The sequence below is a fragment of the Sprattus sprattus genome (genome assembly GCF_963457725.1).
Source record: "Sprattus sprattus genome assembly, chromosome: 11".
In the NCBI taxonomy this organism is placed as follows: Eukaryota; Metazoa; Chordata; class Actinopteri; order Clupeiformes; family Clupeidae; genus Sprattus; species Sprattus sprattus.
Window position 1 is genome coordinate 7,677,397 of NC_137909.1, and position 53,169 is coordinate 7,730,565.

At 41.0% G+C, this 53,169-nt stretch overlaps 4 protein-coding genes across 4 annotated transcripts; all 4 read right to left on the reverse strand.

Moving 5' to 3' along the window:
- Nucleotides 1-9,220: 9,220 nt before the first annotated feature.
- klhl8 (kelch-like family member 8) lies at nt 9,221-21,497 on the reverse strand. The gene is made up of 10 exons (XM_080847131.1): nt 21,403-21,497; nt 18,858-19,074; nt 16,504-17,052; nt 16,060-16,246; nt 14,738-14,881; nt 12,764-12,875; nt 12,450-12,618; nt 11,414-11,573; nt 9,541-9,742; nt 9,221-9,373 (listed from the first exon to the last, which is right to left on the reverse strand). Exons 2-10 carry the CDS (start codon nt 19,050-19,052, stop codon nt 9,250-9,252), a joined length of 1,842 nt encoding a protein of 613 aa, XP_080703257.1. The 5' UTR covers nt 19,053-19,074; nt 21,403-21,497; the 3' UTR covers nt 9,221-9,249.
- A 229-nt stretch (nt 21,498-21,726) lies between these two features.
- Nucleotides 21,727-26,345, reverse strand: LOC308372015 (transmembrane protein 144-like; the record flags this gene model as incomplete). The annotated part of the gene is made up of 12 exons (XM_080847103.1): nt 21,727-21,813; nt 21,989-22,042; nt 22,559-22,656; nt 22,839-22,958; nt 23,185-23,303; nt 23,467-23,555; nt 23,806-23,914; nt 24,283-24,363; nt 24,569-24,668; nt 25,014-25,136; nt 25,366-25,548; nt 26,252-26,345. 12 exons carry the CDS (start codon nt 26,343-26,345, stop codon nt 21,727-21,729), a joined length of 1,257 nt encoding a protein of 418 aa, XP_080703229.1.
- An 803-nt stretch (nt 26,346-27,148) lies between these two features.
- LOC308372251 (sodium-dependent organic anion transporter-like) lies at nt 27,149-31,688 on the reverse strand (the record flags this gene model as incomplete). Its single annotated transcript, XM_080847393.1, has 6 exons — nt 27,149-27,309; nt 27,576-27,733; nt 28,276-28,451; nt 29,455-29,543; nt 29,825-29,943; nt 31,330-31,688. The coding sequence occupies 6 exons, from the start codon at nt 31,686-31,688 to the stop codon at nt 27,149-27,151; spliced, it is 1,062 nt and encodes a 353-aa protein (XP_080703519.1).
- Nucleotides 31,689-41,762: 10,074 nt separating this feature from the next.
- On the reverse strand, nt 41,763-49,068 carry sdad1 (SDA1 domain containing 1). The gene is made up of 22 exons (XM_080847098.1): nt 48,896-49,068; nt 48,595-48,699; nt 48,392-48,490; nt 48,116-48,226; nt 47,769-47,840; nt 47,575-47,675; nt 47,399-47,456; nt 47,208-47,282; nt 47,027-47,128; nt 46,763-46,832; nt 46,567-46,670; nt 45,704-45,761; nt 45,464-45,522; nt 44,743-44,819; nt 44,352-44,449; nt 43,769-43,845; nt 43,331-43,454; nt 43,136-43,224; nt 42,847-43,037; nt 42,549-42,633; nt 42,240-42,401; nt 41,763-41,965 (listed from the first exon to the last, which is right to left on the reverse strand). The coding sequence occupies exons 1-22, from the start codon at nt 48,983-48,985 to the stop codon at nt 41,921-41,923; spliced, it is 2,052 nt and encodes a 683-aa protein (XP_080703224.1). The 5' UTR covers nt 48,986-49,068; the 3' UTR covers nt 41,763-41,920.
- Between the last annotated feature and the right edge of the window lie 4,101 nt (nt 49,069-53,169).

Below are 53,169 nucleotides of genomic sequence, written 5' to 3' on the forward strand. Positions count from 1 at the left end.
ACTTTTCAACACATTTGAGTGGAAGGCTTCATGAAGCACCATCGCTAGTTCTGGGCACATGCTATTGTTTTGGTGACGAAGAGGAGGAGGTATTTTTTATGTTTATAACTTTTTCTGTATGTTTTCTGGTGTGTCCTTGCTACAAAGGTGATCGTTACAATATCTTGTTATTATTTTTTCATGTTTCCATTAAGTAAGTGTGCACAGTAGCTACTGTAAAAGAGTCGCAGTGAAAGTAAACTTACCCGAGAGGCCAATCCAGATATCAGGCACTCCCACTTGGTGAAAATCAATGAGCTGGGCATTAATGAAGAACTGCTCCCCCTCACTGAAAACAGAAGAAATATTTTGACCAGAATGTCTTACACCCAGACCCACATAAACCTTCACTTACTAGAAGGTCAGTACTGAACCCATCTTCGGCCGTCAAGCATTATAATGATCTATCAATATCAAAATCTTTTTTACCAAGCATTACTGGAATGATTATATCACAAAGCCTAAATGTGAACCTTGTATTCACATGTCAAAATAATGTGTGCAATGAAGGTTTGCTGCCTGTTTGGTGCCTGCTTTCTCCCATCCACCTACATAGTTTTTCCTGTTCCCTATTGCCATTTTGATGTTACATTAAAAACAATACTGAGCTTTAATTTCATTAAGGGCAACTGGCAACAAGCAACAAGCAAAATCTACTGTGCATGATCTAAGCTAATTTAATGATTTTGCTTGTTGCTTTGCTCATTGCCTGTCAATGGAATAAAGGCCCTCTGTAAGCAGTCTCAGAATAGAGAAGTAAAACATGAGCAGAGGCCTGGCAGGGAGCCCATTAGCTGTGCCCTCTGGGTGTGCTCACCTCTTAATGGTGACCAGGTTGGCCCCCATATCCGAGCACATGGAGAGGGACTCGTGCCAGCTGGTCAGCAGGTTGGTGTTGCTGACAATCCAGTAGCAGTTCCCGCTGAAGCTGATCCAGCCGGGAGGGCAAATAGCTGCGGCAGGATAAACACGTTAAACTATTAAAGTGGCCATGTTAGGTTAAAAGCTTTCGGTAAGGCAAGACAGCTCTTGCCAGGCTAGGTTACAAGAGATCAAGTTCAGTGATAAAGTCAAGAGGACCGCTTTCAGATGTGGGGCTTACTGTTCAATCCACGCTTGCACATGTAGGGCCGCTCGTAACGGCACACGTGGGTCTTCCATTTCCCAAACTCCTCTCCATCGTCCTTTATGATAGATGAGCACAGCCCACTTGCCTTATCACTGTAAGAGGAACACAAGCCATCTGATCAGTCGACAACAATGGACATGGACCCATGGACATAATAGACATGATGCACGTCCTATCTGGGTAGTCCAGATGTGTCTCTTCAACAGGCATGGATTACCAAACGGGCTTACTGGGGGCCCATGAACTCAGGGGGGCACTAAGCCAGAGCCTCTGCATGAAGTCGCTGTTATGTATCTCTTACTTGTGGTTGAAAGAGGTGTATTTTGTTCATTTGCTGTTGGCTTTATTTGAGTGTACCTGCACTGTGTTAGAAAATGTGTATGTGCGCTATAAATCCTGTTGAGGTACAGGCGCACAATTTTTGCGGCTGCGTGCAAAGGGGAGAGGGGCCTTTTCCATGTCCAGGCCCAGGGGCCCATGGTTTCATAATACGTCCATGCTCTTCAAAAGCATCATAGATTAAGTAGATCACAGTGTTGAGATCACTACTGAGTGATAGTGTTCACAGTGTTGAGATCACTACTTAGTGATAGTGTATCAGTTCAAGTACACCCTCTGTTGCTTCATAGGAACACACAGAAAACTTTTGAGAAAAGCGGGCCACATTACTACTCCCTCGTGATTCATGTTATTGTTATTTGTGTGGACTGGTTATGCTGCTAGGAGTCAGTCGATCTGTGTTCCGCCTATAGGGTGGATAGAGGAAGCCTTCACCTTTGGTCTGGTTGATTTTCTCCCCAGTGAGCGTAGTCGGAGGTGGTGGCGTCTGACCAGGTGAACTGAGTGCTGTTGGGTTGCACTTGACAAGTGGTGGTGGTGCAGGCCTGTGAACACAAGGGACCAGAACTATTTCTGTGGGCATCCAAATCCAAAATCAAATCCAATTCTAAAATGATTGTCATGTAATTTACACTTGTGTTAATGAGTAAAGAATAGTCATTCTGTCCAAAATTAGATTTAATGTATCTTGCCAGACCTCACAGTTATTTGGTCTGGTATGTTTGAGCAAAAGAACTAGAGATAAATCATCTGATTATCCAAATAAGTGCATATGCTCCACAAGAATATTGTGTGTGCTACGTGATGATGTGTACCTCAGTCACATAAATGAAATGCTGTAATTAACATCCTCACTAGAGGGAGCTGTGAGTCAGGTGCATGAGTGCGGAAGAACAGTGTCCTACACCGTCACTGTGTTCTTGAGATTAAATGTGTGTGTGAGTGTGTCTGAGGGTGAGAGGGTGGGGGAACCTGATGGTGAGGCATTGCTACTAAGCCAGGCATAGTTCTCACCAGAGTGGAGTAGCCAATCCAGAGGTCAAAGCGTGAGGGATCCAGGCGGCTAGTGACATACTGCTCTTCTTGCGCGGAGGTGATTGACACCAGGTCCCCGCCTTCAAGCACGCAGTCAGTGCGTGCCGCCACCCAGTTCTTCCTCAGGTTGGCGCGCAGCTTGTAGCAGCTAGACTGGAACTGCTCCCAGCCATTAGCCTCATCACACACAACTGGAGGATTAGCTAAGGAGGCACAACGCGGCAAAACGCAAATTATGTACGACCATCTTCAAACAAGAGAAATGTCAATTGCGATTTGTCTTCACATTGGACAATAAAATATGCCATTTAGTAATTCAGACAGATTATTAATATCTACAGTTCTCAACATAGAAATACATATAAAAGGGTGCTCTAAAACTACATTTACTATCTATAAAGTTGTGGTCATAGATTTAGAAATCTTTTAAAGTGTTATTTTTGGTGGTGTTCTAGAATTGGCTGAGGTGAACTTACGATTTTGATGTTTGCAGATGTAACGGCGACTGACTGCACAGGGCTCGTCGTTCCACCGGCCATTGTTGTCCACCTGTGCACAGTGCTCATTGCCCTTCCAGTTATCAGGCTGGCCGGACCTCCAGAACCTACGATACAGCACACAAAACAGTGTTACATCCGTGCCATATAAACACCCACAAACACAACTTACAGACACACAAATTCAAAACACACATATGAACCTAATCAAATGAGATCATCATCTGTCCCATACGCTCCCTTTAGTTTAGATTTTTGTTCTTGTTTGTTTTGTTTGGTTGTCTCACAGACACTTACGCTATGAGGTGGTTCCACACAGTACCATCAGTCCACTCCCACACCCCCTCCGTTGCAATGTCATTCAGACCAATCCAGTAGATCTGGCTGTCAACCTGAGTGCGAACCCAATCCTAGAAGATGGGGAGGCAGGAGAAGAAAAAGGCAGCGAGAGAGAAAGAGGACAAAAATGAGAGAGAGAGAGAAAGCGAGAGAGAGAGAGAGTGAGAGAGAGAATTGAACTCCATAAACATCATATGTAGCAACATGACATAACCCCAAGGTTACACTCGTGGCAGATAGAAAGGCCTGTTAATGTCTGCTGGTCATGGTGTAGCTTCTTACCCTCTCATGGAGGCTCTGGATGCTCATCAGATCGCCACCTTTGGACACGCAGTCCGTGCGCGCCTCGTTCCAGCCCAGTGTGGACGGGGAGAAGAAGTAGCAGCGGTTATCGTAGGGTCTCCATCCTGTCTCACACTGACACCAGGCTGAGGAACACACATTCATCAGGGTTTAGAGCAGTGAAGTACATCGCAGTGAAGTTACCCTTTTGTTGAATTCTTCATTTTATTTGACAGTAACACTGCGTATTGATTCAGACTGAATCAGGTTTTATTGGCCAAGTAAGTTTACACAAACAAGGAACATATGACAGAACAAACCAAAAGGATAGTTAACATGCAGTGACAGTGACAAGCACCCAGCCCCCCTCCAAAAAAGGTAAAAGATTGCTGTCAAGATCAAATAGTGTGGCAACTTTTATTACGATGAAATAAATCACAATACATCTCCAAGGCTTAGATATTTACAAGGCAATTTTTGTTTTTATTGCTCATTTGTGGGTCTTAATACCCCATCTGATGGTGATAGGCACTTTCTTCAGACAGGTATTGCCATAAAAGTCCTGTGACAGAAATGTGCATCAAGGGTATAAACATCTTCTCGAGAAAGAAGTCATGCTCGTAGCACTGCTAATGTTTTACCCTGGAGCTATTTACAGTGTGATGGGGACCATAAAGAGTCACATGCCACTCAGGCAGCCTGCTTACGTTACCATCACTTACAAATCTCAAAGTTATTGTCCTTTTTGAAAACATGCCTTATTCTCCTCATTATGTCATTAAAGATATTACATATTCTTATATCCAGAAAAACAATACCATTGTTGACTAGAAAGTAGTGAATTAACATCATTACACTTCAAATGCTCCAACATAACTTAAATGCTCTAAAACACAACACAAAATTGTCGTGATGTTTTCACATCGTCAAAGACTATCAAGAAGGCTCAAAGGGGTCTGCTGGGGACTCACCTGTACTGAAAAAAGCACAGGAGCTGGCAAGTAGCAGGAAAACACCTCTCATTCTCTTCCACTTTCACTTCCAGTCGGCTTGATTAGTTGTCCTATTGGATAACAGGACTGAAAATAAATCTGAATATGGCTGGCTGTTGTGCGTCCAAGAGCAGGCCAGGTTAGTTCATTCTGTGAGTTTGCAGCTCAGGTGTATGTGAGAGTGGCCCAGTGTTTCCTGCAGCTGCGACTCAAACACAAGTATGAGCATCCTCAGGTGATGCGCAGTCTTTTCAAACGCACTCTGAGGTCCAAAGATTACAGGCAGTAAAAAGGAGTTGTTACATAAAAGCACAGGAATGATCCATCCTTAATCCAACACTTCACTAAAAAGCAACATTGCAATTTATGAAATCAAATGTTTAATTACTGACAACTGAAATACCTCGTCCTTGAAGTACCAAACTATATACATATATTTAACTATACCGAAAATATATTCAGTGATGTTCATAGAGCAGCACTGTATCATAATAACTGTATAGAAGATGCTTTATAACATCTTCTTAAGGTTTGGGTAGTTTATATAGTCCCACTGTTTAAAGAAAGGTCCTTACTCTGGGCATTTGGCCTTTTCATCATCATCATCATCATCATCATCATCATCATCATCCTTTGCACCTATGTGACATGTAGGGCCAACACTATGATCTTCTTCCTCTTCCTATCCATTGATAGTAGATCTATCTCTTCTATGGACTTCCCTAGTTCTTTTGCTTTTCGATAAAGTCCTTCTACATGTTTCTATAGGCTGTCCCCTTCGTCTCTTTTGCCGCTGTCGGGAGTCTACCTTGCTGATAATCTAGTGATGTTATTTGGATGTTTCCTTAAGACATGTTTAAACCATTTCCATCTTCTCCTCTTGATCGTTGTTAGTATGGCATCTTGCTTTGTTCTTTCTAATAATGCTTGGTTGGATATTCGTACTGGCCAGTAGATCTTAGAGTCAATGTCTACTTTAGTAATCCTCCAACATTCTGATCCGTACAATAGCACAGATAATAAATGTTTTCCTTAACCTCGGGTTTTTCCTTGATGTTATTTGCTTTCCATTCTTTGTTAAGGTGCGCAAACACTGATCTTGCCTTCTGGAGTCTACTTGTGATGTCTTTTTCCTTGGTGTGTCTTTACTCACTATGCTACCCAGATACGAATACTTGTTAACTTCTTCAATACACTCATTTCCAAGGTGTATAGGTTGTGCTCTATTTGAAAGTTGCATGTCTTTTTTCTAACTAATGGTCAAACCCACTTTGTTGGCATTTGCAGTTTGTTGGCCTTTTAGTAAATCATAATTGTATAGCTCAAAGAGGCAAAACATTAACATTTTCTCAATCATAAGGCTCACAAATTCCTCAGATGTTGTCCATAAACCATGTTGTGATTTGATTAAACTACGTAGTCACTATTTGACAAAAAAAGGGCAATAGTGATTTTGTCCACACTTCAAGAAGTTCTTATAACATGTTAAATACAAGCACTGATTTACTAAACTCCATCACAAAATAGTGAACAGCCATGATGAGGAAGCAAAACAATACCCACAAATCTACACATAACTGTTGACTGTGATGGAGATGCAAAGTTCAAAAGTGGGCAATTTAATATCCTTTATAGCAGCATACCTCCAGTCAATAAAGCTTACCAAACTTCTTACTGTTACTTTTTAACTCATTTTACGGTAATTTTACGCTGACTTACCAAACCACCCTCAACACAATAAAAGTCAAGTGGGTCAGGCACTACTGTAAAGGGCATGCTTCAGAGTGCATGTGTGTTTTCTTTTCTAGAAGATTACATTTAAAGATTAGCCATTTAATGCAGCTTATAACATAGAGTTGTGGAAAGAACCATTCCTTGACAGCATTACAGAACCTTTAAAATGTCTAACTTGAATATGATTCATTCATATGCCATTATCTGCAATGAGCTATTAATAATCTAATGAGAATTGTCTCATAGGGCTCAAAACTGACCACAGCTCAACCCTATTAGCAAATATCTTGATAACTACAAATGTCTTACCTTCGCATGGTCACAGCTGCAAAACTGTCTCATCACATTCATCACCAAGTTCCAAATATTTATGGTTTAAGTGTTTGTCAGCCAATCAGAAAAAAAGATCTCAGCGAGAATCCGCATATTCCATATTTAACTTTATTAAGATGATACAAAGAAATGAAAAAGCATAACAAATTTTCAAGCAAAAATATACAACACAGATACAATATCAAACCAGTACGAAAACCATTACATGTTTACAAAATATCACTCCAGGGATGCCCCGCTCTGCTGAAGTGACCAGGAAAGATACAACAGGTCTTTGTATTCTGAAAATCCAGCTAGTGCCATGGTACTGTACATCTTTAAACGACAAACAGCTTAAGCTCCACCTGTCACTAGATCAATTAGAGGTACATTACACCACTGATTAGATCACACCAACCGCCTTTCCTGTCAGGAATCACAAAATCACCCAAGTGTCACGCACAAATAATCAAGTCATGAAAATCGTAAGAGAATGATCTTTACCACAAATATATACTTATCCTGACTTGATTTTTCAGTGACAGGTGTTGGTATTTGGGATTCCATATTGATGGGCTTGATAGAACATTCTGATTAACAACAGCAATGAATCCATGAGAGCAAGCTGAAAAGGCTTTGAAAAAAGAAAGAAAGAAAGAAAGATGAACACAAAAAAGAAGACAAAGAAGAAAAAGAAGAAGAAGAAGAAAAGGGAGAAGACGTGACTCCTAGGAAGAGCTTCTTTATGAGACTCAGCACCTCACGTCTTCACATCTAATTTCTGGCACGTGAGCAGGTACAGAGAAAAAAAATGTAATAAATAAAACACAAGCTTTCAATAATCACTCCTCTCCTGAATAAGACTTTACTCAAGGCCTCAACACAACCTTCCCCCCACCTTTGCAGGGCCTGAACTGTGGTAGGACAGGAGAAGAGGAGCTTTACTGGCACGATTGACAGGATAATAATATTAATAATTATAATAATGAAAAAACTAACATGTGGCACTGAGGTTAGCTGGCAAATGCAAAAAGTAAACAAAAAAAAGTTTAAAAAAAAACAAAAACAAAAAAAAGTTATTCAGGTCATGATTGATTGCACAGAAACCCACAGCAGCGTGGCTCTTGAGCCTGGGTATGAAGAGGACAGCAAAAAGCACAAGAGCAACAAAATAAACAAGGAATGAGGCGTCAACAACTTAGTTCTACTAAAGGCGCAACACAGGAATCCACAAAAAAAAATATCCACAGTGTTACTCAGGAAATGCCTCGAGTGAGAAACGCTGAAAGAAACCATGCACACACCAGCCCGTTTCCCAATGCATGCAAATCATAGCAGAGGAGTAACAGCAAACCAGAGGGAAGTAAACGTGGCTGATAAAAGATTTCCAAAAACAATTGCATGGTTCAAAGCTTCTTGTTTGTTTGACATAGACAAAAAAAAATATTCAAATATCCATTCTATCCTAAGAAAATAGTGCACAATGAGGGACTTTGCCAGAGCCAGTGCAGAATCGTTTCTTTTTTGAAAAGATCTCTGAGCATGTGGAAGGCCCTGTGGGTCGGACATGAGCTCTGAGGTGACTGCACCTCGGGCGTGCCGAGGGCCGAGACCAGCTGGGAGCCCGACCTGAGGCCTCTGGCACCTCAGCCTCCCCCAGCAATGTCAGTCACAGGCTTCTCTTATTGCAGAACATGTTGGCAGTGTCTGGTTCTAAGACTAATCGTGTTTCAAGTGCTTACAACTACATCTTCCCACCGCAGTCTGCGCTGCTATCTCTCTTGCTAACCGTCGCGTCTCTGTCTATGATTGTTTACACGCAAGCACAGAGCAAAAAAGGTGGAAAGCTCAGTATGTTCCAGCCAGCTAGGGTCCACTGCCTGGGGGTCAGTCTGTCTGTCTGAGCACAGGCTGGGGGATGGGTCACCTGCGCCATGTGTGACCAAATTTGGGGTTTACTTAATGACCTTGTCTTCATTAGCACAGCAGTGGCACTGCAGACAGACAGATCACCGAACAACACCCTGCAGTTCTGAGGAATGTTCAGGGAAACCCCGATCAGGAAGCTTCTCCTTCTCCCCCCCCCACTACTACTGCAAAGCAAGAGCTTGGCTTGGGAGACTACAGAGAGCAGAGCAAGGGGAACCTTTACAAAACCCAGCACACATCTTAAACGAGAAGGAAATAAAAGTTTGTGTTTTTTCTGTCAGAGCATTATGAGTGATTGTACACTTGAGGAGAACTCGAGTGTCTCAGTCAACAATACCAAAACGTCACATTTTTCCACAAATGCTTCAGTCTCACCACATGACGAGTGTGTGTGTATGTGTGGGTGTGTGTGCGCATTACTGACAGTCAACATTTATACAGATTGTGTGAGCGTGTTTAACGAATGACAGTGCCATATCTGCATGTGATTATGTATACATGTGTTTGTGTTTTCCTGTGTGTGCGAGCGTGCGTGCGTGTGTGTGTGTGTGTGTGTGTGTGTGGACTCTGAGGGTTCTGGTAAAGGTGTGTGCTCAGTCAGTGCGTTTGTGCAGGTGTGGGGTCACATGCAGTCCACCACGTTGCTGGAGCCCTGGCCCACGTCTCGGATTTGGCTGATGTGGGAGGAGCACACAGCCACGCCCGCCCCCGCCCTGCAGTGAGACACGGAGCCCACCAGCTCCCACCTGAGAGAGAGAGAGAGAGAGAGAGAGAGAGAGAGAGAAAGAGATGTTATAGGGATCTTTACTTCCTGAATGGATTTAACCTTGGGGATTAGGGCAAAGTCATGCTTTGGATGTGTGTGTGTGTGTGTGTGTGTGTGTGTGTGTGTGTGTGTGTAATTTCACCTCACCTGTTCATGCGGGGCTCATAAGCTTCCACTGTGTTCAGGTAGATATTCCCGTTGTGTCCACCAACGGCATAGACACGCCCCATCACCGTGGCCACACCCACTCCGCCACGGGGCGTGGTCAGCTCCGCAACATATTCCCAGCGAGTGGTACGGGGGTCGAATCGCTCCACTGAGCTTAACGGGGAGTTATCATCAAAACCACCTGCACAAATAAAATACAATGACAATTAGCATTGTAATAGTAAAGTAATCTTTAGGTGTGAATATATAAGTCAATACTGTTGACTGCCGTGGCCACTATGGGGAGTGGAAGGACCTCCGCAGTCACAGAGGGAGAGCAGGGGTGGGGTGTCGGAGAGCAGAGAGAAAGGGGCAAACACTGTTCTTGGGACGAAAACAGGTTACGTAGCGCAACATGAAACTATATCGGGGTGAACAGTATTCTATACCTCTTTTGAAAACACATCACTATACAGTACGAAGTCTATATAGCGCCCAGCCCTACCTAAGATGACTCCTTACATTCTCAGTCTGCCATAAAAGCCTGTGTCTGCTTACCACCACTGATCACTAACTTACCCTCCACTATTATCACCCACTCACTCACTCACTCACCTCCATCCTTTTATTCCCTCTCTCTCTTGGCTGCAGATTGGACAGGATCATGTGACTGCCACCAAAGAGGACAAGGGTGACGGCGTGACGAAGGTAAAGATTAACTGGGCAGACTGGGATGCCACTTCCTCAGCTCCTCATTTAGGCCCTGTGCACACGGCGCATGGATTGCCTGAATCCAGGAAAAATTTTAGGAACCGGTACCGTTTTTAATCGCGTTTACACAGAGCCGTGTCAAAAAAATGGGCGTTTAGAGCAGAGTGGAGTGGTTGAACTTGTTGTAACGAAGTCATGGAGGATGCGCATAAAGTGACAGAAGTCGAGATCCATCTAGCAATCCTTCTTTTGCTGAACGCCTTCTCTACCACCTGAAATCACTGTTACCACAGAACTCAAACAGGACTAGTTAGAATTGCGCACTTCGTCATAACCCTCGTTTGTGTAAGTTACCGTTTTGAAACTTCCGATATTTGCATATAAAGGCTATTGCTGACACTTAAAAAAAAAAGTTTTGAACAATGGTCTGATGCAAATAGATGAAACAGTGATAGATTAAAGTGTGGCTTGTTAATGTCATCTCTTCCCTAACCACCTACTTAACAACATCGATTTAGTTCATGTTGTTAATGTTATGAAGTGATGCAGCAGGGTTAATAAGGGTTCAGGCTGAGGTTGCGTGGGGCAATTACGTAATCAATTTAGAAAGTCTGCGGATCGGGTGTTAACATGAACACGGATCCGCTAGCAGGTTTGAATCTACTATCTCTGGAGACCGGATTTTAAAAGGTTGCAGATTCAGTGACCCAATCTGATTTGTGTAAACGAGAGGCCGATCAGGAAACATTTATTTCCGGTTCAGGGAACCCAGGCTCCTTGTAAACGGCCCCATAGAGTAAGGGTGAGTAAGGGTGAGTAAGGGTGAGTAAGGGTGAGTAAGGGTGTGAATGAATGAAAGAATGAATGCATGAATGAGGTAGTGTGTGAGAGTGAATGATTGAGGGAGTGTGTGAGTGCCGTCACTATGGTTGACTATGTGCTATGACTTCCATACCACGAATCTGGCTCTATAACAGTTGCAGGTTTGCTACACTAACTCATTCGCTCTCTCACGCATTCACACTCACTCACTCACTCACTCACTCACTCACTCACTCACTCACTCACTCACTCACTCACTCACTCACTCACTCACTCACTCACTCACTCACTCACTCACTCACTCACTCACTCACTCATTCAGTCCCTATTCTCAACTCACCAACGACGTAGAGGCAGCCATTGAGCTCGCTGACGCCGTTGCCGGCCCGCCGCTGGCCCATCTCCTGTACATGTGTCCACTTGTTGAGATGAGGGTTGAAACGCTCCACACTCGACAAGGACGCGATGCCATCATTCCCTCCCACCGCATACACATGACTCTGGGGGTGGAAACATTAACCCATTACTTTAAAATAATACAAGTGGCTTTTGTTCTGGAGCGCAGCATGGTACTTCAACAAATACAAGTAATAACTGAATTTATAAGTACTAATAAGTATAATCATTATAATATGTAAAAATATAGGATTAATAAGGAATCAACAGATTAGATAAAGTAATAAATCAAGAGATTTAAGAGTTTCTGATTGTGAAATACTGTCATATTCCAGTCAATGGCAGCATACATTACACACGGATCAGAAGTTTACTTTCATTGTGACAAAGTGTGAGTAAAAGTGTTCATGACCTTCATCAAATAAATCTAACGAAAAAACAAGGTACGGTATGTAGAATTTAGGATGACCTATTAGCAGAAATGGAATAAAGTTTTCATAATAATGCTTTCTTTAGTGTATAATCACCTGTAACTATGAATCGTTGTGTTTCGTTAGCTTAGATTGAGCCTTTCGTATCTACACAGGGAGCGGGTCCTCGTCCACGCAGTCTGCCATGTTGTGCCGCCATGTTTCTACAGTAGCCCAGAATGGACAAACCAAAATACTGGCCCTAGAATGGGCCTTTTGTATTTATATGGCACCTGATGACCACCATAGCTTATTATTCACTCTTGAATTTAGTTTGTTGCAATCTGCAGCCTCGCCGCTAGATGTCCTACATACTGTACCTTTAACCTACAGAATGTATTGTAAGGTAAAAAAAAAATATATAATTTTGGAGGCCAAAACTCTATCCTACACTCTGGAAGCATGACAATAATTAAATTTTCATGGCCATCACCGTGATAAATTCCTTTACACGAAAAAATCCTTTACACTGTTGCTGTAAAACAATTACCCAGAAGTCTTTACACTTACCCCAAGGGCAACAGAGCCCACCCCGCCACGGGGCGTGTTCATAGCAGCCACTGTGCTCCAGCGGTCGGCCTCAATGTCGTAACGCTCCACGTCGCTGTAGCAGGAGTTGTCATCCAGACCTCCTATGGCATAGATGGGGCCACCCAGAGCAGCTAGGGCTATACCCCTCCTTCACACACACACAAACAACACACAAAGAACGTGTTTACAGTAGGTCACATATTTGCATATGTATACACAGGCACACAACCTTGTTCCGAAAAAAAAAAGTTCCACCAGGTCTACCTATTAAAAAAAATCCCCTTGAGACAAACCTCTTGATGTTCATGGAGGCCTTCATCGTCCACTTGTTAGTCAGCGGGTCAAACATCTCCATGCTGCCCAGATGCTCGCTCCCATCATGGCCGCCAACCGCATAGACCTTCCCTGAGGGGAGTCACAGAGTTTCATCAATGCTGAGGAGAAGACTGCTTTCACATAAACTTCTAATACATAATGCAAAAACTCTATCTACGGCAGAGAGCAACAATATAGACCCTACACTCACTTGAATAAACAAAGTAATATGACTGAGACTAAATAAGTGGCAGAATATGAATGACCCATGTATAAAATCAATCATCCATAGATAACGAACATCATAAGACCATAGAGTCTTAGAGCACAGAGATGTGGAAACGTGGATTATGGATGCATTTTGAGACATGTTTCAAGACGGGGGCGTATTTCAGCAAGGCTCGATTCCAACAGCCCAAATCCCCCAGGCTTTTCGTGGGCAAGGCCAGATGCCGTTGCCGACTCCACATGAAAACAAACGAGCTGATGAAAGAGCCCTGTGAAATCTCTCCACCTTAACCATGCGCGCCAGTGGGAGGAAGCGTGTGAAGGCGGACAGAGCGGAGCTCCAAAGCGCAGCGCCGAGGCCCTTCCAGACCCGGAGGAGACGGTGGTGTCTCTGAGCACGAGCGCGCCCCGACCACATCTAACGCGCTGGGAGGTGGCAGTGCTCCAGTCAAGCTGCCGTCTGTTCACAGAGTAGCCCACATAACACATCTGAGGGGCCCACAAGCTAAGTTTAACTGCTTCTGCGGTGCTTCGCGAAAGAACACGCAAACAAACAAACAACAGACTCAAAAGCTGAGTGGACATGGCCAAGTATAGGACATTACAGTTAAACAGTTTTACTTCTGCCTGCAGAGCACATGTGCTAAGTGGGTAAGTCTAAAGGCTGGATCAATAACAAGATAAACTGAGAGTACAGCTGCAACGATTAGTCGACGAAATCGACGACGTCGATTGTGAAAAATGGCCGACGCGGATTTGTATCGTCAACGCGTCATATAATACTACATTTTTTTTTTTGGGCAGACGGTAACAGAGCTACCGGTACTTTTCATTCGGAATTGCATATAGGAAGTGCAAAATAGCTGCGAAAAGCGAATTATTGTGTGTTGTACTACTCATGACTCAAAAATAATACTATTAATAACCAACATGGTGAAGCTTTAGCTTTAAGGGGGGAAAAAAACATCCTTCCATTGCTTTTGAATATAAAGAAATGAATGAATAAATAATTTAAATAAATAAATACATAAATAAATAAATAAATAAATAAATAAATAAATAAATAAATAAATAAATATTTAGGCCAGCATTAAATATACACCGCGTTCCACATTATTATGCAAATGACACTTTGCTCAGATTTTCCTAAATAGTAATGCACATTCAGTCAGTAAAATTTTCAAGTCATCAACTGTTAGAGTATAATTCAAATTGTATTGAACAAACCTCCCAATGATAACAGTATTTTTTTCAAAAATAAAAAACTCAAAATGCAGTGTTCCAAATTATTATGCAGAGTTTCAAAGTCTCAGAGTTTCAAGATATTTTATAGGTTGTAAAGAACTAAAAATTGTCATTTGTTGAATTTGCAGTATTAGGAGGCCATATTTACTGAAATCAAAAAAAAAATTAATCAAAAACATCTTAACAGGTCAAGTTACATGTTAACATAGGACCCCTTCTTTGATATCAACTTCCCAATTCTGGCATCCATTGAACTCATGAGTTCTTTGATTGTTTCTGCTTTAATGTCATATCAGGATGCCATTATAGCCTCCCAGAGGCCTACTCCCTAGGCCTAATGTCAAACGGAAAATGTCAAATTAATCGTTTCAACTCGATTATACGAGTTTGGAGATCGTTTGACCCCAAAATCGATATCGCGATCGAAATTCGATTAATTGCACAGCCCTAGTTTGCAGGCTCCATATTTCATCCCTCACCTCCGACTGATATGACTCCTACGTGGCGCCGTCTGCTGTTCATCTCGGGACCAAAGAACCAGCTGTTCTTGCTGATGTTGTAGCACTCAATGCTGCGGAACGGGTCTCCAGAACCACCTCTGCCACCAACGCAAAACAGCACACCTGTGCAGGACAGGGCAAAGGTCACTCACACGCTCTCTGTATCGTGTTTGTGGCGCGCGCTCAGACACACACACACACACACACACACACACACACACACACACACACATAACTGGTGCAACACATCAGCCTCACATGGCTGCTTCATAAAAGAACACTAGCAGATTAACCAGCCTCGCCTTCATCTGATGCTTATTCCATACTAAATGGATATTAATCAGATTACATCACAGTAACATGAGATTAACTGTGACACTGATGACAGCTGAGTGTGCAGTGCTAAAGCCGATTACTCAAAACCACTGAAAACAATTCAGTCAGCATGTAAACCATTCTGAAAGGGGCACAATGGCAAGTCATGCAACAAAGACTGTGTGTCTGTGTGAGTCTGTGTGTGTGTGTGAGTCTGTGTGTGTGTGTGAGTCTGTGTGTCTGTGTGTGTGTGAGTCTGTGTGCCTGTGTGCCTGCGCCTGCCCGCCCGCCCGCCGGTCTGTCCGTCCGTCCGTCCGTCCGTCCGTCCGTCCGTCCGTCTGTCTGTTTGAGGTGTGTGTCTGTGTGTCTGTGTGTCTGTGTGTCTGTGTGTCTGTGTGTCTGTGTGTCTGTGTGTCTGTGTGTCTGTGTGTCTGTGTGTCTGTGTGTCTGTGTGTGTGTTTGAGGGGTGTGGTGTGTCTGTGTCTGTCTGTCTGTCTGTGGGGTCTGCCTGTCTGTGTCTGTCTGTCTGTCTGTCTCTGTCTGTGTCTGTCTGTCTGTGTCTGTGTGTCTGTGTGTCTGTCTGTCTGTCTGTGTGTCTGTCTGTCTGTCTGTCTGTCTGTCTGTCTGTCTGTTTGAGGGGTGTCTGCCTGTCTGTGTCTGCCTGTCTGTCTGTCTGTCTGTCTGTCTGTCTGTCTGTCTGTCTGTCTGTCTGTCTGTCTGTCTGTCTGTCTGTCTGTCTGTCTGTCTGTCTGTCTGTCTGTCTGTGTGTGTTTGAGGGGTGTGTGTGGTGTGTGTGTGTGTGTGTGTCTGTCTGTCTGTCTGTCTGTCTGTCTGTCTGTCTGTCTGTCTGTCTGTCTGTCTGTCTGTCTGTCTGTCTGTCTGTCTGTCTGTCTGTCTGTCTGTCTGTGTGTTTCAGGGGTGTGTGTGGTGTGTGTGGTGTGTGTCCGTGTGTCCGTGTGTCCGTGTGTGTGTGTAGGTATAAGTACCTGCTGTGTGTTTGCGGGGCGTTGTGCGCATTGAGTACTCAAAGTCAGGCACACTCTTGTTGCTGAGGTGCAGGTGATAATTGCGGGCTTCGTCCAGCAGGTCCCGGCAGCTCAGGCTGCTCTTGATCATCTCCTCTCGGGCCACCGTAGTCGTCAGAAACTCCACTGGCAGCAGGGGAAGACGCACCTAAAGCCAGTCAATACACAGTGCGATAACCCACAAATTAGCAATACACAATAAAACTAGCGAAAAAAACTCAAATGAACAGAAAGGCATTTACACACAATCAGCATGTTCTAATCATGTTCTACTGCTTTTATTCCGACTACGTACCAAACCCTATTTACTCAAAATATACATCCAATCCTTCAATCAACTAAGTAACATGCGTAATATCTATACGTAAAACCTGAGTGTGTGGTTCATCTGGTATCTCCTCTGACCTGAGACATGATCTGGTCCAGCCAGTCCTCGTGGTGCTGCGGGTTGGCCTTGAGCCACTTGATGGCTGCCTGGTACACCTGCGTCTCGGAGTGGATGTTGAGGTCGGGCGAGCCCAGCAGCGTGCGCAGGTGCTGGGGCGAGACGGCCGGGAAGTCGTCGCTGTCCACCACCTGGCTGAAGTGCTCGCAGGCGTAGCGGTCGGCCATGGCCATCAGGTCAACGCGGTGGTGGCTCTCGGCAAAGGTGCGTACGGCCAGACAGTTAGAGGGGTGGAAGTGGGCCTTCATGTACTCACAGCAGGCCCGTGCCACCAGCTCCACCTGGAGGATGCAGGCAGCGTAGAGCAGCGGCTGCACGTTGTCCACGGTCAGCGTGAGGCGTGACGAGTACGCAAAGCTCACCAAGTCCTGGATGGCCTCGCCGTCAAAGTCGCGAATCTCGATTAGGTCCTGTTTGGCCTCTGCCATTTCCGACAGGAACATGGCACGGAAGTAGGGGATGACACACGCGAGCACCAGCTTGTGACACGCAATCAGCCGGCTACCCACCTACAGTGAAACACAAAGAGGGAAGAAAGAAATACGTATTTAGAGATAACAATAAAGTGTGGGTGTGCAGTGAGATACCACAAGCCCATAGCCTGAGTTGAGACCACTTAGTCCCACCATTACACAGACCAAAGAGAAACTACTAACAAATGGAAAAATTGTCTTACATTAAGATGGGCAAAAAATTAAAAACGTGCACACATCCACTACAAGTAACACATGTTCTGTTAAGAGAAGTTTCAGATGCTCCCATATCACATCAATTGGGTGTGGTCTTTGTCTCTCACCAGATCAAGATGGGAGAGAAATAGATATTTTATAAGCTACTCTTTCAGGCAAATCCATCAATGGGTGGACATGGACTGAATTCAAAAAATAATAATACTGTAGAGAACATTTAATGGTGTACTAACATTATAAGACCTGAGAGCTATTGAAAATGATGGATTTGATCCTCGAGGACCCTCATATTTTCCATGTGGGTTCCACAAATTAGTGCCACTTAAATGTCATCACAAACATTGGTAGTCCCCTATATTTGAAAGCTCCTGGGCAACACACAAACCGGCCTTCAGTATACATTTTCTCTCTGATATTAGAGTAAATTAATTACTTTTACCATAATTGCAACTGTCAAGAACTCCTTTGACTTTTTCTAGTACTAGTATGTGCTGTCCTCTATTGCTTTAAGTAAAATTAACATTTGTCTTCATATAGAACTTTAATTAAATACGATACTTCCTAATAACATCAAATTGAGTTGCGTAACTGACGTTACAAAACATGACTATCGATGTTATATGTTATCTGTTACATCCGATGTACAGTATGTGACTGATGTAACATATTTCAGCAGCAGCCCTGTCAGCACAAATAGCTGAGCTGGGGTTTTGTTTGCAATGGATAGGTTACTCATAACCTCTTGTAAGAGAATTGTAAAAGGCACTAAAACAATCATGATGAAAGGTTAAGCAATAAAATTAATGTGGGCTAGGCCTTATTTTTACAGTAATTACATATATTGGAGCTGTAAGCAGCGATATGCAAAGTGTTGGCTTGTGACCTGTTTATAGTTAGTGGACAAGTTTTAACGTCACTATATTTATGTAATTAATTATTATTAAATGAATATTTTCTTGGTTTATTACTCTGAAATATATTCTTTAAATTGTTATAAAAATGTTCCATGTCAAGCAATGGCCAAGTATAGTTAGTCATAAAACCCTCCCATTTGTAATGACAGTCATGACGTTTTTATCACTTTCACCCAAAGAATATCCTGATGAGGCTTTACATTCCACAGCAGAAGAACAGTTTTCTCCAAGTTAAGATTTCCTCTGTGCAGAAAGGATGAAGTGAGTGCTCAAGAATCCCCTGACCTCTGATGACCTTCTGACTGCATTTGAGGAAAAAAACTCCCATTGAAGGAAAACACTTCCATCCATTCATGACTGGTGGCATTCACTCAATAGCCAGACTGAGTGCATGGAAAGCTTGGCTAATACTCCGGACTGTCAGCGCTATGGGGATTAAACTCTTTACAATACACTGATGCTGATGACACCAGCTCTCTCACCAGCTCAGCTCATTCACCATGTCTGCCCCCCTTAGGCATTAGTCCAAAGCCAGATCCAGTATTACGGTATAAAGGTATACAGAAAGAGCAAAACATCAAAGAGACTGAGTTGAGAGGAAAAGGTAAAGAGGCCGTCATCATTACTAAGCTCATGCATTAGGAGCATCCAATGCGTCTGTGATTCTAGCAGCGCTTGTGCTTCTAGGAAAAGGCGATAAGCAAGGCCTACCTTCAGCGTGACGTCACAGAGCTCGCCTGCCTCGTAAAACTGCCGCAGTGAGTTGTGGAAGTCCTTCCAGGCCTCCTGGGCCTGAAAGACGAAGATGCCGTCGACCTCGCACTCGGCCTCCGTGCGCCGTGCTGGTCGTTTCTCCTTTAGCCGTTGTTGCTTGCTCTGCTCCGTTACCACGTCGCCTGGAGCCATGGCCACTCACGCGTGCCAGAGCCTACCATGGATGGACAGAGAGAAGACAGAAGGAGAGGATATGAGGAGCAGGAAGAGAAAGAGAAAGAGAGAGAGAGAGAGAAAAAAAATAGGGGAGAGAGAGAGAGAAAAAGAGGGGGGAGAGACAGGTCACCCCAAAAGTCAAAAGAAGGACAAACAACAGTGCTGGGTAGAAAGGATTAAAGGACTACCCTGACCAAAGAACAGAGGAGAACCAGGGTCCAACTATGGCATAACAGATCCTGACTGTCCAGCAGTACACAGCAAATCTCTTAATGTCAGATTAGACACATCAAAGACCAACAGAGCATGTATGGAGAAAAAAAAATCAGGGTCGAAAAATTGATAATATAGAAAGTCCATGTGTTCTTTCTTTCTCTCCTGCTCCCTCTTTTTCTATTTTATCTGCCACCCACACCACACAGACTGCACTCATCCTCCGGAGAGGCCACCCTCCCTCTGAATACACTCGCTGTGAGACTGGGGCTGATCAGTATTCCTCCCAGCACTGAGGCCACAGGAGGCTACATACCCCATATTTCACAGAGCATAGACTGTGCTCAAAGGCTCTCTTAGCAGCAGTACAAACTCTTTTCCAAACCTGCAACATCTCAATTTCCTTATTGTCATGATATGATGTAATCTATCTAAATGAACATCATTTGACATTGTTGCTAAAGGTTGTATTGTATTAGTACCCTGTGGGGATAGGAAAATGACAGCTTTCGGAGCAAAAAAAAAGGTCCAGCATGCACATTTTGTTGTACAATTTAAAATCACTTCTTTAAAACTGCAAATCTGAAGAAATAGGGAAGTCGTTCATTCTAAGCAACCCAGGCAAACTCATTATTTAAGGTGTTTTCTATACAGGCTAGAAAATTAATTTTAAAAATGCATAAATGCATTGCATACTACCAGCGGTGCCAGAGAAACATCTATAAACTTATTTCTGAGAGGCTGATGGGACAAAGACAAACACGGGGAAGCCTTCTTCCCACATTGTTTGATAACTTCTTCCTACTTTCTTAAAATAGCTACAGTTAACACTTAAATGACCAGATATAGTACATTCTTTATAGTTCAATCGAGCTTACGATATACATTAAATGTCAAATGTACATGCCACCTGCAAACATTTGTATTCTCTTGTTGAGCGAGCAACCGATGGAACCATAACAGACAAACAGCAAATCCTAAATCAGCACACCAGCTAATCAGTTAGACGGGGTTTTTTTCCCAACACATTTTTAAAAGCATCCATTTACTGTCAAAATATGATGCAAAGATGACTAATCACGCTACACAAACTCTATACATACACACGCTGTACAAACACCTTTGCTCTCTGCCAAAGTATGACTAGGTTCGCCGAAACTGTATTTAAAGTAAAATTTAAAGTAAGATGGATCAAATTCAACTACCGGTATGTTACCAAAGTCACTGTCATTAGCTGGGTAGACAGCGCACACACACACACACACACACGGTAAGCAGAAGAGTCGTGTGGTGCTTCTGACAGCAGATTTTACAGCTAAGCTTTTCTATGTTAACTTATACTGAGTTTCCCCTATATGAGGAACGCGTTAATTGGCAAATACCAAGTGTGGTTTAAGTTAAATCTACAACGGCTTTGACAACAAAAGTAACTCAACTTTGCAAACGCTAAACACTTGTTCCTAACTTAGCTAATAAATGTTAGCTAAGTTGTTACTTAGCTATGCTTGCTAACGTTCGCTACCCCTATCTAATTAACCCTGCACTCTTGACTTACATTACAAGTTTAACATTTCGTGTGTTACCCCATACTGAATAAGAAAGCCGGCTGCTGACTTGCTGCTACAGTAGCCACAATTAGTATCTACAGCTGTGAAGTTTGGAATGATTCCATTGATTCCATTTGCTAACACCTGACATTACAGTGAGGAAAGTTGGCTAGCAAGCGTTAGCTTGCTAATGTTGGTTTACCCAGATAATAAATTAAGAACATTTCCCTTCAAGTAGCAATCCAGTTATTCGTTACCGTTATCAGGGTTGTCATTTAACATCAAAGGGAAAGCTGAACACAGATTACCATTTAGTTCATACATCATCAGGCTACCTAGTAACCACTCATTACAAGGCAGGTCTGAGCTGTGTCACTTTCAGCCATCATCACAACATGGCTAGCTAGCAAGCTATATCATTGATAGCAAGCTTGCAGCTTTCTAAAACTAAATCAGATATAGGTAGTCGAGACAACGTGGCGATATTTGCCGCTTATAGCCAAGCCATGCAATCATAGGCTAAAGTACTGCGAATTATAAACAATATTATCCGTATCTGATCCTACCTCATCTTGGGAATCGTCTTCAGTCTCCCCCTCTCCCCGTCTTTCTCTTTCACACACACGCACGCTCATTCACGCAGGCGATGCATACAAATCTACCCACTCTCACTGTTTGTTGTGTTATGATCAAGAATGCATTATGGGTAACGAAGTCCTAAATATTCTGACTCACTCTGTTGAGACTGATCAACTGATGTGTTTGACAAACTATCACAGTACGAAAAAGCTTGACCACCTCAAGACACCGAAAAAAAACTTTTTATTACAGGATAAAACATAAGACATTAAAATTCACATTTCAATCATCAAACATCTGTTTAACAAAGCTCATTTTATTTTTGAAACTGTAATTAATGTGATACCAGTAAGAACAGTAACCAAAACGACACCAAGTAGTGCGAAGTTCTTGATTCCCTAGAAAAATTCAAAGGTAGATAATACATTACTATTGCAATGTAAACCTATATTAAGGCAATCGCTATTTAGGCCTACTGGAGGCCTATTGGGGTTATGAAACATTTACCTATTACAATTTCCAGTAAAAACAGCAATCAACATATCTGTGATGCAGTCAGGACATTTTAAATACCTTAATCTCTCGGAAGCAGAATACACTCCATGCCAAAGACACTAGAGCAGGTCCCTGTAAAAAATATTTGTCCAAATGTTGTCATTAGCAATATTTTAAAAGTTCAAAACTGTATTTCCTTCAAGTCCGTAAAGTATGAACCCATAAAACTAGTTATGCCAAACTGTAGCTGAAAAACTAAACTTCATTCTACTACTATACAATATATTATGGATGGCAAAAAACAACATTTTTACTGTATGTTGTACTGAATGTCAGATAAAACAGTGTGGTTATGTGTAAAACTCTCAAGAAGTACATGGGTAAAGACAAAATGTCTCAGCAGGTGCATTGAAGGTGTGTGATTTGATACTGTATATGTAAACTGCATGTAACCAATCAATTTGGTCCTCATTTTACAATGAAACAAAGTCTAATTTAATCCATCTATCATGTTATAAATATCTTCTTATCTTTATAAGTTAGAAACAATGTACAGGGAAATCATCAATAAAATAATTTGATAGTCAACACAATGTCTTACAATGTATTTATTAGTTTACAGATTATTGTATATGCTGAGATACTCACAGCTGTCCCAATGGGGTACGTTATAACAGTTCCAAGATAATAACAGGATAAAAACCAGGCAACTTGGCTTCCAAACTGCAAGGATCCTGAGACAAAAGCTAGGAGACAAAGAAGGAGAGCACCAGATTTATATATACAGTCTGATGAATGTTTAACAGTATGACTTAACTTCATCCTTACAGTTGTGATAATGATCTCAGCTTCATCTCCCAAAATACAGACTTTTAATAACACTGCTTCACTGCAGATTTGGTTAGAGTGACTTTGTTTTTTTATGTACCTGGTAGAACACATTTTGAAGGAAGATGAGGTCTGTTCTTCATGACTCCACAGTACACATAGAATGCAACCGTTGTTGTCGCAAAAGCACCGGTCATGAATGGAAAAATGTAATCCAGATCTGTAGGCGTCAATTGAGTGAGATGGAATTGAAAGACAGCATGCAAATCCGTTCACAGTTCAGCCTACTAGTGTTTGAGACTTGAATGATGGGAGGGATGGAGTGTAACATGTTTGTGAAGTGAAGTGACCTTGGGTGTCATGAAAGGCGCTTTAAATAAAATGTATTATTATTTTATTATTATTAACACTTTAGGTTTTTGATTACATTAGTATTTCATACACACCATATTGACTGGCCCCACTGAATTGTGTGTTGTTTCTCTCAGCGCAGTTTTTCACATAGATGATTGGAGTGTAACAACACCCGTAGAGCACACCAGCAAATGTAGCCAGAGAGCAGCCCCTGCAGGAGGGAGGAGAATATTTAATAGTATTTGTCTCCGTATTAACAAATTGATTCAGTTTGAACAATGTTTGCTTTATGTGTAATTCAATCACAATGTCTCTGAACAATGATCTTGAAAAAGTATAGGCCTCAGAAGGAAGTTTGCTTTGCAGTAGCTCACATGATCTTTCTCTGAAGGGGACTTAGTTTATCCTCCCATGGCTCTTCTTTGGACTCAACCAGAATGCACTCATCTACTAGGCTGTCCAGCTAATTGGAGAAAGAGTCATGAGAAGTACTCACATATGTGAGCAGTCACAACAAATCGTTAATCTAACAGATTAAGACATTTATGGTGGTGGTATTAACTACTAAACACAGTTACCGGTGTGTTTTATATATCCACATCATATATGAGGCAGTCTGAAAGGTAGCACCACATCAGTAGTATTCTGACTAAATAATAGTGCATTAGTGATCACACAATGAAAGCCTGCATTTTAGTACTTTTTCGCCATACCTTGTTGTCATGACTCTTGTCAGTCTCCTTCTTTAAGAGGGGCTCTACATCTTCTGCTTGCTCATCCTTTGTACTTCCCTCAGTTTTCATAAAGAACACAATCAGCACACTCAAGGAACAAAGGGAGAAAAATCACTTATTATTACACACACACTGTGTATGTGCTGGCAAGTACAGTGTTAGTATTAGAGCAGAAGTTCAAAGCTAAAAAAGATTATTCAGAAAAAGTCAACAACTCTTTTGCATGTGCAGGGAATCAAGGACGATTTCTGATTACCACATCACCACACTATGCACTTGAGTATTTGAGTGTCACCCTAACCCCAGCTTTTTGGATTCAGACATATTTCTTTAAGGTTAAAATACCGTACTCTGTGTGGACTCATGTTTTGACACAACTACCAATTTATTTACGACGACAAATTTGTTGTTAATGTTGTTTGTAAAGCCTTAAATTCAACAAGGGTGGTTTCTTACCTGACTGTTGCCAGAGCAGTCCCGATGTAATTCAACACAGGACTTGCAACATCCTGTGGAACGAGTCCAAACCAACCGAATCTGAGTAGAATGAACAAAGTATCACAGTCTAGCAATTATTCGCTAGAGCACTTCTAACAGAGTAAGTGCCCATAAAACTGCCAGTGTGTCTCCTTGGATAATCTTGCCATTTCCTTAAAAAGCCATTTGGACTGCTGCCACAGCTTGACCAAGAAACATGCCATGTCAGTGCATGACAAGGGTCTTTTAAAGTTGTATCAGCTACCTGGCAGTAGCCCAGCCCGTAAGGAGACAAAATGTTGACCATATCAGGAATCCCAGTCCCAGTCCAATGGTCCTTATAATTGGTATGGTAGTGAGGTTGCCTTTACAACACAAAGAAGCAAGTTGTACAATTGTATATTCATAAAACGGCCAATAAAATGCAATATAACATATGCACGCACACACAAACACAACACACACACACACACACACACACACACACACACACACACACACACATACACACACACACACACACACACACACAAGCATGCACGCAGGCACGCGCGCACGCCAGATGCACACACACGCACACACACACACACACACACACACACACACACACACACACACACACACACACACACACACAGAGACATACACACACACACACACACACACAGACATACACGAAATCTGGGTGTCTTCATTTCATCTCATCTCACCTATGCCAAAGAGACATCCTGCCACTATGCTGAGAAGCCATGTTTGTGGGCTGCCCTGAATGAAGTGCACTGGAAGAGACTCAAGCCACATGGCAGAGCAGAAAACCCACTGGAAGAACAAGCCTATCACATCCAAGGAGGGAAACAGGACAATTAGCTACAAGACAAGATAAGAATCTGGTGGCCATGACTAATGTTAATAACTAGCACAAAAAAGACCAGACAAAAACTTTAGTGCTATTACAGCCAAGGGCAGCAAGATGTATAACTTAATATGTACATACAGTACATCTGCAGAGCAATAACTTGCTTTAAACCATGAGTTGTAGACTTTGAAAGCCTGGGCCCTCACCATCTCCTGTCTCTGTGCGTTTGATTGGAACGAGTGAGCTGCCAAAGCCAATGATAGACAGGCCTAGAGATATGAAGCCTTTGATGTACAGCTGTGAGCTGGTGGTGTTTGGCGTGAGCTGTGATGTGTTTGACTCAGCTCTCAGGGAGCCCTTGAACGCCAGAAGATCCCCCTGCCACCTGTCTACACACAGAGAACACACAATGCACAACGGATTGACACATGATAGCGTGTCATTTCCCCTCCTGACAGCTATGTTTATGTGCTCACAGCTTTATGTGTGCATGTGTACTGTGTCATAAGGGCCGGTCAAATAAAAAGCCAAAGAGAAGATGGTGTTATTGTGCCCTTCATGAGTCCACGAGCTGTAAAGCCATAATACCTTCGTTTAGCACTTAAATGTCACATGAGATGATGGGGACATGGAGTGCAGCATTTTGCTGGTTAAACATTGAAAACCCTGGTCTCACACTATTCAATCCCTCTCAATTATCATGCAATTGTACAGTTCCACAATTAACTTAGATTTGACTGAAACTACATTTGCTAAAAAAGAAGGGTGAGCCTCCATGCTACTATAGCATTCTCATTTGAGCAAAATGTTGAAAAATATTTCTGAGCAGTATGTGTGACATTTGAGGATAGCGAATGAGATACACAGCAGTTAGACTGAATTCCACAAATCGTACAACATAAATGGCCTAATAGCCCTTTTTAAAAAAAAAATATACATTCACTACCTAAACCATCCCATTCCATTTCCACCCTGATGATTTACTTATCTGAACTGAATCCTATCACCTATCCAACAAACCGGCAAATGGAAACATAAAAATAGGGATGAAAAATGTGGAAGGATAAGCATAAGCATGCCTGCTGTACTCACGGAGGTTTAGGCTGGTGTCATAGACCTGAGAGGCAGCCACCTGCATCAGGATGGCTACGGCACACACTCGGACAAGGAGCCACTGAACCACCATCTCTAGCCGTTACACACAACCACTCAGTCACCAGCTCCTCAGCACACAACAGAGAAACACAGGCACAAACACCAGCACAAACACACCTCCTCAGCACACAACAGAGACATCATTGCACCTTACCCTCCCCAAACTCTCTGGGAGAAACTCAGTGCAAGGTAAGGGTTACGCAAGGAACTTTAATAGGTGACATGACAACATCTCTACTGAGACAGCAGTATTTTTGTTTCTCTTGTTAAAAAAATAGGAGACATCACTTGGAATGTATTTATTTAAATAAAATGTATTTGTTTAAAAAAAAAGGAATGGTGTACAACAATAATACCAAAATAATAAATAAAAAATGATAATGAATGTTGTTATATATTATGTTTTGTAATCGCCTTGGACTTTTAGTGTCTGCTTAACACCAGCACGAGTCAAGCACGAGTTATAACTTCCAGTTTCGATGTGGTTGCTATTCCTCTTACACTGCGTCCTCTAACTTTAGCAGAAGGAAAAGGTTTCTCATAAGGCTGTGTGTCTCATACTGATCAGATACTGATTGCAAATTCTTGTCATTGTATTATCAAGTATCCTTTCACGTTTTGCTACAATGAATACAGTGCCTCGTTAGTTACAAAAGCAGACATGAAAAGAACTTGAGGTCATACCCAAAAGTTATCGTTCAATTAATCAAGTTTAGACGAAAAAGGTTACAACACCATATCAACATAACAAGTTAACGTAAAAATACAGTAAAAGCACAGTTAAAGTACATAATACAAAGGCATTAGAGTATTACTCTAATAGTCAACCGACTTCTAAGTCTCTTTCGCTGAGGATTGCACAGGTGTATCATGCTCAAAACCTATGTTGACTTCACCCTGTCCAGTGTTGACACTTGGGCAGCTCTGAAGGGCCTGGTCAGGTGAGACCGACTCATCCGACCTGCTTGTGGCAATCCGCTTGTATATCTGATAAACTGACACAGGAGAGCAATGAGCTTCACAACATAACAGGCATGACTTGCTTTTGGTATTGTACACAGTATTGTGAGTTGCACTGGCAGAACCTGAACATTAAAAAAACGCACTGGTATTAAAAATATTAATAATACTGACAAATGTTAACCTGTACCTCTCCTGTAAGACCACCCTGCAAGACATCTTCAATACACTGCGCCAAGCTGATAGATGGGGCACATATAATATGTTCCAAAAGCTATGGCTGTGTAGATGCAGTTCTCACCTGTTACAAGAAGAAGACAAAAGATGAGCTGAGAGGAGCCGTAGAGGAGGGGGAACGTGAACATGTGCACCAGCTCCTCAGGTCTGAAGGAGAGCTGGAGCACCGTTGTGCAGATCTGAACATTCTGGGCTCCGGTCTCCAAGGCAATTGTCCGGCATCTGTCAACAGAAAAGGTTAAAGGTCACACAACTGCCATACTTTCATTAAACAGAGGGATTTGGAAAACAAAATATGTAGGTCAGGGGGAAAATGACCAAACTAATTCTGTTCTGGTATGTAAAACCTTGATCTCTCGCCTACTGGGATGTGAGGTGCATAGAAATAATAATGTAGACCACAAACACACCCAGTATGAGTGTCCTGAGGTAGACATTCTTATGTTGATGTGTGTACAGACACATATTATGTTGGAACCTAAGTTTGGTGTGAATAATCAGTATGCTACTCAGATGCACGGTGAGTATAAGTGCAGCTGCTTGACTGGGAGTTTGCTGATAAGATTAACCACCCCTGCAATCAACATAGTGGTTATTTCAAGTTGTATATGGAGGGTGAGAAACATACAATATAAAGTGAACTCTTGTCCTGAAAGCTTATAGTTATATCCACCTTGTTTCTTACTCTAAGCATTTATTGACTAGGGCCAAACCCATATGACAGGAAAATACGTACAGTATTACACAGTAAGAAATTCTCTCACCTTTGCCATGACTGCCGCATTATAATAGAAATGGTGAAACCAGCAGTGCAGCCGATCATGGGGAAAATAACCCCGACGATCACAATAGATGCATCTGTGTTCCACGAGCCAGGGTACAGCAGAGCGCTGGCAATGCCCACTATCAGCAGCAACAAACAGCCCACTGCTGTGCCTACCTGCCAAAACCAACAGAGAGAGAAATTAGTTTATCTTCATTAGTTTATGCAAGGTATTCTAGTCAGTGTCTTTTATGACAAATCTCAGTACTATAGCAACAGTGGGGGAGAGCGGGTGGCAGTTTCTCCAACACTGAAATAGTGACATGGTGTGACTGCCAGAGTCAACATCTTCTCTACTTGAAACTGAGCTGGGAGCAATATTCCAACTTTTCCTTTTGCAAAATGATGGCATACCACATTTCACGTAATAAAACGTTTTCGGCACATTTAGTTTTAACTTTTCTATGAGAAGACTCTGTTACTAGTGTGTGCTGTCATGCTTTTACTATAGTCTTGTTGAATACGCCTTGGGATTTAGCTCTTATTAGTTAAATAGTGAGTGTGGGGCAAGTTGCTCCAGTGACCAGGAGCAAGCTGTCGAATGTGTTGTGCTGACTATTTAAAGACCTGGCAGGTTTGTTCTCCCTTGAACTGGAACTGACACTGGTCAGCGGACCTTTACTGTGGTTTAGTGCACAGTAGTGCAACTGGTCAGCAGACCTTTACTGTGGATAAGTGCACAGTAGTGCAGCATTTCAAAAAACCCTCCTATGTGGGCAGAAAAAAGGCCAGTGCAGAAAGGGAAGGAGGTCTAAGGTCAAGTCAAGTTTGGGAAAGAAATGGAGGGCAGGAAAGTAACATTAAACATTACATTATACCACAAACAACTCATCATCAGATGAGAACAAGTGTTTCTGTCTTGTCTGGATGGAACTATTTTAAAACAGCCAGCCAAAGGAGACTCGGGTTCAATGTGTGAGATGTAGCAAATGGACCATACTGCATGTAGCAATACAATGAATGAATATGTGCCCAAGACTTAGGGCTTTCATTTGGTACAACAGTTTGGCCATTATGATGTTTCATTTGTAGTCATTGTGAGAAAGCCTGAAAAGTGTGACAACATACCCCACTCTCCCGTAATGCAGTATATGATTACATGAAGAGAAGAAACCATTACCCTCAAAATGATCTTTGCTGCTTTTGGCCACTTGTAATTAACAAAGACACCAGCGGCCACAGGGACAACTAGACTAATCAGAGTAATACCTGAGAACAAATGGGATATTAGATTCTTTAACACAAAATAAAGAACACAACGCTAAATTGAGTTGATTGAAAAATCAATGGACATATAATACTAAATTAAGACTACTTTGCATTACAATAACATTGTTTTTTATTTAAGATTTATTTATGGGCTTTTTAGCCTTTACCCCCCCCCCCCCCCCCCCCCCCCCCCCTTTATCATTGATTTGAATCACCATCAGGCCAAATTAAATTAGCCCTGTGAACCCATGGTCAGATGTGGCACCATCTGAACTACTCACCTATATTGGAGTAGGGAATCCTGATGCTGCCAGTCTCCACCCAGGAGCGGGAGTAAACAAGGAGGCACAGTGGCATCATTCCCATCCCAATCACCGTGGAAACACTTGTCATGGTGATGCTTTTCGAGAACAGAGGGACAGAATTTACTTTCCTGCTTCGTTTCCCACCTAGATTATAGATCACCCAACTGCCGAAGTGATTCACTCTGTTTGCTTTGGTGAGTGACAGCAGTGCTCATTACTGTTTAGTGCCCCTTTCTAAAATGGCCATTCAAATTATTGTCAAGTAGAGTCTTTTGATGATGACATTCAACACAGGGTTCAACAATTCAACAGACCTCTTTCAAAGAATGTCAACCCTTTTGCTCATAGGGAAATATGACACTGACTAATCAAGTATGTATATGTGTGTGTGAGTCTCAGTACAACAAGGAGGAAATAGAAGTGGACTTGAGAAGGAGGCCTAACACCAAAGCCTAAGTTAATATGTTTGACCAGCCCATAACCCTTACAGACTCCTTTAAATATCTGAGCTCTTACATGAGCCAAAATATGAAATGGGATATTAACACCACCCACCCATCAAAAAAGCCCAACAAAGACCGTGTTTCCTCAGACAACTGAAAAAGTTTCATTGGAACAGACACCTTTTGGTGCTCTTCTATAAAGCCATCATAGAAAATATTATCACTGCATCAATCACTGTCTGGTATGGAAGTTCTGACAGTTGCAAAAAGAAGAAACTAGAGAGAGTGGTCCCCAGCCTCCAACATTAATGGTTTTGGCCTTTCATCAGTCCTCTCCTTGTATGATGCGCACTTCTTAAATCGTGCAAAGAAGATAATCAGAGACTCCCATCCAAGCCATGACTTTTTTGATCGCAGATCCATGCGAGCTGGAACAACACACCTTAATAACAGCTTGTTCCCTTCTGCTATCAGACTCCTGCTGACCTGTCCTTTTCTATTTATTTATTTTCTCCTCCCATCTCCCCCCTCCTTACTGGACTGAGCTTCCTATGATAAACAGAATACCACCATCATTGTAGTGTGGCAATAACATTTTATCAATGTACCAATGTATTTAATAGTGTACCTTCTGTGTTTGTGTATAAGCAAGGGCTGATAAGAAGAACTAGAATTCCAGAAATAGAATTGAGCCAAGTTGAAGAAATATCCTTATATACAACTCCGGATCAACAGAGCATAGTTCTGATTCTATAATGTAAATACGATGATACGGTTGTGTGGTAGGTCTGTGTGTCGTAACCACCAATACCATATGTATAATAATACCATATAAATGTTCAAATTCAGAGACTAATCTTAACATGAAGCTGAATATCTATCAAACATTTCCTGAGACCTTTTCACACAACAGGGTGGGACAACAGTAATTTAAGTCAAAAGTATTTTTGCACTCCTATATTTTGAAATCAACATTTAGAATGTACCACCCTCCACTTGTGAGAAAACAAACACACGCTCACACATGCTCACACAAACCTGAGGTCCATGTCTCCATCGATCCAGTAGGTGATTATGTTTGAAATGGTGCCCCCAGGACAGCAGCCCATGATAAGAATGGCTACAGCCTGCAGTGGTCTGACAGCGAAAGCCTGGGCCAGCAGGAAAGCAGTGAGCGGCATGATGCCAAACTGGCATAAAATCCCAATCAAGACGCCCCATGGTCGGCGTACATGGGTCCACAGCTTACCTATCTCCACAGTGCAGCCAAGGGCAAATACTACCAGAGCCAACAAAATGGTGAGGATTACGTTCAGTGCCTGGTGGAGGGTCGTGCCAAGGCCATCTAGAGTTGTATTAGACACATGGCCCACTTCTATGAGGCTGCTATTTAACATGATGTGTACAGAGGAAGGACAGAGACAAAGTGAAAAGAGTGCTACACTGCTACACTGTTATGTCTAGTACTAAACCCTCCCACTCAACTCACCTCCTAAAAAAAAAAACATCTGAATGACCAAAACAGTTTCTGTAACCATTGTTGGAGCTAAGCAGCTTATGCATATTTGAGGCATGCTAGTGAGCTGACAGTTCAACACAAATGTTAACTCTTTACTTTCTTTTTAAAAATACAGGGAAAAGACAATGACAAATTAATTGTATTATATATTATTAATAAAGTATAGGTTAAATCCTTTTAAACAATCACCATATCATTATAAAAGAAACATATAGCCGTCTGTGGTATGTTAACTGAGCATTATTAACACATTATTGGGGCCTAATGCAGAAGCTATGATGATGCTATAAAAGGTTGGCAAAACAAGCACCGTCAATTTGACAGTTATTTCTTATTTTCAAGTGAGGTCAGTTGCATGGTGGTTTGATGCAAAATGAAAATAGTTATGAGCTAAAGTAACTCATGTTTCAACTCAAGTTTGTCCTCCAGAAGCGCTGGGCAACTAGTCAGAGTAAATAGTTAACAAGTCTAGACACCTTTGTTTGATAGTGCATTTTTCACATAAGCTTTTTTGTCGTTAAACCTCAGTTAATAACACATGTTGTCAGCATTCCTCACTGGTGTGCAGCTCTGTTACAATTATTAATCATCGGACATAACATAACAAAACATGTATTTTTTGGTTTTATTGAGAGAATCATGGCAGTTTGGAGAACATCTAATACTTCTATGTTACCTAGTGGTAGTAAGGTCTTGGCTCTGCTATGTGTCTACGCCACTTGGTGCCTTTCATAATGTGGAGGACGCCAGATATTGGGCTGTAACATTTGAGGTTTTGCTCAGATCAAGCTGAAATTTTAGAGTGATATGGCTGATTGATTATGCTTTGATTTGACGTTGACATTTTTTAATAAAAATGTATACTTTGCTCTTCAGATGAGAAATTGTACATAATGTATGCACATAATTAATATACATTTGCATAAAATATATTTTTATTAAAAATATATATTTTAAAAATTAAAAAACTGTGTGCTGTGTTGTACTCAATACTTTTAGCTAAAATGATGTATCACACATTAATATATGTTACAAACTGTTCTTACACCACTGCTTTAATTGAAAGCACCCTAAATCGGTCATTTTAGGTGGTGGCAACAAAGAGTGAGCTGGTTATAGGCGCAGCACTTTAGCTAAGTAATGAACAGCCCCGGAGTGCTACTCAGGGGCGTGGCAGAGCCGGACCCGAGCTACGGTGGCTGCTTGAGAACAGGACCGCAGTTCTGCCGGTTACATAAAGAAGTTTTTCTGGAGTATCCAGGGGATCGACAGAAGCGTCTGTCCTCCACAGTCTGAGTGTGGAAGCTTAGCTCAGGCTTCTGTGAAATGTTCTCGTCACTTGCAGACTCCCCATGAGACACGTAACTCATCAGCTTACTAGAAGACTGCATGATGAGCAAAAGAGCCTTTTGCAATGTTTATTTTCGTGCATTCTTGCGTGCATATAAATGTGATCAAGTTTAAGAAAACTCCTGAAGGCAGACAAACAGACACTTACAATGGGGAAAATAAGTATTTGACCCCCTGCCGATTTCGCAAGTTTGGCCACTTGCAAAGAAATGTGTAATCTAGAATTGTAATGGTAGGTGTGTTTTAACAGTGAGAAACAGAATATCAACAAAAAAATCCAGAAAACTGCATTTTACAAGATTTATGACTTTATTTGCATTTGATGCAAAAAATAAGTATTTGAACCCCAAAGCAAACAGCAAGAATTCTGGCTCGCAATGGCCAGTTATGTGCCCAAGAAGCACACAGATTAGTCCTCATTAGGTCTAACAAGGTACACCTGATCTCAACTGGTGACCTGTATAAAAGAAACCTGTCCAAAGAATCATACTTCACACCTTCAACCTCACCACCATGGGCAAGACCAAAGAGTTGTCCAAGGACATCAGAGATAAGATTGTAGACCTGCACAAGGCTGGAATGGACTACAAAACCATTGGCAAGCAGCTTGGTGAGAAGCAGATAACTATTGGTGCGATTATTCATAAATGGAAGCAACACCAAACAACTGTCACCCGCTCTAGGTCTGGGGCTCCATGCAAGATATCCCCTCATGTGGTATCAGTGATCATTCGAAAGGTGCAGAATAACCCCAGAACTACACAGGGGGAGCTTGTGAATGATCTCAAGGCAGCTGGGACCACAGTCACCAAGAAAACCATTGGCAACACACTACGCCGTAATTCTTCGAAGTACTGCAGCATTCGCAAGGTCCCCCTGCTCAAGGAAGTACATGTACAGGGCTATCTGAAGTTTGCCCATGAACACTTGAATGATTCTAAGGAGGATTGGGAGACAGGATGTGTTCAGATGAGACCAAAATCAAGCTCTTTGGCATCAACTAGACTTGCCGCATTTGGAGGGGGAAGAATGCTGAATATGACACCATCCCCACCGTCAGGCATGGTGGTGGAAACATTAAGCTTTGGGCTGTTTCTCTGCCAAGGGTACAGGACGACTCCACCGCATCGAGGGGACTATGGATGGGGCCATGTAACGTGGAATATTGGGCTTGAACCTCATTCCCTCATTCCCTCCCATTGAAACGCAACCTTAAGGATTTGGAGAGGATCTGCAAAGAGGAGTGGACCAAAATCCCTCCTGAGATGTGTGTAAACCTGGTGATCAACTACAAGAAATGTCTGACGTCTGTGCTTGCCAACAAGGGTCATTCCACCAAGTACTAAGTCATGTTTTGCTAGGGGTTCAAATACTTATTTTTTGCATCAAATGCAAATGTAACGGGGTTCTGCGTTGTGTTCATGTTGTCTTCAATAAAACGGCCAAGAACTGATTTTTGTGTGTGTTTATTATTCCTGTAGGCTGTAAACACGAGACAATCAATAACAGGTTATTAATCCATAGGCTAGACATTAGCTTCCTCTGTTCAGTTTAGCAACTGCAGGCTCTAGACTCTTACAAGAATAAGACTCAATATAGCATAAACAATTCACACATTTGAACAACAAAAGAGAAAACAATACATTAATATACACATACATTAACATACACTGAATTCAACATACCTGTAAACACGAGACAATCAATAACAGGTTATTAATCCATAGGCTAGACATTAGCTTCCTCCGTTCAGTTTAGCAACTGCAGGCTCTAGACTCTTACAAGAATAAGACTCAATATAGCATAAACAATTCACACATTTGAACAACAAAAGAGAAAACAATATATTAACATACACATACATTAACATACACTGAATTCAACATACCTGTAAACACGAGACAATCAATAACAGGTTATTAATCCATAGGCTAGACATTAGCTTCCTCCGTTCAGTTTAGCAACTGCAGGCTCTAGACCAGGGGTCTACAACGTGAGATGAGCAGGGACCCCCTACTATATAAATTGCATAAAATTTTGTTTATAATAAAGTATAGTGCCAAATAAACATAGCTACCCTGTTATTGTGTATTCAATACTAAGCTATTCAACTAATACAAAGGTTAATATATTCATTAACATTTTAATTTTTTGAACAACGAATTTAACTTAACATTTTTTAACATTGAATTTAATTTAACATTTAACAACATGAAAGGTACAGGGTGGCCGTGCCACTGCCATTTATAAACATACATCTTGCAAACAACTCTGAGCCAACAATTAATAACAACTTATTAAAATAATTCACAGATACAGTACTGTGCAAAAGTTTTAGGCAGGTGTGAAAAAATGCTATGAACTAAGAATGCTTTGAAAAATGTAAACAATAAATGTTTATTTTTTATCCATTTACATGGTAAGACTGAGCACAGCAACAAGACACAACGTAGTTATACTGCATCAGCAGGGTCTCTCCCAGACAAAGATTTCAAAGCAGACAGGGGTTTCAAAATGTGCAGTTCAAGCTCTTTTGAAGAAGACGTTGAGGATCGTAGACGCAGTGGTCAGCCAAGGAAACTTAATGCAGCTGATGAAAAACACATCAAGCTTATTTACCTTTGAAATCGGAAGATTTCAAGCAGTGGCATCAGCTCAGAACTCGCAGAAACCAGTGGTACTCAGGTACAGACATTTACTGTCCGGGGAAGTCTGGCTAGAAGTGGTCTTCATGGAAGAGTTGCAGCCAAAAAGCTCTACCCCGACAAGGAAACAAGGCCAAGTGACTGAACTAAGCACGAAAACATAGAAACTGGGGTGCAGAAACATGGCAGAAGGTGCTCTGGACTGATAAGTCAAAATTAGAAATATTTGGCTGTAGAAGAAGGCAGTTTGTTCGCCGAAGGGCTGGAGAGAGGTACAATAATGAGTGTCTGCAGGCAACAGAGAAGCATGGAAGAGGTTCCTTTCCAGTTTGGGGCTGCATTTCTGCAAGTGGAGTTGGAGATTTGGTCAGGATGAATGGTGTCCTCAATGCTGAGAACTACAGGCAGATACTAATCCATCATGCAATACCATCAGGGAGGCGTATGATTGGCTACAAATGTATTCTGCAGCAGGAACATAACCCCAAACATACAGCCAATGTCAATAACAACTATCTTCAGCTTAAAGAAGAACAGAAAGTCCTGCAAGTGATGGTATGACCCCCACAGAGCCCTGATCTCTACATCATCGAGTCTGTCTGGGTTTACATGAAGAGACAGAAGAATTTTAGGAAGCCTACATCCACAGAAGATCTGTGGTTAGTTCTCCAAGATGTTTGGAACAATTTACCAGCCGAGTTCCTTCAAAAACTGCGCAAGTGTATCTGGAAGAATTGATGCTATTTTGAAGGCAAAGGGTGGTCACACCAAATAATGATTTAATTTAGAATTTTCTTCTGTTCCTTCACTGCATTTTGTTAATTTATGAAGAATTGATGAAAATAAACTGTTAACACTTCCATTTTTGAAAGCATTCTTAGTTTACAGCGTTTTTTCACAGCTGCCTAAAACTTTTGCACAGTACTGTATGTTTTTATTTCATCATACATAAAAAAGGGACAGTGAATCCTCAAGCATCTGTTGAGGGCACACATCCTCCCACATTAGTAAGATGTATCTTCTTTTCAATAACTCTTGACTGACAATTAACGTTTTTTGACCTTGTACAGTGTCTATTTCTCTGTATTTATTTTGTATGTCAAACCACCAATTTATAGGTACAAACAAGACCAGCTATGGAGTTTGGTCCGCAATCTTTGATTTTTGATCTTCGCGCTCTTTAGACTTGAGCAGAAACGCGATCTTATTGGCTAGTGCCTGTGCTGTCGTATTTGCATGAAAGGTGCTGTGAGTGAACCGGTGAAGCCAATAGTGATGGGAAGTTCGGATCATTTTACCGACTCGAATCTTTGAATCTCGTTCAGTAAAATGAACGAATCTTTTTTCGAGTCATTCGTTCATTTCAACGGGGGGGGGGGGGGGGGGGGGGGGGGGGGGGGCTTGGGGGTGCTACTCAACATTTTTAAATGTTATAGCCAATTCACTGGCGTAAATACGTCCACTACAAACACGTATACTAATTCCTGCATTCAAATAATATAATATGAAAGTTTGGATGAAATGGTCATTTATTATCACATAAGCATTTAATTATCACGGCAAACAATTACGCTGCACTGAACTGTAAGTAAAGTTTTAAAAAGTTTAAATAACTAAACCTGTAATTATATCTTGTGAACGAATATCATTCACGTCTTACTAAACATAGACACTCGAAAGTGAACGAGGTTAATAAGTCTGAGCAGGTTACGTGAAAAAATATCCAGAGCCCCGTATCCGAAGACCCAGTCAAAATGAACGAAACATTTCGGTTTTCTCTAGCTTCCCATGCTGAGCCTATGCAGATCACGTGAAAAATGATCCAAATACTTGTATCCGGCAGATGACCCAATCGTTCACCTCCCGACCGTCTTTGGACCAACGTTTCGTTCATCTGCCGGATATCGGTCTTTTGTTCAATGATTCGTTCTTTTGCCGGATATCAGTCTTTCGTTCAATGTTTCGTTCTTTTGCCAAACGTGTCTTTGGGTCAATGATTCGTTCTTTCGCCAACCGTGTCTTTGGATCTATGATTCTTTCATCTGCCGGATATTGGTCTTTCGTTCAATGATTCGTTCTTTTGCCGGATATCGGTCTTTCGTTCAATGTTTCGTTCTTTTGCCAAACGTGTCTTTCGTTCAATGATTCGTTCTTTTGACAACCGTGTCTTTGGATCTATGATTCGTTCATCTGCCGGATATGGGTCGTTGGATCCTTTTCCACGTGACCTGCATAGGCTCAGTACAGTCAGCTAGAGGAAACAGAAATGATTCGTTCTTTTTCCGACTGGGTCTCTCGGATACGGGTCTTTGGATCATTTTTCACGTGACCTGCATTCAACAAATCATTTCTGTTTCCTTGGCTTAGCCAATGCAACAGTCCCAGTTGTCCCGATGCGCGGTCATGAACGAGAAAAAGAACGAATCTTTTTTTGAGAGGACTCGTTACTCTCGAGTCGTTGTAAGGATCACGTGAAAAATGATCCAAATACTTGTATCCGGCAGATGACCTAATCGTTCACCTCCCGACCGTCTTTGGATCAACGTTTCAAAATGAACAAATCGTTCACGAACGACACATCACTAGAAGCCAAGCTTGAGAGAGCTCCTGTGGGTAGCTGAATGTGTCGATTGGACTGAAAGATAACGTCTTCTCAATCAATGTATACGTTCGCTACAATATGTTCGATTCATGCTAATGTAAATTTAAAGGGAATAAATACAATTCTGATTCGGAAGACATTTCAATTTGTGGGAGAATTATTATTTTTTTTTTAGAAATATAAAAAAAAATTGTCTTATTAAAGGCACCCAGTGCAACTTTATGTAAACATTCAATGAAAAATAAACATTACATTTCTAGTCTTTTTTACATGTAGTAAGTTTCAATAACTCCATACCATTACATATCGACATTCAAGGAGCAAAGATGAGACGTCGTTGTGTGGTGAGAACTGATAGAAAATCGTAAACAACAACAATCGCCGGTGGGGAGAAGCCATTTTTCCATTGACTGGAAGCCTGCTTTATTTATTGTAGGTTACAAAATATAAAGAAAATGGCGGCGATTGTTGTTGTTATCGATTTTCTATCAGTTCTCACCACACAACGACGTCTCATCTTTGCTGCTTGAATGTCGGTATGTAATGGTATGGAGCTATTGAAACTTACTACCTGTAAAAAAGACTAGAAATGTAATGTTTATTTTTAAGCCTCGAAAGTTGCACTGGGTGCCTTTAACCAAAGATTTCGCGACCCCCCTGCAGTACCTCCGCGGACCCCCTGTTGAAGACCCCTGCTCTAGACTCTTACAAGAATAAGAGTAAACGGGGTTACCTACGGACTAAACCAAGTCTCTTAAAGGGACAGTACAGATTAAAATATTCAGTGTGTTTCTATTATCAACATTTAATATATACAAGATAGAAAAGAAAGGAATAATCAAATCAGAATGTGGTTACATTTCATTAAATAAATGCAAACAAAATAATACATTTTTAACTTCGTTACACAAATAAAGTCATAAATCTTATAAAATGCAGTTTTTTATATTCTGTTTCTCACTGTTAAATACACCTATACCATCACAATTCTAGATCACACATTTCTTTGCGAGTGGCCAAACTTGCAAAATCGGCAGGGGTTCAAATACTTATTTCCCCCACTGTATATGCATTTTAAAAACAGAGTAATTGGGAAATATCGCAAAAAATTGTTGTGGTTGACAAATTAACTTACATATTCCACCAACAACCACTTCGCTTTGGAAACGAAAGATGCCCATGCATGCACATAGGCTAAGGGTAAAAAACACATGATTAAAAGAAAATTGTCATCTAACCTGATTGTGAGACTTGGTTTTGAATCATCGGACATAACATAACAAAACATGTATTTTTTGGTTTTATTGAGAGAATCATGGCAGTTTGGAGAACATCTAATACTACTTCTAGAAAGAAGTTTTTCTGGAGTATCCAGGGGATCGACAGAAGCGTCTGTCCTCCACAGTCTGACTGTGGAAGCTTAGCTCAGGCTTCTGTGAAATGTTCTCGTCACTTGCAGACTCCCCATGACTCACTTCACTGAAATATTACATACAGACAGACACGTAACTCATCAGCTTACTAGAAGACTGCGTGATGAGCAAAAGAGCCTTTTGCAATGCTTATTTTCGTGCACTCTTGCGTGCATATAAATGTGATCAAGTTTAAGAAAACTCCTGAAGGCAGACAAACAGATACTTATATGTATTTTAAAAACAGAGTAATTGGGAAATATCGCAAAAAATTGTTGTGGTTGACAAATTAACATACATATTCTACCAACAACCAACTTCGCTTTGGAAACGAAAGTTGCCCATGCATGCACTAAGGGTAAAAAACACATGATTAAGTAAAGAATATTGTCATCTAACCTGATTGTGAGACTTGGTTTTGATGAGTATTTGGTCTGTACATGGTGGAGCCTTCCAATGTCAAACAAGGTAATCTCATGCGCGAAAGGCGGAGCATTTTGGAATTCCCTCCTCTTGATCAGGAACAAACCAGAGAATTGTATAGCGTCATACAGCTTCCTCCTGAAGAGTATGCAGACACTAGAAATTACTCTTGGCCTTCATGTAGTAGCCTATTGCACACTGCTATGAAATTATATAATCAATTCATCCATGTAAAAAAGGTATACATATTCGGTGTTCTGCAGCTTACTTGTATTTGTTTGGATTGAACGAAGAGTCATATTTATACTGACGCCACAAGAGGGGAGCCTGCAAATTATACCTGTATGCTTCCTACAATGCGTAAAACACACCAATTAGGTCATATTTAACATCTTATATACATGGGAAAATACTACGCACGTTGAGTTGCTAAATCAGATTAATGGTGGCGAGCCAGTAACTGAAATATCAAAAACATTTCTGTACAGAATAAAACATACCTGGATATCTCTCAGCGTCATTTGATCAAGCGAAGGCCAAACTGATGGCAATGAGTGACAGCGTTATAATCGGGGAGAGATAGCCCTAACTCATCACAATATCAAGACGAAGCAGTCAAGTCTACGTCACATTGAAAGTCATCGTTCTAGAAAACATGGCACTATAACAATGGCCATTTAGGCCTATGTGAAACTAATGTTAAAAATATTTGGCTACTGGATGTAAATAAACTTGAATTAGCAAATTGGGACCCAGTATGCCTACAATATTCTCTTTTCTGGTTCCTTCAGCATTTGGGATAAACCAGTCTTATTTGACAAATGTTACATATTATCATTAATCACTACACTCATTGTTAAGCTATCTTTTCTGAACATAAGATTTCTTTTAAACAAGTTATTTTGAATTATCTTCTGGAACCAAGTCCTGTGAGGAGATACTTTTCATCTTGTGCTCAAGTCATTACTTTATGGGAACAGGTTATTACACTTATTTTGTATTTACATTTAAAATCTCTTTATTAAGTTTTATCTATGACTGTTATAATGCACTGTTATTCTGGAAGAAGACCTAGTCATTGCTAATATGGAAGTGATGTCTCGGGCTAATGGTCAATACCTATGGGCTATGACCTATCGATTCTCTAGTTCGTGGTCCAAAAGATACACACACACACACACACACACAGATACTCCCACAATGTTTTAATTTTATGTACTTTGTACATTCTTTTAATTATGTTTTTATTTGATTTTATGGACTTTGTTTGTTCTGTTAATTATCTCCTCTACCACCTTTTAATAATATTTTCATCTCTTTACTTTTAACTTTGCTTTGGATGTTCCTTCTGCTCTAACTTATGGAAGACACATTGAATTGCCTTATGTAATTGAAATGTGCTATATAAATAAAATTACCTTACTGTAAAACGTATGGATACATCTTTATCTGAACTCTAAATCTGAACTAGTACATTGGACATCTTAAATCACAAGTGGGTAACAACAACAAAATACAGAGTAGGCTAAAATGATTTTAATGGCGGTATGTGACATATCTGTACAGATAACTATCAACGTACGCAGGAATAGAGGAACATCCCTCTCAATCAGATGAACGGAGGACAGGCCATTCAACACGATGCACAAGAGAAGGCTGCTGGCTGATGTGTTGACAGTTACTTGTACTTTCGCTTCTTCAGCAGAGAATCTCTCAGGGCAATCTGCAAAGTGGAACAACGTCAGTATACCGAACATTAAATAACACAAAAGATGTATTACTTAAAATTTTATATACGAGCATGTATTGCATTAGTCACTTTACCAATAAAAATTACTAACCGTACACACAGACAGACAAGACAGACCAGACAGACCAGACCAGACCAGACCAGACCAGACCAGACAGACAGACAGACAGACAGACAGAGACAGACAGACACTTAAAGCACTGATGTTAGGCCAATGAAAGGGGAATTGCCAAGGGGAGTTTCTCACTTGTTTGTCTCTGAAGGAGCGTTTGCCCTTGGTTCGAACGTTCTGACTGTGCCTCATCATCATGAAGTTCTTAGACCTTTTCTTCTCCTTGTTGCTAGTGCTAGCAAATGGATTCAGCTTGGTCCTTTTCTTCAGAAAATCTTTTTTGTCTGTTCGGCCAGCCTGCAAGGAAGACAGAACACTTTATTAACGACATAACAGCGGACAATATGCCATGTCTGACTTTATGTCATTTGGAATGCAGCTTCACACCTTCAAAAAGAAACCGTTTCCTCCTTAAATATGATGAATGGACATATGTACACTTACCATAGCTCCAGCTAGTCGTTGTTCCTTGTCATCTTTAGGTTTCTTGTGCAGCTTTTCAATAGCTTTTATTGAGATCAACTCCCCACTGTGAAGAGAAGACTACAGTTAACAGACTGCACTACAGTTTCAGGATCTCCTTGAAATAATTTCCAACAATGTACTAGACAGAAGAATCACATAAAAAAGGCAGACTATTGAAGGATAGAAAATACTGACAAAGTGTGTTCCCACTTAATCCACACAGACAAAGGGTGCACCATCACAAGATCACAACACAATCCTCAGGTAGTGGTCTTACCTTCCCTCTTCTTCTTCATCAATCTCCACAACTTTCCTCTTCTGGCCTTTGCCAGGAGCAGCGTTGAGCTCCTTGGCCATCTGTGCGAGACGGATCTTTTTGAAGTCCTCCTGTGTGAGGAGTCGGCTTCCGCTGACTGCTGTTGCTTTGGCCTTTCTGTCCTCTACTGGAATGGTCTGGAGCTTTTCCGCCTGATCCAACACAGATAAGAACATGAGCAAAGAGACACACACACACACACACACACCACACACACACACACACGTTTAACATCCTATAACAAGCTTACCATCTCAGTTTGTCCTTCATCTGATGAGTGATGGACATCAATCCATTCTCCATCGTCATCCCCTTCCTCCTCACTGGCACTTTCCCACCCTTCAGAAGATAAACCGCTATTTAATGCTCCACACAATATGATACTGCAGCGGATTTTTTTGCCTGACAGCTTCATGCATTTTGACCAGAAAAACAAGATTCATACCCTCCCACTCGTCTTCCTCCTTATTCTCCTCATCCAGAACCTCTGCGCCCGGAATGTAGTCCTTTGCCCCCATTTCACCATAATTCTGTATGTGGGCCTCAGAGGACGATTCTGTGGGTTTCCCCTAAGACCACAAAACACAATTTTCAAGACCAGAATTCCACATTCAACAACAACAACTTTTCCCTCTGGACTGCAGTTTGCTCGATAAACCAAATGACCGCTCAAAATGAACAACAAACACCAGGCATGAAACGCATGTAACAATGGGCTATATATCCCAATCACATTACATGGTGATGACTTTAATATAACTTTGAGATATGAGTTGCCTCTGAAAGGGACCAGGTACAAGTTCAGTCGTAAGTGAAAGTGCCACCTCGGAGTCTAGAGACAGGTGTATGCGGAAAATAAAAACGCTTTCCATGATCTACTCACCCGATCTTTCCTGTGAAGCATGTGTGGATTCAGACTTCTGAAAAGTTGAATCAAACCCTTAGCTGACATCACCACATCTGAACAGCAGGGGAAAATCCAAAAAAAATTATATTTAAAATCACATGACAAGCTCTTTAGTTGAAATACTGTAGCATCTGTGCTCAGGTGGAACAGTGGAAGTATAACTGTGCTGGCATACTGTTGTATTTGTGTGATTTGGAACTAGAACTGTGCTGGCATCCTGATGTCTTTGTGTGATTTTGAACTAGAACTGTGCTGGTATAAGCTTTTGTTTTTGTGTGATTTGGAACTAGAACTGTGCTGGTATACGCTTTTGTTTTTGTGTGATTTGGAACTAGAACTGTGCTGGTAAACGCTTTTGTTTTTGTGTGATTTGGAACTAGAACTGTGCTGACATACTCTTGTCTTTGCGTGATTTGGAACTAGAACTGGGCTGACATACTCTTGTCTTTGTGTGATTTGGAACTAGAACTGGGCTGACACACTCTTGTCTTTGTGTGATTTGGAACTAGAACTGTGGTAGCACACTCTTGTCTTTGGAACTAGAACTGGGCTGACATACTCTTGTCTTTGTGTGTTCTGTACATAGTCAGGTCCTGGAGCAGGTCCTCATTCATGGACAGGGGACAGCGGGCCACCACTTCCCTGATGGCATTAATGCTGTAAACCAGAAACGGAGGGAGTCAATATCTGCATTTATGAGCGAAAAGCATGCTTTTTACATGAGGGGTTGTCCCGATATTGAGGACTGACCTAACAACCTGTACCGCCACACTTTAAATACTACTGCACTATAATGTATGCACTTTGCCAATAATTCTGAGATAGAAATTTGTTAATAATTACTAACATAAGTTATAACTGCTACAACTACTAATAACTAATATGTTCATGAGTATAAACCAAATTGCAACAACAGTTAGTTATAAACAACTGCAACAACAGTCACCTACCCCACGGTCATGACTTCGCCTGAATTTCGGTCTGTGACAAAGTTATTGGCAATGGTCATGACCACGGACTCCATGACCTGCGGAGGAGAAACAACAATTGCTCACTTTACAAATTCCATTTCTCAAGTGCGCTGTATTACCAAGTTAAAGCTCCAATGAAGGCATTGAAGACAACAATTTATTAAACGGCTCTTCAGAATGTTCCAAAAAGTACCGTTGATTTGAATGGGCCATCCCAACGTTCTTCCATACATTAATTCCTGCTAACAGACCGCTGCGAAAAGATAATGACCGCTGTCCTTGGCAACGGGTTTTGTGCTTCTAATTCACATCTTTCATATCATTCCGCAAGAAGTCCGGTAATTTTAACGTAACAGACTCATGGTAATTTGAAGTCAGCAAGTAATGGGTTGCTATGCAACACCTGAAACTTCAAAGTTCTATTTGCTTGAATAACTATTTATTTCTAAACGGGACTCATGAAACGGCAACTAAATCATTAAAAAGAGGTATGTTGGAGGAATGTCTTCTATCGTTTTTGGCAAGTAACCGTATAATAAGCGGGATAATGTATTGTCCGTCGGTCATTAGTCTGCGCGTCGGGGTGTTGTTCGCCCCGTCGGGATTTATTTTTGGCTAATGACCTCCGGACAATACATTATCCCTTACTTAAAGTCACTGTGTCATGCAGGGTAGGGGTTTAAAATAATGCATTCTTTACCTCAGGAGGCACCAGCTGGTGGGCTGACTGTGCTGCACACAACAGGATCTTTGTCACCTCTGAAGACAGAAAGAGTACAAACTAGCATTAGAAAGCAATAAAGAAATACACTGCAGTTTTGGTCTTTTTAGATAAACTGACTCGTGAAATAGATAAATTAATATATTCAATCATATTAAATTTTCATGTACTAACAAAGTGGGAGTTAGGTCAGGATTTCAAAGTGCTTAAAACTCTTACCTCTCTGGTGAGGCTGGAGAAAGCGCTGGAGAAATGGATAATAGTTGAGGAGGAGAAGCTGTGGAAAGACAAAGAACACATAATTTGTTTTTACCTGGTACCAACAGCTCCAAACAACCTAGCTAAGATGCATGTTCTTCTTTGTTGCGAAGGTGTGAAACTACACATTTTTGCTGTAGAATTCAGCAATATTACAATTAAGTCCCACCGGGATCTTGCGACAGTGGTACAGAAATCAGAAGGTTGCTAGTTCGATTCCTCATTGTCAAAGCATCCTTGAGCAAGACACTGTACTCCTAATTGCTCCTGATGCGCAGTGTGCCATCAGTGTAGATGTAAAATGTATATACATCCTTGTAAGTCACTTTGGATAAAAGTGTCTGCTAAATGACTGAACGTTAATGTAAAATTAATTTCACACAGGAATTGTCTTAGTCATAGGCAAAAGCCAACTAGATCACTAACGTGATGTTATTTCTGACAATGAACCTCCTCTTGTTCTATTGCTTGATCCATTTTTCTCTGGCCACACTGGCTCTTTCAGCACTTAATACCACTACAGCTAACCCCATAACACAACCCACTGCTGACACACAGTTACAGCCTAGTTCTCTACCCTAACCCTATCTCCATAACACAACCCACTGCTGACACACAACTACAGCCTAGTTCTCTACCCTAACCCCATAACACAACCCACTGCTGACACACAGTTACAGCCTAGCTCTCTACCCTAACCCCATAACACAACCCACTGCTGACACACAGTTACAGCCTAGCTCTCTACCCTAACCCCATAACACAACCCACTGCTGACACACAGTTACAGCCTAGTTCTCTGGTCCAGATTTGAGTTTGCTTACCTCATGAATTCCCACTAGTCTGGATAATAGTTCCATCATCATGATCTTAACCTCAAAGCGCTCCTTGGAGGCTTCCAGCTGTTTGAGAAGTTTCTCTGAAAAATCTGGAGAGATGGAACGATAAGAAAAACATTTTAGGAGATATTTTCAGTATATAAAAATGACGTGGCTTCACTACAAGGACAAGTTTAATCACCTTGAGGGTCATGGATGAGATGGATGGCTGAGAAATTGAAGACTTCCACTCGTTTCTTCTTTTTATGTTTCTGTTAAATAAAAGCAAGATAATAAGTAGGCATGTCAGGAAAGAAAGATTCCCAAATGACGCCATCTCCGGGTATCATACATGTATCCTTCAGAAGCTGTCAATCAAGTCAATCTGTCAATCAAGCCACATGTAATCCCCAAGCTCATGCACACTCAGTACATATGAAACAAATAATTCTAGTCCTCTGTGTACCTTGAGGACTTTCATGGATTTCTCCATCTTCTTCTTGTTTTTAGATGTTTTCCTTCCTGTGTGGTACCGAATCATAAGGTCTCTTGCTGTTGGTCCCTCATTCTAGAAGCAAGAATCTGAATTAGACAACTCAGAGCAAGTAATACAGCTTTCAGCTCTTCAAGGGTCGCTTATACGATACCTCTGATTCAGATTCGCTGTCCTTCTTCTCATCTTCATCTTTACCCAAAAAGAACTTTAGTCCACCAACACAGATCTGAGGATAAAAGGGAGGAAATCAAAATCTTGCAAACAATCAAGGGTAAGACAATAAAAACAAGATTATATTAATAATAACAAGGACAAAAGCACAACAAGTAACTCTTTGCCTACCTTTGTGACTTTGGAGAAACAGGCTGTTGTTATGACGTTAACAGTTTTGGTATCATTCCTAAAATCAAGGCAATACAAACATAAGTCAAACCAAATGTATATTTCAAAGTAACAAAACAGACCATTTTCAAGGACATTCTTTTTACTGAACAATGGATGAAGACTACCAGACTCACCATATATTTCTTTTGTAGAGCTCGGTCATCACATCCAGAGATATTTTAGCAGCAATGGGGTTACTATCTCTCAGCATACTGTACATGAAGTTCTGCAGAGTCTGAGTTGAGGGACACAAAGAAATCAATCTAGCACATTAAGCGACATGAATAATTTGGATTTCAACAAAGAGGGCAGTGATTTTTACACTTACTGTGTTCAATTTGTTGTTCTTGTGCTTTGCATTGATGTTCTTGATATCTGTCACAATGTGTGTGTACAATGTCTGAAGAAACAGTAAACAAAGTCTTCAACAGGTACAAATACATTTAGGCGGAAAAGATGGTGACTTGGATCAGAATTAAATATCCGCTATTTCAGATAACAATTCTATGCAACTAAAGCAATTTACGGGACTGTGGAGATAAGACATTTAAGACACAGGGGGTAGCATATGAGGTAAGAATGAAATTGACGAATCCTTTTCATATTGCTGTACCTCAGTCAAAATTACACAATACGCATTGTATCAATAACACCCTCCTTGTAGTTAATGCACACCTTTCTGAGAAGTTTATCATGACAGCGCAGCAGCTCAAAGAACAGTTCCAGGAGACTAGTGGGATTGATCAAGTCTTTGTTCCTCAGTAAGATCAAGGCTTTGCAGAAAGTCTGAGAAGCAAAAGGCATATAGACAAATTAATAATTAGGAGCAAATGACATGCAAATGACAAATATAGTTTTCCCATAACAGTAGAGTTGTGTACACAATTGAATTGGCAAATACGGATATTGTCCTTAATGTATATAAAGATTGACAGTTTCTGCTGCTCATACCATTCGCAGATCAGGTTCCAAGACTGTATGATGACTTAAGAGTAGCTCTGTCAAGTCCTGAGGGAAATTAGCCAACTGTTCCTTATAGCAATGTGCAACCTGTGGAAAGCAATGTTAAATGTAACGTTAACTACTGTTGTCATATTAGGCAAGTACGCTGGTCATAGAAGCTTTTTTTTTATTTGCGATAAAGAATTCTTTACCTGAGCGAGGAACATTGCTAGATCCGCCAGCTCCTTGTTGGCTTTATCTGGCTGATGTTTGAAGATCTGGACATTCGACTGGTAGTGTCGATACTGTTGTAAGAACTGAAGAGATAGTCGTGGCAATTACTACTAACATGAAGACTGGTATATTTAGGTTTAATGTAACCAATGTGACTTGCGTGCTTATCAAAGTTATACCACTGTTTACATTTCAAACTATGTTTACTAGCTATGATATCTAGGCTAACTTTAGCTATCCTCGTGAGTAAGCTAAGTTTTCGTTCTAAAAGTTACTCACCTCTTCTGTGTATGACTGTGGATCTCTTTTTATAAGATTCTGCAGTTGCGGGAGATTTGTTGGTAACTTGTTATTATTTCGAGCAGACATGATGTCGAAGAATGAATTGTCGATTAGGAGGGAACTTGTTTTATTTATCCAGTTCGTGTATCAGCGTGGCTCCTCAGTAAATCGCCATGTTGTTTTCGAAAGGTCTTTCTACGGAAAGCGCAATAAGACATAACAATGAGGTTTTCCCGTTTAAAAAAAGGCAGCAACTTGATTTCTTGATGTTCCGTATTATATCGTCAAAAGGGTATAACATTCTGAGGTTATGTAATATGAAGTAGACTTACACTACCTTAACAGTGGTTTCAGTATTCACGATATGAAATTATTTATGCAACTGCCAGGCTTAAGTGTCATGTTTCAACTAATCTGCGATGCTTGACATTACCATTGTTTCTGCAGTGTTGGCAAAAACATAAATACATAAATAAAGAAACAGAAATGCTTAGGCATGCAGTAATTGCAGTGCATGAAATGCCCTGTATTGTTATTCCTAGGCTTCTTCTTCTTCTTCTTCTTACAGTGCATGAAATGCCCTGTATTGTTATTCCTAGGCTTCTTCTTCTTCTTCTTCTTCTTCTTATTCTTGTTACCTTTTTCTGCGATTAATTCAGCCCGAACCGCTTAACGTAGAAACTTAATTCAAACTTTGTCGCGTAGGTCTTGTAAAGGACACTTATGCTATGTATTTTTCACTTTTCTAAACTTTATACTTTTTAAGATATTAAATAAAAACGAATCGAAATTTTCCCATTGACTTACATTGGGCCATTATGACATCATAATAGGGTCTTTAAACTGGCTTGCACCTGTGCTTCACTGACAGCTGCACCAAATCAAAGGAACCTCTTCTTCTTCTTCTTCTTATAGTTTTTTAATGGCGGTTGGCAACCAACTGTAATGGTGCATGTCCCTCTCAATTTAACTGTAACTAGGAACATTAAGACACCTTCCATTCTCTACTTTTTTTCTCTCCATCTCTCCATCTTTCTCTCTATCCCTCTCAGTCTACTTTCTCTCACACTCAATCTCTCTTCTTCACTCCATTTTTATCTCCTTTTTTCAATATTTTCACTCTCTTTTTCTCTTTCACTCTTCTTTCCTTCTTCCACTCATCTTTCCTTCTTCCACTCTTCTTTCCTTCTTTCACTTTTCTTTCCTTTCTTCACTCTCCTTTCTTCTTTCACTCTTCTTTCCTTTTCTTCTTTCCTTCTTCAACTATCATTTCCTTTCTTCACTCTTCTTTCTTTTCTTCTTCCACTCTTCTTTCCGTTCTTCACTCTTCTTTCTTTTCTTCTTTCCTTCTTTCACTCTTCTTTCCTTCATCCTCTCTTCTCTCCTTTCTTCACTCTTCTATCCTTTCTTCTTTCCTTCTTCCACTCTTCTTTCCTTTCTTCTTTCCTTCTTTCACTCTTCTTTCTTTTCTTCTTCCTTTCCTAACTTGTGCATTTCATGCATTTCCTTCAGGAAATGCATTTTCTAGTTCTTGTTACCTTTTTCTGCGATTAATTCAGCCCGAACCGCTTAACGTAGAAACTTCATTCAAACTTTGTCGCGTAGGTCTTGTAAAGGACACTTATGCTATGTATTTTTTACTTTTCTAAACTTTATACTTTTTAAGATATTAAATAAAAACTAATCTAAATTTTCCCATTGACTTACATTGGGCCATTATGACATCATAATAGGGTCTTTAAACTGGCTTGCACCTGTGCTTCACTGACAGCTGCACCAAATCAAAGGAACCTCTTCTTCTTCTTCTTCTTATAGTTTTTAATGGCGGTTGGCAACCAACTGTAATGGTGCATTTATCGCCACCAACTGGACTGGAGTGTGGCTCAGGGGTACATGATTACAAAATCAATAAAATAAACAAACAAAACAAACAAACAAAACCAAAATAACAAAACAAAATAAAGATGAAATAAAACCTATATTCTTGTTATCAATCCTGTTCTCTTTAAGAACTTGACCAAATAATTGAAATTTATATGCCCCGAATTAATCTGCAAAATCTCCTTCAAACTCATACCCACTTCATACTCCGCCAGCTTCAACCTCAACCTCTCTCTGTCTTCCTGGTACTCAAAACAATGGACAAGTACATGCTCCACAGTCTCAACCCCTCCACAAAACACACATTTTCCATCCTCATGCTTTCCAATCAAGACCAATGAACTGTTAAGTCTTGTGTGCCCGTACCTTAATCTGGAGAACATATCTTCCTCTCCCTTACTCCTATTTGTACTGCGTGCTTTCCCCACTAGGTTTTGGATTTCATACAAATGCCTCCCAGTTTTCCCACTGCTCCACATGTTTTGCCACTTTCCTTTAACCAACACTTTCACCATACTTTTAATCTCTGCCTTGCTGTATTTGATTTCAAGGTCTATGCTGGACCTTGTAGCTGCTTTTTTGGCATATCCATCGGCCAGTTCGTTACCTTCCACCCCCACATGTGCTGGCACCCATACAAAGGATACACATATCCCTGATTTTACCTGACTATTAACCAGTTGCACAATTTCCCAAATCAAGTCCTGTCTTGATTCGGACTGCGATGAATAAATACTGTTCAGCGCTGAGCTGGAGTCTGACGCAACCACTGCTCTATTTGGCCTATTGCTTTCTACCCAAATTAACGCCAGCCATATGGCCACTAACTCGGCTGTATATACGGCTAAGTCATCATTTATTCGTTTTTTTTCCACTAATTTCAATTTTGGAATTACATATGCAACCCCTACCCTCCTGTCAGTACTCTTTGAGGCATCAGTGAATAAAATCATGTCTTCTCCATATTTTGCCGTCATGTAGCTATGCACTCTGTTCTTATCAACTCCATTTCCCTGTTGTTTCTCTTCTAATAGTCCTAAGTCTACATACAATTCACTAAAACTCCATGGTGGCATAGCTGGTAGAGGAACTGTAGGACTTACTGCTAATGACTCTAACCTTGCTTCACTCACCTTGTCCTTTATTGTCCATCCATAACCAAAGGAACCTCTGCTCTGTCCCTCTCAATTTAACTGTAACTAGGAACATTAAGACACCTTCCATTCTCTACTTTGTTTTCTCTCCATTTTTCTCTCTATCCCTCTCAGTCTACTTTCTCTCACACTCAATCTCTCTTCTTCACTCCATTTTTATCTCCTTTTTTCAATATTTTCACTCTCTTTTTCTCTTTCACTCTTCTTTCCTTCTTCTACTCTTCTTTCCTTCTTTCACTTTTCTTTCCTTTCTTCACTCTCCTTTCTTCTTTCCTTCTTTCACTCTGCTTTCCTTTCTTCTTTCCTTCTTCAACTATGATTTCCTTCTTTCACTCTTCTTTCTTTTCTTCTTCCACTCTTCTTTCCTTTCCGCACTCTTCTTTCTTTTCTTCTTTCACTCTTCTTTCCTTCTTCCTCTCTTCTCTCCTTTCTTCACTCTTCTTTCCTTCTTCCACTCTTCTATCCTTCCTTCTTTCCTTCTTTCACTCTTCTTTCTTTTCTTCTTCCTTTCCTAACTTTTGCATTTCATGCACTGGTATTTCCTTCAGGAAATGCATTTTCTAGTTATATGATTCTTCGCGAGGTGAAAAATAATGTGTTATTTGTTTAAAATTTCAGTTCAGAAAAATGCATAGGCTATATGGGTTGAAACAGATAAATAACATAAATAATTGAATCGGCCTACACAATAAATGTTTAGAGCCATTGGTAAGTTTTGATAACAAAACTACATATTTCACATTTAGATAGGCTAGATGAAACCACATGTGATTAATATTTTTCATAGTTTAATGTTTGGGATTACCTTTTCACCAGTAGAGAGGAGCATCACTACATGATTGCATATGCTACTGAAAATGGGGGTAAATTGTAAAGTAACTTCAGACTAATTCATTTATTCAGAATGTTCTAATTTTTCAGTTAAATCAGTCGTGGTTGTTAGCCTTGGCTGAGAATCATTAATTTGTCTGTGGCTAAACTGGCGAATATCAACTATGACGGAAATGTGTGTGCCTTTCCTGTTGGTTATGAATCATTGGCCTTCAAAGCATGACGACAAGGCACATAGTTTAATAGGAAAACACCCTATAGGCAAGGCATTTTTGTTTTTCTCTTTTTAACATCTGACTTCTGCTAAAAATTTGGACTGAAATCAGAGCTTGTGTTTTTGATTTCAAGTTGACCCAACTCAGGTCTGATGGAACATCACATTAGGTCATCAGTTTAACAGAGCTC

What these genes read in the sequence shown, in the direction of transcription:
- klhl8 (XM_080847131.1), bottom strand. Translation starts at nt 19,052, where the DNA reads ATGGCTCCAGGCGACGTGGTAACGGAGCAGAGCAAGCAACAACGGCTA. An exon ending in AGGAGTCATATCAGTCGGAG is followed by an intron (nt 12,876 to 14,737) that starts GTGAGGGATGAA and finishes GACTCCCCTCAG; the next exon opens with GGAAGGTCTATGCGGTTGGC. An exon ending in TGGGCTCTGTTGCCCTTGGG is followed by an intron (nt 11,574 to 12,449) that starts GTAAGTGTAAAG and finishes TTCCACCCCCAG; the next exon opens with AGTCATGTGTATGCGGTGGG.
- sdad1 (XM_080847098.1), bottom strand. Translation starts at nt 48,985, where the DNA reads ATGTCTGCTCGAAATAATAACAAGTTACCAACAAATCTCCCGCAACTG. An exon ending in CACAGTCATACACAGAAGAG is followed by an intron (nt 48,700 to 48,895) that starts GTGAGTAACTTT and finishes CTATCTCTTCAG; the next exon opens with TTCTTACAACAGTATCGACA. An exon ending in ATGAAGGACAAACTGAGATG is followed by an intron (nt 43,038 to 43,135) that starts GTAAGCTTGTTA and finishes GTGTTGGATCAG; the next exon opens with GCGGAAAAGCTCCAGACCAT.